This window comes from Solanum stenotomum, chromosome 7, assembly GCF_019186545.1.
Source record: "Solanum stenotomum isolate F172 chromosome 7, ASM1918654v1, whole genome shotgun sequence".
Taxonomy (NCBI): domain Eukaryota; kingdom Viridiplantae; phylum Streptophyta; class Magnoliopsida; order Solanales; family Solanaceae; genus Solanum; species Solanum stenotomum.
Window position 1 is genome coordinate 49,373,724 of NC_064288.1, and position 72,089 is coordinate 49,445,812.

A 72,089-nucleotide genomic window follows, 5' to 3' on the forward strand; every position below is an offset into this window, starting at 1 on the left:
ATTGAAGCATCTGAGGACATTGCTTCCAATCAGTTTCCAACATGGTGCTCCACTTAGCAAGAGGGTGCTGCATAGCATATTGCCAAGACTAACATCCTTAAGGGCATTATCGTTGTCAAATTATTGGACTGTGGAGTTGCTGGATGCCTTGTTTATCAAATTAAAGCTCCTCAGATTTTTGGACCTTTCTCGGACAGCGATTAAAAGGTTGCCGGATTCCATTTGTGCATTGTATAACTTGGAGACACTTCTCCTGTCACATTGTGATCATCTTGAGGAGCTACCGTTGCAGATGGAAAAGTTGATCAACTTGCATCATCTTGACATAAGCAACACTTCTTTCTTGGAGATGCCACTACATCTGAGCAAGTTGAAGAGCCTCCATGTGCTAATGGGAGCCAAGCTTCTTCTAGGTGGATCGAGCATGGAAGATTTGGGTGAACTGCATAACTTGTATGGATCTCTATCAATTCTAGAGTTGCAAAATGTGGTTGATAGAAAGGATGCCGTGAAGGCAAAGATGAGGGAGAAGAATCATGTTGAGAGGTTATCTTTGAAGTGGAGTGAAAGTAGTGCTGACAATTCACAAACTGAAAGAGACATACTTGATGAGCTACGCCCACACACAAACATAAAACAACTCCAAATCACCGGATATAGAGGGACAAAATTTCCAAATTGGCTAGCTGATCATTCGTTTCTTAAGCTAGTTAAATTGTCTCTTAGCAAATGCAGGGACTGTGATTCCTTGCCAGCACTAGGGCAACTCCCTTCTTTGAAATTCCTTTCCATTAGAGAGATGCATCAAATAACAAAGGTCACGGAAGAATTCTATGGCAGTTCATCCTCCAAAAAGCCTTTTTACTCTCTTGAGAAGCTTGAATTTGCAAATATGTCAGAGTGGAAGCAATGGCATGTACTAGGAAATGGAGAGTTCCCTACACTTTCTCACCTTTCAATTATAAATTGCCCTGAACTCAGTCTGGAGACACCCATCCAACTTTCAAGGTTTCAAGTTATTGGTTCTCCTAAGGTTGGAGTTCTTGAGGGAATGAAGCAAATTGTTGAATTATCTATTATTGGTTGCAATTCTCTTACCTCCTTACCTTTTAGCATACTGCCCAGTACCTTGAAGAGAATACAGATATCTCGTTGCTAGAAATTGAAATTGGAGGTGCCAGTTGGTTATTATAACATGTTTGTTGAGGATTTGAGCCTTGAAGAATGTGATTGTATAGATGATATATCACCTGAGTTGCTCCCAAGAACACGCAAGTTGAATGTATCTGATTGCCACAATCTTACTAGGTTTTTGATTCCTACTTCCACTGAAAGTTTCTATATTGGTAATTGTAAGAATCTTGAAAAACTTTCGGTGGCACTTCCATCTGCGATGACATCATTGAGTATAGGCTACTGTGAGAAGCTGAAGTGGCTTCCAGATCATATGCAGGAACTCCTTCCATCTCTTAAGGGACTGCATCTTTCTAGTTGTCCAGAGATAGAGTCCTTTCCTCAAGGAGGATTGCCCTTCAATTTACAACAACTTGAGATCATTAATTGCAAGAAACTGGTGAATGGCCGAAAGGAGTGGTGTTTACAGAGACTCCCTCGTCTCAGAGAGTTAGAATTAGTGATCTATCATGACGGCAGTGACGAAGAGATGGAACATTGGGAGTTACCTTGCTCTATTCGAAGACAATCTGAAAACATTAAGCAGCCAAGATCTCAAAAGCCTCACCTCTCTTGAATTTCTATATATTGCTTATTTACCTCATATCCAGTCACTTCTCGAAGAATGGCGGCTTCCCTCCTCTCTTTCTGAGCTATATTTATATGGCCATCATGAGCTCAATTCACTAGGCCTTTGTTACCTCACTTCGCTTCTACGTCTACGCATCGGCAATTGCTGTAATCTCCAGTCACTTTCCGAATCAGCACTGCCCTCCTCCCTCTCTCATTTGACCATCAAGTATTGCCATAATCTCCGATCACTTTCCAAATCAGCACTGCCCTCCGCCCTCTCTGAGCTGACCATTAAGTGTTGCCGTAATCTCCAATCACTTTCTGAATCAGCACTGCCCTTCTCCCTCTCTAAGCTGACCATCAAGGATTGCCCTAAGCTCCAATCACTTTCTGAATCAGCACTGCCCTCCTCCCTCTCTGAGCTGACCATCAGAAATTGCCCTAATCTCCAATCCCTTCCAGTAAAAGGGGTGCCCTCTTCCCTCTCTAAACTATGGATTTTCCGCTGCCCACTGCTCAGCCCACTACTAGAATTTCAGAAGGGGGAATATTGGCCAAATATTGCTCAAATTCCCTTCATATTTGTCGATGGGAAACACCTGTAATGTTTAAAACAAATGGTGCTCTGACAAATGTAAGTTATTCTTTTCCCTCGGAAGCTTTTTACTTTTGCTTACTTCACTTTGCTTTTGCTTACTTCACTTTGCTTTTCTGTTAATTCCTTTCCTTTTTAAAATCTTGTTGAGCAGTGTGGAGTGTCTATTGCTCAAACCACGGCTAGTGACCAAAAATTGCTCATATTTCCACCATATATGGGAGAACCTGAAATAATTAAAATGAGTGGTGCTCCTACAGATATATAAGTTATACTATTTCCTTAGAATCTTTTGATTTTTAGTTACTTCTATTTGCTTGCCTGTTAAATCTTTTGGACCAGTGTTGTAGCATCTATTACCTCTGTGAAGTCGAGGAAATATCTTTAGATCAGGAACAAACTCCTTATATTTGCATTGAAACATTGTAAAAGAAATCTAATATAAGTAGGAATTGAGATAATTTGCTCCAGAGTTTTCACCAGGATGTTTATCGCACAAAAGCAATTCATATATTCTTGTGACAAATCTCACTCTTCATGACCTATGTTCTCTCTCAAATCTTGCAGACTGGAAGTTTATTTGTCATCATGAAAGTTGTTCCACATTTTTCGTCTCTTCTACAGAGATAAAGGGTCCAAGAAATCCAACCTCATTTGTCATCTCTTCTACATAGATGGCCCAAGAAATGCAACCTCACTTTCTCAATTAGGTAGCCAAGACCTTCACAAGAGTTACATCAAGCTTGGAATTTAAAGAAATTTAAAACGACTTTGAATGCCTACTTTCATTATTTACTCCATGTTGTACCATATTGATATCAAATTTGATGCTACTGCATTTTACATCAGTTTTTTTGGTATTCCAAATCCAGAATATTACATCCATTTTTTGTTTTGATATTCAGAGAACTTTGGAGATTATGAAGTTTCTTTCAAGTTATGTCCATTACTCAACCTCGAGTGACACCTCACAGCTAGCAGAAAGTCAAGGAAGTATATCCTAGTCGGGATGACTTCAAGGTTAGATAACAAAATAATGATTTACTCGTGTTTTAGTTACCAAGATGTGTATTTTTAAGTAATAGTTTGCTCTCTCATAAATCAGCGAAATAGATTTCCTTCATTGGCACTCTCATCAGTCATCAGCCAGCGAAACAAAGAAACCGTCGGTTTCAAAATTCCAATGACACCCAAGTTTAAAAAACAGACATCAACAGAGGAGAAGAATTCAACCCCACACCCATTTCAACCCAAGTTTTCTGCTTTACCTGATGCGAAGAAGTTTATGGGAGAGAAAGGTCCAAAGGTATATATATTTTTTCTTCTCTCTTTCTCACTGCAGCACTTATATTGGTTTTTCCCTGCTTTACATCACAATGCTGTTGGAGTATATCAGTTTTCTACTGTTATTCAGGTACTTAAAGTGGGAAATTGCTTCTGATTTGAGCTTTAAAATTTATCTTTATTGTAATTATTTTGATTTTTTTCCTTCAAAACCTAAACGTGAATTTTTTACAACAATACACCCAATCTATGCCTGAATTATTTCTGTTCCAATTGTTTTGCTACTACAGTATTTGTGTCCAGCCTAATTGGTATTGTTCATTTTGTGAAACATCCTATAATTATTTGGAGAGATAATATCTTAGTTGATCTTTCTCAAAAATAATATCTTAGTTGATCACTCAACTATAAATTTTTTTCTCAGAAAATCACTCTAACTTTGATTTTGAATACATGAGTCACTCAACTACGATTTTTTCTCTCAGGAAGTGACCCAACTTTGATTTTTAACCAAAATATCACTCAACTATGGAAGTTTTACTTACAAAGTCAATCAATCTATTTAATTAATTTTTTCATTATAATTTGCTAATATGAAATTTTTATTTAAAATCAAAATTTAAAAATTTTAAGAAATAAAAAGACATCTATTCAATCCATTTTAATGATCCGACTAAAAATATTTAAAAAGTAATTACTATGTTAGTTTTAGTTTTTTTAATGTATTTATGATGTAAAGCTCTATTTCATTTGTTGAAAGCTGCAGTAGAAAATGTTTTGATGTGAAGTGCAAACACTTGGAGTTTTCATTTGCCAAATGAGACTCGTTTAATATAAGTTTTCTTAATTAAGTATTCATATTTATGTATTTTTTAAATATGCAGTAAAATCAAGGTGTTCTTTTAGTTCTCACTTTAGATTGAGGTTGAAAATAATGAATTTGATTGAAAATAATGAATTAGATTATTCATTTGCAATAAAAGAAAAGATACTTGAAGGTTTCTTTTTGTTTAGATTGTTTCGTGGAATTTGCTTATGTTGGTTTTTTGGAGTTATTTTTTTTGCTCTACTGTAAATACCATTAACAAACAAAGGGCCGATACACCTATAGAGCACCTAAAATTCATAGCCACCTTCTAGGAAAGGTTCTATGCCTTTTAGGCCTCCAACTTGACAAGAGAACTAGTTACGTGGAAATATGTTGAATCAGCCTATAACTTCTATGAGCTTTCTTGGATCCTCTAAACAATGCTATTCTCTCTGTAAATTCTGTTTTTATCTGTGCAGTTACTATCTCACTATTGACAGTTGTGTTTCTATACAACTTCTAGTTCCTTGCCATCCAAGTGCAGTAAACTATGGCACTCCAAATTGCTGCAAATACTTCTTTATAGAGTTGCCTCTAATGCTTCCGCTTGATCCTTTCTAGGACTTGTCTCACCTCACCTCACCTGGGTAAACTTGCATACCACCCCATGATAAAATTTCAGCTTTAACTTGTCCCAATCAAGTGCAATGGGCGAAGAGATTGATCAAATACAAAAAATAAAAATATTATGTAAAAAATTACCAAAATTATACTTCCCAGACGAAAACAAAAAATTCATATACATAGTAGAATCAGATGCTAGTGAAATAAGTTACGGAGGAGTATTAAAATATAAATATGAAAAAGAAAAAATAGAACATCGTTGTAGATACTACTCAGGAACATTTACAAATCCCGAAATGAAATGGGAAATAAATAGAAAAGAGTTATATGCACTATATAAATGTTTATTAGCTTTTGAACCATATATAGTATATAATAAGTTCATTGTAAGAACAGATAATACGCAGGTGAAATGGTGGATTACAAGGAAGATACAAGATTCAGTAACAACAAAAGAAATACGAAGACTAGTATTAAATATACAGAATTTTACATTTACAATAGAAGTAATAAGTACTAACAAAAATGTCATTGCAGACTACATATCAAGACAAAGCTACACAGACGGACCTAGACAAAGATGAAAAAATATTCAATGCTATAGCAATGCTTTGTACAAAGATAGATAATATGGACAAAGAGATACAAAAAATGAAAGGTCAGCAGCATGACGGTAAATATGCAGAGCTAAGTCGATCGGAAGACTTAAAAATTTCAGAGCTAGAAGGTGACGCTGGGAAACACCGAAAAACCCAAGCTAACAATTTATTACATGCAGCTACAGGTAGCACATCATCTACAAAAGAGGAGAAAAGATATGTCAATACAAATATGAACAAGATATTCGAAAAACCATTTATACCCAAAAAACAAAACTCCATATTTGTACCACCTCAAATAAATACCTATAAGGAAAGTCTAAACCAGGACAAAAAGACCTATAACCATATAACCAGAGCATATATAGAAAATATCCACAAAATACAAACCTTTTTAAATAAAACCACAGATCAAAAACTACCCAAAATCCACATGAAGATTATATTACTCAAGCTTTGCAAGGATATAATAAACTAATCGCTTTACCTAAGACAAATGCAAACCTAATAGCAACTTGCTATAACTATGGATTATTGAACACAGTATATACCCAAACTGGAGATGAAATAGCTACGATACCAGAATTACATAAAGCATTCATGAACTACAAGAGAATAACTAAAGGAACTTTATTTTATATAAAGTTTTATTCAGCACCAGCAGAAATACTTTACGACGAAATAAAACCGATTATACATGTTATAAAAATTGGACTAACTAGAGAAATGATTATACCGGAAAAAATAGAGGAGCAAGAGGAGATACAAAAAGTAGAGATACCAGCATTCTATGCAGGAAAAAGAATTATTGGAATAGCTACTATACTGAATGAGTTAATATCTAATTATTTGAACAACAATTCAATATGGAGTTATTATTCACGGGAACAAACAATGATATATTCGAATTGTCGAGAATTTAGAGCAGCAGATATGAAAGAACTCAGGCAATGGGCACTAAGTCTACTAAAACCTGAGCAACAAGAGCTATAAGGAAGGATTTTATCTCTTCAGAAATAATGACCAGATACTGCAAAACTATTGGTCATAAATACCCAGATCATCAATGTTCCAAATGTCAAGGCGAAGATAACGTGATCCCAGACGTGCAGCTAGAATAAAAACAAGAAGTGACAAGACCGACAAGATAAAAAGGAAAAGCTATGCTAAGTGGAGCTACTTTATGAAAAGAAAAGCTAGTAGTAACGTGTTAAGTTAGGAATATTATGTACAAAAATGTAAAGTAAAGTTGTTTGTCCTTTTGTTGACTTTGTAAAGATAGGAATCTTATTAGTAGTGCAGATGTAAAGAAGCACTAACGTATTAATCTAGGAATATGTACAAAAGTAGGAATAGTAATAAAGGTGTAAAGTAACTATAGTTAGGTGTAAAGTAACCATAGTAAGGTTACTTATATGTGTATAAATAGGTAGCCATTATGGCAGATAGAGGTAAGACTTTCTACACGGAAAGCAAGCCTCTCTTGTAAACAAAAATATTCTCAATAAAAATCTAAAGTTTCAGTTAAGCTATGGATCCAAATATTAAAGATACTACACAGATATATACATTTATGATTATGCATAACTAAATTTATTAATTTCTGAATATCATAGTAATGATAGAATAGATTTATATTAGTTATTATATACTAGAATTATTTTTGATGTTTTCTAGTTTGTTAACATGAGGAAAGAAAGGAAAACTTCCAGACTATGTCATCCTAAAGTTGAAACCATAGGCATGAGAAGCCGTGAGGGGAGTAAACACAGTTGAGGCGCTGTTAGGAAGAAAATACTTTCGAAAGTACGATGTTAACAGTGACAGGAAAACATGTTGAAAATAATCTAATTTATAGTAATCTAATATGAATAATATTCGTCAAGACTATGGTATAGGTAATTATGTTTGAAATTATTATGTCTAATTTGCATGACGAAATGATATTAGCATATAAAACATTGATCCTGTATATACTCAAAAATATAAAAGTAATTCGAATTCATACCATACTTGGTTCATTAATTCTTCTTCTTCTTCTTCAAATATTTTATTCCATATTATCTTTCTTAGATCAATGACTTTTATATTTTTGAGTATATACAGGATCAATGTTTTATATGCTAATATCATTTCGTCATGCAAATTAGACATAATAATTTCAAAACATAATTCCCTTATACCATAGTCTTGACGAATATTATTCATATTAGATTACTATAAACTAGATTATTTTCAACATGTTTTCCTGTCACTGTTAACATCGTACTTTCGAAAGTATTTTCTTCCTAACAGCGCCTCAACTGTGTTTACTCCCCTCACGGCTTCTCATGCCTATGGTTTCAACTTTAGGATGACATAGTCTGGAAGTTTTCCTTTCTTTCCTCATGTTAACAAACTAGAAAACATCAAAAATAATTCTAGTATATAATAACTAATATAAATCTATTCTATCATTACTATGATATTCAGAAATTAATAAATTTAGTTATGCATAATCATAAATGTATATATCTGTGTAGTATCTTTAATATTTGGATCCATAGCTTAACTGAAACTTTAGATTTTTATTGAGAATATTTTTGTTTACAAGAGAGGCTTGCTTTCCGTGTAGAAAGTCTTACCTCTATCTGCCATAATGGCTACCTATTTATACACATATAAGTAACCTTACTATGGTTACTTTACACCTAACTATAGTTACTTTACACCTTTATTACTATTCCTACTTTTGTACATATTCCTAGATTAATACGTTAGTGCTTCTTTACATCTGCACTACTAATAAGATTCCTATCTTTACAAAGTCAACAAAAGGACAAACAACTTTACTTTACATTTTTGTACATAATATTCCTAACTTAACACGTTACTACTAGCTTTTCTTTTCATAAAGTAGCTCCACTTAGCATAGCTTTTCCTTTTTATCTTGTCGGTCTTGTCACTTCTTGTTTTTATTCTAGCTGCACGTCTGGGATCACGTTATCTTCGCCTTGACATTTGGAACATTGATGATCTGGGTATTTATGACCAATAGTTTTGCAGTATCTGGTCATTATTTCTGAAGAGATAAAATCCTTCCTTATAGCTCTTGTTGCTCAGGTTTTAGTAGACTTAGTGCCCATTGCCTGAGTTCTTTCATATCTGCTGCTCTAAATTCTCGACAATTCGAATATATCATTGTTTGTTCCCGTGAATAATAACTCCATATTGAATTGTTGTTCAAATAATTAGATGTTAACTCATTCAGTATAGTAGCTATTCCAATAATTCTTTTTCCTGCATAGAATGCTGGTATCTCTACTTTTTGTATCTCCTCTTGCTCCTCTATTTTTTCCGGTATAATCATTTCTCTAGTTAGTCCAATTTTTATAACTTGTATAATCGGTTTTATTTCGTCGTAAAGTATTTCTACTGGTGCTGAATAAAACTTTATATAAAATAAAGTTCCTTTAGTTATTCTCTTGTAGTTCATGAATGCTTTATGTAATTCTGGTATCGTAGCTATTTCATCTCCAGTTTGGGTATATACTGTGTTCAATAATCCATAGTTATAGCAAGTTGCTATTAGGTTTGCATTTGTCTTAGGTAAAGCGATTAGTTTATTATATCCTTGCAAAGCTTGAGTAATATAATCTTCATGTGGATTTTGGGTAGTTTTTGATCTGTGGTTTTATTTAAAAAGGTTTGTATTTTGTGGATATTTTCTATATATGCTCTGGTTATATGGTTATAGGTCTTTTTGTCCTGGTTTAGACTTTCCTTATAGGTATTTATTTGAGGTGGTACAAATATGGAGTTTTGTTTTTTGGGTATAAATGGTTTTTCGAATATCTTGTTCATATTTGTATTGACATATCTTTTCTCCTCTTTTGTAGATGATGTGCTACCTGTAGCTGCATGTAATAAATTGTTAGCTTGGGTTTTTCGGTGTTTCCCAGCGTCACCTTCTAGCTCTGAAATTTTTAAGTCTTCCGATCGACTTAGCTCTGCATATTTACCGTCATGCTGCTGACCTTTCATTTTTTGTATCTCTTTGTCCATATTATCTATCTTTGTACAAAGCATTGCTATAACATTGAATATTTTTTCATCTTTGTCTAGGTCCGTCTGTGTAGCTTTGTCTTGATATGTAGTCTGCAATGACATTTTTGTTAGTACTTATTACTTCTATTGTAAATGTAAAATTCTGTATATTTAATACTAGTCTTCGTATTTCTTTTGTTGTTACTGAATCTTGTATCTTCCTTGTAATCCACCATTTCACCTGCGTATTATCTGTTCTTACAATGAACTTATTATATACTATATATGGTTCAAAAGCTAATAAACATTTATATAGTGCATATAACTCTCTTCTATTTATTTCCCATTTCATTTCAGAATTTGTAAATGTTCCTGAGTAGTATTTACAATGATGTTCTATTTTTTTTTTTTCATATTTATATTTTAATACTCCTCCGTAACTTATTTCACTAGCATCTGATTCTACTATGTATATGAATTTTTTGTTTTCGTCTGGGAAGTATAATTTTGGTAATTTTTTACATAATATTTTTATTTTTTTGTATTTGATCTTGATCTTTTTTATCAAAATAATATTCTACATCCTTCTTTAATTTTTTATGTAAAGGTTTAAGATTTTCTGCTAGGTTAGGTATATATTCCCTTACTTGGTTTACTAATCCTAATAATGATTGTAATTTCTTTTTTGTATCTAATTGTTCTTCTGAATTTATTATTTTCTGTACTATATGGTTTTGCATTTTTATGCCATTCTTATCTATTTGTATTACTAAAAATTCTATTTGATTTTTCATTATCTCTGTCTTTTTCTTACTTAAACTTATTCCTGAATATGTTATGATATGTATAAATTTTTCTAATAATCTTATATGGTCTTCTTCTGTTCGCGAATATAACAATATATCATCGATGTCTACTATACAATTTTCTAGTTGATTAAAATAATTATCCATAAAATGTTGGTATCTTCCTGGTGCATTTTTATATACAAAAGGTAGTACGTTCCATTCATAGAATCCTTGTGGTACTGTAAAAGCTGTTAATTTTTTAGATTCTTCTTCTAATTTTAGATGATAAAATCCTGATTTACAATCAAATTTACTAAAATAGTTATATCCTTGTATTTGTCTTACTTTTAATACTTTATTAGGTATAGGATAATTATATGTTTTTGTTTTTGCATTTAGGTTTCTGTAGTCAATAACCATACGACTTTTTCCTCTTTTTTGTTCACTATGTTTATTTACTATGAATGCTGGACTCGTATGCTTACTATTACTTTCTTGAATATATTTGTTATCTAATAATTCTTTTATATGCATTTTGAATTCTTTTAAATCTTCAAAATTATATTTTAATGGTTTCTGGGTAATTATGCTATTTTCATCAATCAGTTCAATTTTTATTTTTGTTTTGTGTTTTTCCCATCCTTTTAAAGGATCTTCGCTATATAATGTCTCTAATTTTTCTTGAATCATTTTTATTTTATCTATTGAAAATATAATTAATTCTATATTATGTGTACTTTCTTTAATGTTTTCTAGTTTTTGAGTGATTTTTTCACTTCCTTTTATCCATGGTGTAGGTTTTCTGTTTTTATTACTTACTCTTTTTGCTCCTATCTTTTGCTTACATGGTGTAGTAAACCACCAGTGTGTTTTTGTTATTACATGGGGATATAGTTTTTCTAGAAAGGGCATTCCTAAAAGCATATCTTTATTTATAAATTCATAACTATATATGTCTTCTATAGTTAATATTTTATCCCATATTTGCAACTTTATATTTTTTGCTTTATATGTTATCATACTTCCTTCATTATTAAATCCTGTTACTACTATAAGTGTTTTTAGTTTCTCCCATTTTTCATCTGGTAGACAATTATGTTTACACATGTTTGCTTCTGCTCCTGTATCTAACATTGGAGTATAATATCTGTTATAATAATTTTCTACTATTATTTTTACAAGTATATAAATTTTCATATTACTCTTTTTATTGTGACTTTCTTATTTTTATATGTTATAATTAACTATGTATTTTCTAAGTTGTATGGTTTCATTTCTTCTAACCATTTTATTCCTAACGTTATATTGTCTTCTTGGTATATTTTAAATTTTATTGATACAATTATTCCTCCTATTATAACTTCTTTTTGAGCTGTTTCTTCTACATGTAGTAGTTCTTTTGGTAATTCCGGGCATGTTTGTTCTTTTATAGTTATCTCTTCTTCTGATACTAGTTCTCTTGGCATATAATTTTCTTCTTGTCTAGTATTTATTATGATAATATGTTTTCTTTGTTCTATTATTCCAGTTATATAGTAATGATATGGTTCGATTTCCTTTATCACTTTATATTCTACTGATTTTCTTGAGGGTTGAGATGTGGCAATATCTTTATCTTCTATATTTTTTATTCTTTTTGATGTACTTATTCTATCACTTACTATTTCTAAATCTTCTTCTATATCTATTTCTTTGTAACTGTAATCATTATTATCTATAACTGTAACAATTTTTTCAAAAGGATTTTCTATTTTTATTTTATTAATTTTATTTTTTGCTGTTATTTTATGTTTTGTGGTTAATACGTATAGATTTTTACAACGAGCTGTAAATATTTTACTTCATGGAGCTAATTCTATTCCTGACATTTTCCAATATAATACTAACGATTTATCTATATTTCTGTCTTCTATTGCTACTGAATAATTAACACTTATTATAAATTTAAATTTTTGGTATATTAAATTTCCTTTTACCGCACTTATTATGCTTTTTTCTATTGGTTCTATTATTCTATCATCTGCCAAATATATTTCTATTGGTGTATCTATTCCTTCTCTGAAACAGGCTTTTATTAATATCTCTGTTCCTCCTAAGTGTACGTATTTTATGGGGTCTTTAGCTTTAATTGCTTGTATTTCTTTATTTATTATACGTTTGTTTATTATAGGTATCCGTGCTTTTCCTTTGGTATATTTACAATCTATTATGTGTTCTTTTTGACTTACCACATAATACTCTTCTTTTTGTTTTTTAAATATATTTCTTATTACTGGTATTTTAAATATTTATGTATTATAAAAATAAAAAAAAATATAATAAAAAATATAGATCAAAATATAAATATAAAAAACCAAGAAGAAGGTACTATGTAAAAAACTACAAAACCAAAAGACCATATAGACCAAAAAGAAAACTAACGGAATGTACTTGTTATAATTGTGGAAAATTAGGACACATAGCTAGAGATTGTAAATTACCTAAAAATTTAAAGAAAAAACAAATATCAGAAATAATAATAGACGATGAAAAATATACGCAAATAGAATACATAGATTATGAATTAAAAAGTGAAGACAATATATATGAATTATCGGAAAATGAAATGGAAAATAATTCAGTAATAGAATCAGATAATGAATACGATATCAATGACTGAAAAATATATACAAATAATAACTAAAGAAACATATCAAGATGAAGAATCGGCAGAACAAAAAATAATATTTGATAATAATATATTTGAACAAATAAAAGGAAAAGAATTAGACCTAAGCATAGCAAAAATATTCGAAATACCAACAATAAGAAACTGGTTTAAACGACAAAAAGAAGAATATTATGTAGTAAGTCAAAGAGAACATATCATAGATTGCAAATAAACTAAAGGAAAGGCCAAAATACCAATAATAAATAAACGAATAATAAATAAAGAAATACAAGATATTAAGGCTAAAAATCCAATTAAATATGTACATTTAGTAGGAACAGAAATACTAATAAAAACATGTTTTAGAGAAGAAATAGATACACCCTTAGAAATATACTTAGCAGATGATGGGGTTATACAACCCATAGAAAAAAGTATAATAAGTGCGGTAAAAGGTAACCTCATATACCAAAAATTTAAATTTATAATAAGTGTCAATTACTCAGTAGCAATAAATGACAAAAATATAGATAAATCGTTAGTATTATATTGGAAAATGTCAGGAATAGAACTAGCCCCGGGAAGTAAAATATTTACAGCTAGATGTAAAAACTTGTATGTTTTAACGACAAAACATAAAATAACAACAAAAAATAAAATAAATAAAATAAAAATAGAAGATCCTTTTGAAAGAATAGTCACAATCATAGACAAGAATGACTATAGTTATAATGAAATTGATATAGAAGAAGCTTTAGAAATAGTAAAAGAAAGACTAAGTACATCAAAAAGAATAGACAATGAAATACCCCAACTTTCATAAAAAATGAGTACCTCAAGAAGAATAGAGAAAACCCCACAAAAATCAATGGAAGAAGAAATAAAACCACATTATTACTACATAACGGGAATAATGGAACAACGAAAATATTTAATATTAATAGATACAGGACGAGAAGAAAACTATATTACAAGAGAATTAGTGACGGAAGATGAAATAATAACTATTGAGCAATCATGCCCCGAACTACCAAAAAGATTAATGTATACCGAAGAAACTACAGAAAAGGAAATAATCATTGGAGGAGTACCAATAGTGATAAAATTTAAAATATATCAAGGAAATGAAAATATCATTTTAGGAATAAAATGGTTAGAACAAGTAAAACCATATAATCTAGAAGACAAACAGTTAACAATAAATTATGAAAATAAAAGAGTAACAATAAAAAGAACCTTAGTATGAAAATATACATACTTGCAAAGATAATAATATAGGGATATTACAACAGATATTATACACCAATGATAGATACGGGAGCAAAAACTAATATATGTAAATACAATTGTTTACTAGAAGATAGATGGGAAAAATTAAAAACACCGATAGTAGTAACGAGATTTAATAATGAAGGAAACATGATCACATATAAGGCAAAAAATATAAAAGTACAAATATGGGATAAGATACTGACTATAGAGGAAATATATAACTTTGAATTAACTACAAAAGATATGTTATTAGGAATGTCATTTTTAGAAAAATTATACCCACATATAATAACAAAAACACACTGGTTATTCACAACACCATGTAAACAAAAAATAGGAGCAAAAAGAGTAAATAACAAAAAATGAAAGACAACAGAGTAGATAAAAGGAAGTGAAAAAATTACACAAAAATTAGAAAATATAAAAGAAGAAGACCCTAAAATAGAATTAATTATATTCTCTATAGATAAAGTAAAAATAATCCAAGATAAATTAGAATTATTATATAGTGAGGATCCTTTACAAGGATGGGATAAACATAAAACAAAAGTAAAAATTGAGTTAATTGATAATAATAGTATAATAACCCAAAAACCATTAAAGTATAATTTTAATGATTTAACCGAATTTAAGATACATATAAATGAATTACTAGATAAAGGATATATACAAGAAAGCAATAGTAAGCACACAAGCCCGACATTTATCGTAAATAAACATAGTGAACAAAAAAGAGGAAAAAACAGAATGGTTATTGATTATAGAAATTTAAATGCAAAAACTAAAACATATAATTATCCGATACCAAATAAAATATTAAAGATAAGACAAATACAAGAATATAATTATTTTAGCAAATTTGATTGTAAATCAGGATTTTATCACTTAAAACTAGAAGAAGAATCTAAAAAACTAACAGCATTCACTGTACCATAAGGATTTTATGAATGAAATGTATTACCATTTGGACATAAAAACGCATCAGGTAGATATCAACACTTTATGGACAATTACTTTAAACAAATAGAAAACTGTGTAGTGTACATTGATGATATATTATTATATTCCAAAACACAAGATGAACATATAAGATTGTTAGAAAAATTTATACACATCATAGAATATTCAGGTATAAGTCTAAGTAAAAAGAAAGCAAATAGAATGAAAAATCAAATAGAATTCTTAGGAATACAAATTGATAAAAATGGAATAAAAATGCAAACACATATAGTACAAAAAATAATTAACTCAAATGAACAACTAGACACAAAAAAGAAATTACAATCATTCTTAGGACTAGTAAATCAAGTAAGAGAATACATACCAAAATTAGCAGAGAATTTAAAACCATTACAATAAAAATTAAAGAAAGATATAGAATATCAGTTTGATAAAAAAGATCAAATACAAATACAAAAGGTAAAATTATTATGTAAGAACCTACCTAAACTATATTTTCCGGATGAAAATAAAAAATTTACTTATATAGTAGAATCAGACGCCAGTGAAAAAAGTATGGAGGAGTATTAAAATATAGGTATAGAGAAGGAAAAATAGAACATCATTGTAGATATTATTCAGGAACATTTACTAATACAGAAATAAGATGGGAAATATATAGGAAAGAATTATATTCGGTATATAAATGTTTATTATCATTTGAACCATATATTGTATATAACGAATTTATTATAAGAATAGATAATACACAAGTAAAATGGTGGCTAACAAGAAAAATACAAGATTCGGTAACAACAAAAGAAATAAGGAGATTGGTATTAAATATATTAAATTTTACATTTACAATTGAAGTAATAAAAACTGATAAGAATGTTATTGCAGATTACCTATCACAACAAAGCTACTCAGACTGAGACTGAGGAAGAAGATACAATCGAAAAGATACTCAAAGCTATTACTACACTTTGTACAAAAGTGGATAGTATGGACAACGAGATACAAAAGCTAAAGACTAATGAAGATAATCTGAAGTCTAAAGCTAGTCAGCAGCATGACTATAAAAATGCGGAGCTACGTCGATCGGAAGACGGAAAAAACACAGAGCTAAAAGGAGACGATGGGAAACTCCTTAAAACCCATAATGTTTGTTTAAATACAGCTGCAGGTACAAGCAAACAAGTTAGCGATAAACAACATAAAAATGCGAACTTAAACCAGCTATTCGCAAAACCATTTACCCAAAGGACACCTAGACATATGTCCATAGAACCACAAACATCTACATACGCAGATAGTTTGCAAAACCAAAATGAGAAAAAGACATATAACTACATCACACGAACCTATATCGAAAATATACACAAAATCCAAACTTATTTAAACCTTAACCCCAGATCAACTACAAAAGAACCAAACCAGGATTATTTGACACAAAAGCTACAAGGATATAACAAGTTAATTGCACAGCCAAAAACTAACGCTAATTTAGTAAGAACATGTTACAACTACGGACTGTTAAATACCGTATATACATACGACGGAGAAGAAGTTAGTGGAATACCAGAACTACACAAGACATTCGTCATATACAAAAGAATTACAAAAGAAAATTTATTTTATATAAAATTCTATACAACACCAGCAGAGATATTATACGAGGAAATAAAACCTTAAATACAGGTTATCAAGATAGGACTAACTAAAGATATGATTATACCCGAGGACATCAGACAACAAGAAGAGATATGCAAAATAGAGATACCAAGTTTTTATGTCAACAAAAGAATAATTGGTATATAACTATCATACAGGAGCTAGCAAATAATTATTTAAACGGAAACGCTATATGGAGCTACTATGCAAGAGATCAGCTAATGATTTATTCCAATTCAAGGGAGCTAAGGAAAGCAGATATGGATGAAGTCCAGAGATGGATTTTGTCATTACCTAAGCCAGAAGAACGACCTACGACGAGAGCACTAAAGGCAGGATTTATTTCGACAGAGTTAGTAACCAGATATTGCAAATTAATTGGACATAAATATCCTGATCACATATGTTCGAAATGTAACGGTGAAGATAACATAATTTCAGATGTCGATTTAGAGTAGAAGGAGAAGATAAAAAGATAAGAACGGAAAAAGTTATGTAAGTAAAATAATGTAAAATAGTTGCAAAGTTGTAAAGTAGTCAAATAAGTACGTAGATAAGATGTAAAAAGTCATAAAAAGAATAGTGTATAGTTTGGTGTGTGTGTCATAAAGTAGGTATGCGTCTTAAAAATAGTGTGCAAATAATGACAAGTGTATATGTACATTATTAATATGTCGTAAATAGAATAGTGGTAGATAAATAAGAACTATTCATGAATAGTAGTAAATAGTAGTCATGAATAGTAGTAATAGTAGTGGACAGATGTAAAAAACGTATTAGAGTGTGTATGTCTATATATAGACACTCAGTTGTAAACATTGGAAGACAGGCAATGCCTGATATATAAAAGACTCTTTCCAAAAACCTCTCTAAAAAATTAAGTATTTAGATAAATGGAGCAACAATCTGAAATCCAATCAGATATTTCAGATAGCATGAATAAGCAAGAAGCAAATGTATATTGTTAAAAAAATATGCAGGACTAATTTCATATATTCCTGTATATAAGTTTTCATATATTCCGGTTTCAACATTAGGATGACATAGTATAGAAGTTTTCTCCCTGTTTCCAGTGTGCTAATAAACTAGAAATCATGATTCAAATAATTCTAATACATAATAACTAACATAAATTTATTCAATCATATATATGATATTCAGGAATATATGAAATTAGTTCCGCATATTTTTTTAACAATATACATTTGTTTCTTGCTTATTCATGTTATCTGAAATATTTGATTGGATTTCAGATTGTTGCTCCATTTATCTAAATACTTAATTTTTTAGAGAGGTTTTTGGAAAGAGTCTTTTATATATCAGGCATTGCTTGTCTTCCAATGTTTACAACTGAGTGTCTATATATAGACATACACACTCTAATACGCTTTTTACATCTGTCCACTACTATTACTACTATTCATGACTACTATTTACTACTATTCATGAATAGTTCTTATTTGTCTACCACTATTCTATTTACGACATATTAATAATGTACATATACACTTGTCATTATTTGCACACTATTTTTAAGACGCATACCTACTTTATGACACACACACCAAACTATACACTATTCTTTTTATGACTTTTTACATCTTATCTACGTACTTATTTGACTACTTTACAACTTTGCAACTATTTTACATTATTTTACTTACATAACTTTTTCCGTTCTTATCTTTTTATCTTCTCCTTCTACTCTAAATCGACATCTGAAATTATGTTATCTTCACCGTTACATTTCGAACATATGTGATCAGGATATTTATGTCCAATTAATTTGCAATATCTGGTTACTAACTCTGTCGAAATAAATCCTGCCTTTAGTGCTCTCGTCGTAGGTCGTTCTTCTGGCTTAGGTAATGACAAAATCCATCTCTAGACTTCATCCATATCTGCTTTCCTTAGCTCCCTTGAATTGGAATAAATCATTAGCTGATCTCTTGCATATTAGCTCCATATAGCGTTTCCGTTTAAATAATTATTTGCTAGCTCCTGTATGATAGTTATATACCAATTATTCTTTTGTTGACATAAAAACTTGGTATCTCTATTTTGCATATCTCTTCTTGTTGTCTGATGTCCTCGGGTATAATCATATCTTTAGTTAGTCCTATCTTGATAACCTGTATTTAAGGTTTTATTTCCTCGTATAATATCTCTGCTGGTGTTGTATAGAATTTTATATAAAATAAATTTTCTTTTGTAATTCTTTTGTATATGACGAATGTCTTGTGTAGTTCTGGTATTCCACTAACTTCTTCTCCGTCGTATGTATATACGGTATTTAACAGTCCGTAGTTGTAACATGTTCTTACTAAATTAGCGTTAGTTTTTGGCTGTGCAATTAACTTGTTATATCCTTGTAGCTTTTGTGTCAAATAATCTTGGTTTGGTTCTTTTGTAGTTGATCTGGGGTTAAGGTTTAAATAAGTTTGGATTTTGTGTATATTTTCGATATAGGTTCGTGTGATGTAGTTATATGTCTTTTTCTCATTTTGGTTTTGCAAACTATCTGCGTATGTAGATGTTTGTGGTTCTATGGACATATGTCTAGGTGTCCTTTGGGTAAATGGTTTTGCGAATAGCTGGTTTAAGTTCGCATTTTTATGGTGTTTATCGCTAACTTGTTTGCTTGGACCTGCAGCTGTATTTAAACAAACATTATGGGTTTTTTCCGTCTTCCGATCGACGTAGCTCCGCATTTTTATAGTCATGTTGCTGACTAGCTTTAGACTTCAGATTATCTTCATTAATCTTTAGCTTTTGTATCTCGTTGTCCATACTATCTACTTTTGTACAAAGTGTAGTAATAGCTTTGGGTATCTTTTCGATTGTATCTTCTTCCTCAGTCTCAGTCTGAGTAGCTTTGTCGTGATAGGTAATCTGCAATAACATTCTTATCAGTTTTTATTACTTCAATTGTAAATGTAAAATTTAATATATTTAATACCAATCTCCTTGTTTCTTTTGTTGTTACCGAATCTTGTATTTAATATATTCCACTATAAGACAGTGTCCATTCTTCAAAAAATTTCCATAGGCTCGCATCCTTTGACTGCACTTCTTCCCTAGTAACTCTACGTAATAGTCTACAAACAGCATGACTATTACTTCTAGATCAGTCTTCCAATTCCCAGAGTCATCCTTAAGTTGAGTTGTTGCTTGTTGTAGGCTTCGATATTTTATGACAGAGAAGAAATATTTGGTGTTATCGTCTCCAAGTTTTATTCTTGTAGCTTTGCTCCTCTGTTGAAGATAAATTTATACCTTGTAGGAGGTCTGTCTGAATTTTTGGTATTTTTCCTTCTCATCTTCCTGATAATCAACATTCATAGGATCCTGCTGTAATAGTTGTTGAGCCTTCAACATAGCTTCCCTATCCTCTTGACATTCAGAAACAATATTCCTGAAGTCCCGATTATTAAGCTCCTTTAATCCATATTTCATGATCTTTAGCTTTCTAACTACTTTTAGCATCTTACAACCTTCTACCTAAGTGTCCCATGCTTCTCTCACTTTCCCCTTAAATCTGGGCTGAGTCACTCATACACTACAAAATTGAAATGACTTCCTGTTCTATGAGTCTGCATTAGTTAGTGTCACTTTAATTGGGCAATGATCATTTATTCTTTAAGGAAGGTACTTTACTACACTGGAACGCAGTGTGCTTAGCCATACACTGTTAATAAAGACCCTATCAATTTTTTTAAAAAATCCTCTGATTATCACTTTTATCATTCCAAGTTTATCTTTGACCCTGGTAAGACATTTCTATGAAACCACATGTTGCAATACAATTCTGAAAAATCTTCTATTTCTGACCACACCACAGGGTAGCCCCCAATCCTGTCTTCAGTTGTTAGTACTGAGTTGAAATCGCCTAGGATGATCCAAGGTAATTGACAAACCACATTGTAAGCCATAAGAGATTCCCATAACTCTTTTCTGCCTTCCTTTGTATTATAGGCATAAGCCATTGTCATGATAAATGAATGTTGCAGAGGAACACTTCTCTCTTCACAAGTAATCAACTGAGATGTTGACTCTTTTGGTGTAACTGTATAATAATCCGGCCTCCAAGTTATCCAAATCCTACCATTGTAATGAGAAGCAAGATTGGTAATGAATGGTCAGCCACCAAACATCTTCTAAGCTATCAAATCGATCTTCGCTACTTTTATTTTTGTTTCCAGTAACCCTACTAGCCCAATTTTTTCATTATTACAAAATAGTTTCACCTCCTTTTGCTTATTAGGTCCATTGAGCCCTCTCACATTCTGACAAAGACAACTATACATTCCCAATATTGGGATTAGGATGGCCTCCCACTGTTTCTTCACTGTTACTGGTAGCCTTCTTATTCTTACCCTCTTTGTTCAGTACCTGAAAAGTGTCTTTACTCTCTACATGTAGTTGTTGCTTAGCTTGAGACTTCAGTGTTTTTGGAGGTGTGACCCAGACAGTGGTTGCACCCTGCTTCTAAGACTTGTCTGATCTGCCCGACTTGTGAGGATCCAACACAATTGTTGGAGGTGAGTTAGTTTGGAGTTGTTGAGCAAAAAACCATTAGAATGGTGGAGAGCTATTCAGATATAATTGTTTTGAGACACTTTCAAAGTGGTATTCTAACAAAGAAGCAATCATACTAGTGACATGTTCAACTTCAACCCACATGATTAAAGCAGTTTTTCCACTAATAAGGACATGTGAAATCGATTAGTAAGTTTAGATATTGTTGAAAATATCATTTTCATTGTTCGAAAGTTGTTTAACATACGGTTGGCTTTTGTTGATCTAAATTTTTATTTTTCTGCTTATCCTCTTCTATATGTTGTTTTACACATCTTCTGATTGAGTTAATAATACATGCTTTGCTTCCATAGAAGATGAGAAATTGCAAAATTCCTTTATGAAATGTTTGCTAAGTTTCTGTCACCTAATTCAGATTCCACTGGATTAATTTTTGACCCAAGATTATGCATATGTTTGGTCTACCGTTGAAAAGGAAAAACCTCGAATGATACCGGTATTTTTTTAAGAATACAAAGTTGCGATAAAGACTGAAATTTTGATGGCATTAATTTCGATATGGATCACCGTTGAGAACTTTTTCTGAGGTATTATGTCCCATTTTCCCTGTTTAGAATTGTTTTCTGTAACTGGCCTTCTTTGACACAGTGGCTGACTGGTTGAGGAGTTTCTCCTGACCACTGGGTCACGGGTTCGAGGCTGGTAACCTCGAGAAAAAATGGTTAAATAGGTATTCTAAAATACCTTTTAAAAAAATTTTATCAAAAAAAAAATGTTTTCTGGAGCTCCTAATTGTGATGCTTCAATTACACATTTTAAAATTTTTATCTCATAACAGGGAGAAATTCTATCTGAGTCAATTACAGACTAGCAACTAATTGTTGTGCATTATATAATTGCATATTTCTTGGATGGCAGGTAATGGATTGGTTTCTCATATTGCTTATTGATTATGATCTTATCACGTTTTAATTTCACATCTCAATTGCGAAAACATCATGTGTAGCTTGTGCAACCATGCTTAATTGAAACTTTTTAGTTCTTGTAAGCGTCAAAGATCCCATGTCTAGAATGAAACTTTTCTTAACAGTAGAAGTAGAATGAAGATCTGATGTCACTATAGAAAATATTTTTAAATGAATCTATGAAGGATACATATTTAATTGTGCCACAACAAGATGATGATAACTAAGGTTTACCAATTGGTTGTTAAATTGAATATAAGGTGAGTTTTCTATTGAAACATATAGATTTCCTTACAAATATTTATGTAGGCTGGGGATATTCTTGAAAGCATGAGAAGAAAGAATATGCATCAATCATCCATGGGAATGTATACTTACGAGGAGACAATGGTCATCACCACATCTATTTGTTAGGACATAAAAAGAACATGTCTAAGGTATGGAAAGTCTTGCAAGATTCTGTTACATCAATATGAACAGAACTTTTCTTTCAGAACTTCTCCTCCTTACTTTCCTAACTGGCCGGTGATATAACTATTGCAATTTAACAGTCCGTTAAATCGGAAAAGATTTTACTGTTAGTACTTTTCTTTCTTCATTATTTTTTACTCTTGCTCTTCTTTCAAACATGTTCTAAGGTCGAGGGTCTATCAAAAACAACCTATTTGCCCCTTCAAGGGTAGTGGTAAAGTCTGCATACACTTACCCTCCTCATACCCCACCTATGGTACTATACTGGATATGTTGTAGTTGTTAGTACTAGCTAGTATGTTGTATTTTACTTCTTAGAATTGACAGCATAACAAAGAAAGAGTTATCTCTTATTAATTCTAGTTTTAGCTGATGGATAAAGCTGTTCAAATATGATGTTGTCTTACTACGCTTAGTTGCATTTAATGTCCAGATAACTTGACAGTTAATTTTGTGGAGTTCTTCTTTGCTTGTGTATTAGGTTGATTTGGTCGTTGATCGATTGTTATTTTAGGAGTTTTTCGATCTTTTCTATGTTCTTAAACTTCAGTCAACTAAATTCATGAATTGTCAGCTATATATATAGATGTGTGTGGTCTGTAATTGTAATATGGGATTGGCTAAGAGTTCTAAAATTTCTTTTTGATTACTTTCAGTAAGAAGGCTGTGATTTCCAACTCGTATAGCCGTCTACTAGTTCCTTGAGATGAAGCATGACTTGTTGTAACACACAGGTACATGAGCTAAAAGTTGTTTAATGTAACACACAAGAGACATATCAGGATTTCTGGAGCAATATGTTAGCCTCACGAACCTACAACTTATGGATTTTGATAAATAACAATTAACCAAATATTATGTCTACAGAATCAATGAGAACAGATCACAAATAAGGAAGGAAGCACAAGAGATTGAATTCATCCAAAGGAGAAATTCAAGGACAATTGATTTACTCTCCTGTAATCAAGCGACGTAATCAAATCAACAAAACCAACATCAATGGAAGACAACTCAGAGAATCTTCAAGACCAAGATTGATAGGCAAAATCAAATCAGAGAATCTTCAAAACCAAGCTACTGGACAAAGTTTCACAAATCAAGGAATCTGGAAAGGAAGGCAAATCTTGTCAAGAAGAAAGAAGATCGTGAACATATATGATATGGACTTGATCACAATCTACCCTAAATCAGACTCAATCAAGGAATTCACTACAAATCCTTGATTGAATGAAATACCCATGGGTTTTCCTTAAAAGAGCAAAGAGCTAGATTATACAAACCAGCCTTAGGATTAGAGGAAGTCCACGCACTTCACTTAAACTATTGTACTATCTTTCTTTCATCTTTCATAAAACATTTGTACTCTGTGTATGAAACTATGATTTTGGATTTGCTGGATGACTTGTTTATCAAATTGGACAGATAAAAAGGTTGCCAGATTCTATTTGTTCATTGTATAACTTGGAGACACTCCTCTTGTCATATTGTTATTGTCTTGAGGAGCTACCGCTGCAGAAGGAGAAGTTGAGTAACTTGTATCATCTTGTTATAACCTACACTTCTCGCTTGAAGATGTCACTACATCTGAGCAAGTTGAAAAGCCTCCAAGTGCTAGTGGGAGCCAAGTTTCTTTTAGGAGGTCGTGGTGGTTTGGATGATTTGGGGGAAGTACAGAACTTGTATGGATCTGTGTCAGTTTTAGAGTTGCAAAATGTGGTAGATAAAAGGGAAGATCTGAAGGAAAAGATGAGAGAGAAGAACGATGTTGAGAAGTTATCTTTGGTGTGGAGTGAAAGTAGTACTGTCGACAATTCACAAACTGAAAGAGACACAAAAGAACTACCAGTCACCGGATATAGAGGGACAAAATTTTCAAATTGGCTAGCTGATCCTTTGCTTCTTAAGCTGGTGAAATTTGTCTATTAACAACTGCAAGAACTGTGATTCCTTGCCATCACTAGGACAACTCCCTTCTTTGAAATTCCTTTCCATTAGTGAGATGCATTGAATAACAGAGGTCACGGATGAATTCTATGGCAGTTCATCCTCCAAAAAGCATTTTAACTCTCTTGAGAAACTTGAATTTGCAAAGATGCCAGAGTGGAAGCAATGGCACGTACTAGGAAGTGGTGAGTTCCCTATACTTGAATACCTTTCAATTAAAAATTGTCGGAAGTTGATGGGTAAGTTGCTTGAAAATCTTTGTTCTCTGACAGAATTGAGTATTTCAAAATGTCCTGAACACAATTTTGAGACTGAACTGTTTACATTCCAACTTTAGGGTATGAAGTAGATTGTTGAATTATCTATTGCTCATTGTAACTCTCTTACCTCCTTACCTTTTAGCATACTGTTGAGTACCTTGAAAAGAATAAGCATAGATCATTGCCAGAAATTGAAATTGGATCTGCCAGTTGGTGAGATGAGTTATTGTAACATGTTTCTCGAGGAATTGAGACTGGAAGAACGTGATATATCACCTGAGTTGCTCCCAAGAGCATGCGAATTGACAGTTGGCGGTTGCCCCAACCTTACTAGGTCTATGATTCCTACTGCCCCTGAAAGGATCTCTATTTAGAGTTGTGAGAATCTTGAAAAAAAATTCGGTGGCATGTGGGGGACCTAGATGACGTATTTGCAAATATAGGACTGTTCGAAGCCGAAGTAGCTGCCAGAATGTATGCAGGAACTCCTTCCATCTCTTAAGAAATTGGAACTGTGGTATCCAGAAATAGAGTCAAGTCCTTTCCTGAAGGAGGATTGCCCTGCAATTTACAAGTCCTTACTATGGTCGATTGCAAGAAACTGGTGAATGGACGAGAGGAGTGGCTTTTAGCGAGACTCAGAGAGTGAGTGATCCAACATGATGGCAGTGACGGAGAGATGGAACATGATGGCAGTGACGAAGAAATCAAACATGATGGCAGTGACGAAGAGATAGAACATGATGGTAGTGAGAATTTATCTGTCAAATCGTCACTCAAATCAAATTAGGAGGGGGTGGGGGTTGTACATCTAAAATCTGGTTATTTCAGGACGAGTTTTAATACCATATGCTCTTATATGAAATGCCGCATAAGCTTTGGTACACCACTATTCTCTGTTCAATGTGAACTTGCAACATTCTTGTTGGGCTATTGCCTTGCTGGGAATTTAAATTACTACTCTTTGCAGATTGAGCTTGACTCACAGACATTAGCTAATCTCACACACACAGAGACCTGTCTCCACTCACCTCTTTGGTTGCATGTTATTGATGAAGAGCTTTACACAACTCAGAAATTAAGCATGTTTATCCGAAGGCGAAACATGTAGCTGTGCTTGCAAAATGTGGCACAACTTCAACAGAATGAATGCCACACTTGGTTCCCTCTACAATACATTATTCCCCGCCTTATGTCTTTACTGCTTTTAATAACAACTATTCCAAGCCACCTTTGACACGAACAGTCCCTTCATGTAAACTATCCATTCAAGTTTATGCGAATAAATATAGCATCGGCTCAAGGAAAAAAAAGATAAGAAGAGAGATTACATAGTATAACCACACATAGTAAGACAGCAAAGCTAATATGACACAAACAAGGGCGACCTTAGTAGATAAGTATGGTGCACCTGAACTGGTGGTCTTTTTGTAAAACTACGTATTTTATGAATATATTTTCTATAATTGATTTAATATTACTTGTTGATTGTGGAGATTTCAAGAAATAATATTTGTTGGGTGTTTGGTGAAAAAAGTAGATCATTTGTTGTTGCATTGTCTATTATATATTGAAAAGGAGACGAAGGAGACTCTGAGCTCTACAAATTTTATTTGTCAAACATATATAGGCAATTGTAACACAATTTGTGTTAGTTGACACAATTCATAGGCTGTTAGGATATTGACAGATTCCAATAAGTAACGTGTGGTAAATCTAGTACCATACTTTTTAATTAGGAATATTAATCTACCCAATCTTCAATTACTAACAAATTGAAGTAAACATGATTTTTAACAAGAATCTCTTTTACTGAAAATTGATTTCCTTGTTAACAAAATGTGAAGAAGGTAAATTCAACTCGAAGGTCATTCAAAATTGCTAATCCGAATTTAAGTTAAAAGATAATATTGTTATTTTTTGTTATAGACATGTTGGCAAAATCACATCATAGGTGGTAAACTATTGAAACCTTTTCTAATTTTAAGTTATACTATAGTTTTATGTTGAACTTTTAAAAAGTTAATCCAAACACCCTCTTAAACTTTTAAAGTAATTCTAATTAATAAGATACTAGTTATTCATTTGTAATACATTATCTTGATGTGATTATAAAAACTTTATTTATAAATATGAATATTTGAATTGTTTATTTCAAAATTCCAAAATATTTTTGATAAGAAGTAAATAGGTTTTCTTTCTTTATTTTTAAAATTTAAATTTTGAGTTTCTTTTCTTACAAAAAACGTACAAAATTTATATAAAATAATAAAAAAGACAACTTTAAATTATTATTATTATGTCTATGTACATATGCATATATTTAATGTCTCTTATTAAAATTTATCTTTAGGTCACTAATTATATCATTGTAGTCTTTGAGTCATAGATAAGTTGTTCTTAGTACCTTTTATGTTACATGGTATTAGACTTAGGTTCATCCTTATGGCCTGAGTGTGAAAGGGGAGGGGGGTATTAGAGTGTATTAGGGTCTCACATTGATGATTGGTGGTTTATTTATATGGACTTGGGCAATCCTCCCCTTATAAGCTAGCTTGGGGTTGAGTTAGGCCAAATGACGTAAATTTCCGTAAGTAATGTTGATAAATAGATGATGTACCACGGATTTACGGTACTTGTAATACATTAAACTTGAAGTTTTGCATGTTTGCAAATACTTGTTAGTAGATTTGATGGTATTTTATTCTATGTTTTGTAAGAAAATAGGTTTTGGCTGTTCAGGTTGAAGATTGCAGTGAAGCAACAGGTTTTTGGAGTCCTACGAGTTGACCTACAAGTCGTAGACTTTTCTACAATCCGTAGCAGTGATTTGTAGAAAAGAACTACATATTTTTAAGCTAAGCATGGAATCACGAGAGAGGACTACGAGTCCTAGCAAATTTTGCGAGCTTTAGGTCCAAGTCATAGAAAAGATTACAGATTTTGGGTTCCAGTAGTAGGACTACAATCAACCAAGACAGATCATGCAAAGTTCTATGAGCCGTAAAATGTGTCCATAGAAAGAGTCTAGAGATATATTGAGAATGTTATTTTTCACGAGATGTATCTATGATCCGTAGAAACACCTACGAGCCGTGGAAAGTGATTCGTAGAAAGGAATGTCGAATTTTACTTTTTCTATGTTTATTTTATTTAGGATTAGGTTTCTATAAATAGTCGTGTTTTATTTATTTTATTAAGTTCGTACAGTTTGGAGTTTTTGTTCTAAATATTAATTTGTGAAACACTTTTTTCATTTTGATTCTTGAATCGTTAGTTTATATTACATCGTTTGTTCATCAATTCAAGATTCTGGAACTGAATTACTCTAATTGTAAGTGTAATGACCCGGGAGGTCATTTTTGGAAACTTTGAACTATTGATTTAACTAAGGTTAATTAATTAGCGGGAAATTTTTAAATAATTAATTAGTTGGTGGTTAATCGACTGAATCCATAATTTATTTAATACTCTTTACCACTTCTCCCATATAATTAAATTAAGTTAGCGGGATTTATCACTTTTAATACTTAATTACTATTAGAAAAAAAGGGAGAAAAGGTCTAGCGAAAACTTACCTGCCCGTCGCACAAGTGCCGCCATTCAGGTAACCATTCCAATGTTATGTTGTTGCAATTGTGATTTCTTTTCTATTTAATGACGAGGCTTCCCGTGAATCTATCAATAATAAAAAGAAATTACTGGTCATTAGTTAGTAATCATTGGCAAAGCAAAGATACTGCATAATTGGATGTTTTGTATTCCGTTTTGTTAAGGTTACAGGTGGTGAAATTATTGGTTTTAATTTTAAAATTTTCAAGTGGTTATTACCTTATAAATTGAAGTTTGAATATATGGATATATGTTATTAAATATTAAGTGCATTTTATTATATGAACACCATTAATTGGTAAATTTAGGCTTAATCCTAGGCTTAAAATATAGGGATATGAGATTTGACATATTAATTGGCATCAAGATTAATACTTTATTATGGATTTGTGTGAGCTTTTGGGTCTAGGCTAGACATATGTAATATGAGTGTTGTTAGTTTGAAATCTTATTGTGATTATTTATTTGAATAGATCGCATGGATTTAGAATCCCAACGAAAAGGGAAGGCTCAAGTCCCGGAGTGATTGTTCGATTATTTCAGGCAAGTGAATTTCTTAACCCTTGTTAAATGTATAGAATTGTGTATTTCCTTGTGGTATGTATTGGGGAGTAATGGAAGTTGGTGATCGGTTGACTTGTTCATATTGAATAATACTAGTGATGAAAAAAGGGTAACAAAGTCAACATAATTAATTATTGGTGTGTGATGCGTTGAGAATGATTTGAAAGGTTTATTGGTTCATTGTTGATGTTGTATCACGATTATATTGATGTGAATTATGCATTGATATGTAAATGATCATATTCTCATTAATTGTGTGAACATGCCATCTCCATTGGTTCCGAGACATGATTGGGAGAAGTATTATGTGAATTGAGGAAGAATAAGAAATTAAAGATGATGTATCATTTCGAGGGACGTGTCGCGCGCTGTGACAAAATTATGATTTGAGAGACGTGTCGTACTCTGTGACGAATTCTATTATCGAGGGTCATGTCACACACCATGATAGATGCATGGACATATATATCCCGCATGGGTCCCAAAATGCATCACATACTTGTCATTGCATATCTTATCATTGTGAACTTGTGAGTTCTTTTCTATGGAACTTGTGATTAATAAACTTTATCATGTGTTTTATTGATATGAGATTTTCAGAGTGTTGTCATTGAGCTATGAGCTATGTAAATTATGAATTGTTAGGTTGCACTGATTTTATACATATTGTAGTTGTGGAGGTTTGGTTGGAGTGTAAGGAGTACCTGTATTCTATATTCTTAGCTTTGTGTTTAAGAGTTTTCTTGTTGAGTACCGTGTGGTTTGGTACTTACCCCTTACTTCTACAGTTGTGTAGGTTACGAGCTCAGATCTTCGTGATACCCTCTTTTCCCTTCTTGTCTGAGGCTTTTTGTGGAGATTTGTAAGGTAGTTGTTTGTCATCTCAGAGGACCCTCTTACTCCTGTTTATGATTTTTTCTACTTTAGAGATAAAATTATTTGAGACTTACATTTTTTCATTCAAATCTATTGTAATACATTAGAGGCTTGTGCACGTGACAACCAAGTTTTGTGGATTTAGTAAAGTTGACGTGTTATCCGCATTGTGTAATTGTTATTAAACTTTAATTTTCATTTTTATTTCCACACTTTATCATAATGGTTGGGTTTTAGGTTGACTTATCTTGGTAGGATAAGATGAGTGCCATCATATCCATTTTTGGGTCGTGACAAATGGTATCAGAGCCCCATGTTAATAGGTCTCACGTGTAAACAAACCATGTCTAAGTAAAGTCTCAAGGATCAGTACGGAGACGTCTGTACTTACCTTTGAGGGGTTATGAAGACTGTTAGAAAAAAATCTTTTTGTTCATTCTTTCTCATCGTGCATGGTAACCTTCTTTAGTAATGAGTTTTTGCGTGTTCTTTTGACAGATAACGAGGACTAGAGTTGTTGTTGCTGGTGGTACAGGGGAGGCAATTCCAGAGACAGTTGTTGAGGCCCCATTTCGGTATAGGGATAGAGCTCGATCTTGAGTTCGTGCCCATGGAGCGGCACTAGCCAGAGGTCGTGCCTGTGGAGCAGCACCAGTGAGAGGTCATGCTAGAGAAGCCTCTCTAGAGCCTCAAATTATTGTTTGAGAGAGTCAGGTTCCTCCAGAGCACGCAACCACACCTTTGCTTCAGAATACCTTATTGAAGGTGTTTAGTATGCTCAAGAGTTTTACAGAGGGTAATTGTGCGATCGGCACACCACAAGACTGTCATAGTAGAGTGAGGGCTCAAACTCTAAAGCAACATGAGACTCCAGTTATTCAGGATCCGGTGGGGCAGCCACCAGTGGGTCTTGTGGTTGGAAATGATCTCGCAGCGGCATTTAGAGGTCAAGCTGCACCTTTGGTTGTTCTGACAGAGGATAAGCAACACATGTATGAGAAATTCTAAAAGATGGACCCACCCTATTTTTAGGGTGGGAAGAGAGAAGTCAGTCATGAGTTTCTGACCACATGCCGAGATTTACTATAGGTGGTTAGGTTAGTTGAGTTCGATATGCTACAATCCACCTTCGTGGGCTAGTGAGAGAGAGGTGGGAGAGTTTATTCGGGGTCTTTGCTAGTTGGATCTCCTCCAGTGCCATGTGAGATATTTTCAAGTGTCTTTTATGAACGCTTCATCCCTTGGAGCGTGAAAGATGAGAGTCGTTTAAGATTCGAGAATCTAAAACAAGATAGCTTATTTGTTGTAGAGTACGAGGCTAGTTTTTGCCAGTTGTCTAGGCATGCTTTGACCATTATTTCGGATGAGACAGAGAGAATTTGTAGATTCTTGAGGGGCATGAATTTCTCTATCAGATCGGCGGTGCTCAGGGCATCTTGAGAGGGGGCTTCCTTCTGANACGCTTCATCCCTTGGAGCGTGAGAGATGAGTATCGTTTAAGGTTCGAGAATCCAAAACAAGATAGCTTATTTGTTGTAGAGTATGAGGCTTGTTTTTGCCAGTTGTCTAGGCATGCTTTGACCATTATTTCGGATGAGACAGAGAGGATTTGTAGATTCTTGAGGGGCATGAATTTCTCTATCAGATAGGCGGTGCTCAGGGCATCTTGAGAGGGGGCTTCCTTTTGATCCATTGTGAGTGCCGCCAAGGAGAAGGAATTGATGGAGAGAGAGGAGTTTAGGGACTCTAAGAGGGCAAGTACATTCTGGTGCCTCATAAGGAGGCAAGGGATTTCATAGGGGGAGTGGTTCCTTCCAGCATCGGGGACCCATCATGAATGTATGATGACATCCGAGGGTGGTCAAACACCTTATGGATCTTATAATACGGGTCAAGGCTCATACGATTCATAACAGCAACCTACGGAGCGAGGCAGTTATGGTGGTTCTTCTGGATCAGCACAACAATTTTAGAGTCAGGGATTTTTCTTTAGTTGTGGAGATCCTGATCACATGATGCGACACTGCCCTTGGCAGAGGGGTCAGGGAGAACCCAAACCTAGCTCTTTAGTTCAGACTAGACCCCCGGCATAATCGGTCAGAGGCTGAGGTAGATTTTAGTCAGGTAGAGGTATTAGAGTTTCTGGTAGTGGTACTGTAACTCACTAGAGTGGGGGTAGAGGTGTCACCCAAGCTAGAGGTGGCAGAGGGGGCCAGTTTTATGCTATCTCGGGGAGACCCAAGATAGAGGTTTCTAATGTTATAATTACAGGTATCGTCCCAATATATCATCGATCTGCGTCTATATTATTTTATCCTACACTCTCTTATGTGTCTACCTACTTTTCTATTGGAATTGATATGATGTGTGATAGCATGCATGTACCTATTTGTGTTTCTACACCCGTGGGTGAGCCTTTAGTAGTGGATAGAGTGTATCGATCATGTCTTGTTTCTCTGGTGGAGTATGACACTTGGGTAGACTTGATTATTATGGGATGGTATATTTTGATAGTATCTTTGTTATGGATTGACTTTTTTCTTATAATGTTATTCTTGATTGTAATGTTAAAACCGTGACCTTAGTGATGCCTAGTGTTCCAAGGGTTGAGTGGAGGGGTGCTAGTGGTTCTTACCCTAGAAAGGTTATCTCCTTCATCCACACTCAAAGATATGTAGAGAGAGGGTATTTGTTTGACTTAGCCTTTATTTGGGACACTATTGTCGAGCCATCTCCCATGGATTCTATTCCCATAGTTTAGGAGTTTCCAGATGTGTTTCGTGCTGATCTTCCAAGTGTTCCTCCCGATAGAGATATTGATTTCTCTATGTACTTAGAGTCGATCACTAAGCCCATATCTATTCCACCCTACCGTATGGATCCAATAGAGTTGAAGAATCAATTACATGATTGGTTGAGTAAGGGGCCCATTCACCCTATTGTGTCACCTTAGGGTGCCCTAGTGTTATTTGTGAATAAAAAGGATGGGACTATGAGGATGTGTATTGATTATAGACAGTTGAACAAGGTAACGATGAAGAACAAGTATCCTCTTCCACGTATTGATGACTTATTTGATCAGTTTCAAGAAGCATCATTTTTCTTTATGATTGATTTGAGGTCCGGGTATCATCAAATGAAGATTAGGGCATCAGATATCCCTAAGGCAACTTTTCGAACTCTATATTGGTATTATGAGTTCCTAGTGATGTCCTTTTGATTGACTAACGCCCCTACAACATTCATGGAGTGTATGAATGGGGTGTTTCAACCATACCTTGATTCTTTTGTGATTGTCTTTATTGATGATATTTTGGTTTACTCCAGAAATGAGGAGGACTACGTTCGACATTTGAGGATTGTACTTCAGCGGTTGAGGTAGCAGAAGTTGTATGCCAAGTTCTCAAAGTGCGAAATCTGGCTTAATTATGTGGCATTCTTGGGACATGTGGTGACAAAAGAGGGTATTTGTGTGGATCTAGCCAAGATTAAGGTAGTTAGAGGTTGGTCACGACCTTCTTCTCGTATCAAGATTTAGAGTTTTATGGATTTGTAGTCTATTACTNTGGCTTAATTATGTGGCATTCTTGGGACATGTGGTGACAAAAAAGGGTATTTGTGTGGATCTAGCCAAGATTAAGGTAGTTAGAGGTTGGTCACGTATCAAGATTTAGAGTTTTATGGGATTTGTAGTCTATTACTGATGGTTTGTTCAGGGTTTCTCTACTATTGTAGCTCTATTGACCAAATTGACTCAACAGAGTCTGGGTATTCAATGGTCTGATGAGTATGAGGAGTGCTTTGAAAAGCTCAAGAATTTATTGGCTTCAACTCCTATGTTGATTGTACTCGAGGATGGCGTGGATTTTGTTGTTTATTGTTGTAACATCCCGCCTTAGAAAGAGCTAAAATTAGAAAGAATTAATTTGGAAAGAGAAAAATCTGAAATTTTACAAGTTATGCTTAAGTTATGAGTTCTAGATCAACTTCAAACGACCATAGCTTTCAGTATAGAATGAGTTAGGTGGCCCATAAGATATAAAATGAAAGGTCTTGGAATCCTCTTTCCAATTCCACCAAGTTTGCTAATTTTCGAGCTTGTATAAGGGAGATATGGCTGTTTAAAGTTAGGTTGTTTAATTAAGGAAGTTACCCAAAAATATAAGGGGTATTTTGGTCTTTTCCTTACCCCATCAACTTAAAACTAATTATGGTAATATGCAAGGGTCTAAACTGAATTGATTCAGTTTTCACAATTCTAATTTATGCCAAGGTTTTAGAAAAAGAGTTCAAGAAAAGAAAGGAGAAGAAAAGAAGAGAAGATCCAAGGCGTTTGTCAAGTTCTTGAAGTTTAGTTGCGGATTTTTGCCAAGGGTTTGATCCCTATGAGGTATGTGAGTTCTCATAGTGTTGGGTTCGTTAATCCACACACCAATCATGTTATTTTCAGTGATATTTCATTCTTGAAGTTGAAGGATTTTAGTTTTTGAAGTGTTTTCTTGAAATTCCATTTGCAATCTTGATTGTTGGGGTTTTGATGGGTTCTTGAGATAATCGTATGGAGTTTAAGAGCTATTTTTGAGTATATTATTGTGTACTTTTGTTGGGTATTTGAATCTAAGTGATTGGGGAAGAAACCATTCGATTCTAGGTGAATTAGGGTAAAAAAATGAGTAAGAAATTCGTTGGGGTTTTCTGGGCAAGGGCTGGCGCACCACCCCACCAACGCTCCAGCAGAGAGGCTTTGTAGTTTCGAGATAGGCGCCCTACACTAGCCAGTGCGGCCCAACTACTGTTCTGTAGTTCAAGGGCTGGCGCCTTGCGCCACTCAGTGCACCAAGGTCAGCTACCCTCACCAGTTCTCTGTCGTTTAGCCCGTCTGAGTTCTTTCAAAGGGTACCTTTACTCCCCTTTGATTCTAACTACTCTAAACTAATTCTAAAAATCTAGAAATCATTCCTTACATGAAATCATAACCTTGAATTCACAATTCAAATTCAAGGTCGAGCTAAGATTCAAGTCTTGAGAGTTCTTTCGAGTCTTTTGAGAAGTCTTTTGCAAACCATTTTAGTCTTGTTTTAAGACCTGGGAATTTTAGTTTGAGGAAGAGTAGAGTTGAGTTCATTTTCTTTAAAATGATATATGGAAACTAAGTATTCTCAAGAGAAATGTTTTTACATTTAAAAAAAGAGGAAACACGGATTTCCAAAAGAGTTCATGAGCAGTTTTAAGTACTATCACTTTTTAGAGAAAACCTTTTGAGTAATAATCTCAAAGTTGAGGAAGAGTAAATGTTTTCTTAAAAACATATGAACTAAGTATAGTTTGGGAGTAGTATTGAGCACTGATATGAGGGAGAGTTCTAACAACTAACAACCCCCAAAAACTATGTAGCCAACGTGGGTTAAAAGAATCATACTTTTTAGATGATTCCTTATATCTTTTTAGCATAGACTAGTGGATACACTTAGTATGTCCCATACCTCGACAAAGTATAGGACAGTTCTGGCAGCGTGGGCTAGACGTTATATCATCACATACCTTATAGTGATGATTGTCGGTTAGAGAATCTCCCACATAGTTATTTGTACGTTTGCATACAAACTGAGTTATATTTTATTTTCTAATACATTAAGTTATTGTCTATTGTTTTAAAAGCTTTTCTTTATAATGCATCTTTACTACAGCTTTATATTGAAATGAGTTGAGCTGAGATGAGGTAAGTTGTTTCTTTATTTCCAGTTCAAGCTTATGTCTTGTTCATGTTTCCCCTCGCATGCTCGTACATTCAATGTACTGACATCATTTGGATGGCATCTTTTATGATACAGATACAGGTAACCTGGATCATCAACCAATGCTTAGTTGATCCAATTGAGTTCCAGAGTTATTTGGTGAGCCTCCTTGCTTTCGGAGGATCCCTTTATTATGTTTTATCATTCCAATTTTGTTAGGATGATCGGGGATCTTCTACTGACATCCCTCATAGTATTAGAGGCTTCATAGATAGATAGACATAGTTCATGAGTCTTGTTCATTTCGGTTGTTATGTTCTAGACTTGAGTTGCCTCTTTGGCTAGTGAATGTTTATTTCTAAACTATTCTAAGTTGTCTAATTTGAGACATTTTGAGTTAAAGCTTTCATTTGAATTAATTCTATGTTGAGTAAGTCTTCTGCTAAGAGTTAAGCCAGGCCAAGGGTTCCTTTGGGGCCAAAAATGGTTCTCGAGTGTGTAGGCTCGGGGCATGACAATTGTGATGCATTAAGAGTTGGTTTGGGTGGTGTATTGATGCAGAAAGGGAAGGTGATTGCTTATGCTTCTAGGCTGTTAAAGACTCATAAGAAGAACTACCTTACTCATAATTTTGATTTGGCGGCCGTAGTCTTTGTGCTTAAGTTATGGCTTCACTATTTGTATGGGGCTGCATAATGAGATCTTCACTGATCATCAGATTGCTCAGTACATCTTAAATTAGAATGATGTGAACTTGAGGCATTATAGATGGCTTGAGTTGCTAAGGACTATGATGTGGCCACTCTATATCATTCGGGGATGGCCAATGTGGTGGCTGATACTTTGAGTAGGAAGACTCCTAACATAGGGAGTATTGTCATGTTCAGTATTGAGGAGAGACCATTAGCTAAAAATGTTCAGAGATTATCTAACATTCTTGTCAGGTTGAATATTTTAGAGGAGACTGATGGTTTCATTACTTTTATTGAGGCTTAGTCTTCTTGAGTTGAGCAGATCCATGAGCACCAATTTAATGATGAGAAGTTCAGTCTTATTCGAGACAAAGTATTAAGAGGGGAAGCCAATGAGACCGTCTTTGATTATGATGGTGTCTTGAGGATCGGAAACATGATTTGTGTGCCTAAGATAGACAAGTTTATTAGATTCATACTTGAGGAGGCCCATTGTTCTCAATATTCCATCCATCCGGGAGCGACAAAGATGTATCATGAGTCAACATTACTGGTGGTGTGGCATGAAGAAGGATATTGAAGACTTTGTTTCTAGCTGTTTGACTTGCCAACAGGTCAAGTGTGATCACCAATGGCTTGGGGTATATCTTAGAGGATGTCTATTCCTACTTGGAAGTGAGAGCGGATCACTATGGACTTTGTTATGGGTTCGCCTACCACAGTGGGTGGTTATGACTCTATTTGGGTTGTTGTTGATAGGCTAACCAAGTTTTCCCACTTCATTCTGGTTCGAGTGAAGTATAGGCAGAGAAGTTAGTCGAGCTTTATATTAGTCAGATTGAGGGAGTCTCGATTTCTATTATCTTTGATCGAAGTTCATTGTACACTTCCTATTTTTGGAAGGCATTACAACATGGTTTGGTTACCCGGTTAGATATGAGTACAACTTTTTAGCCTTAGATATATAGCCTGTCAAAACCCGAGAGCACCCCCTAGTCGTAACATGGCGTAGTCGACCCTAAAGGGGTCTCATACAAGACCTAGCATCATCATAACATAAGAAAGTAGAAATAATGTGGAAAAATTAAAACATTTATAATCGAAGTTCAAACTTCTTCTTCATAGAAGGAAAATACTAGGAATCTAGATTCTTTGTCTCACATACACCATCTAAACATAGGAATACAATACAGAATCTCAAATAGGGTCAATAGCCCTTAGACATAATAGTCTCATACAAAGAGGTACATCGAAAGTTTACAAAGTCTATTACAATAAGAAATAACATAACGTGGCATCAAATGCTTGTCCTCAGATCTTGAGGACCTACCACAAATCTTAGAGAAGTCTATTCCAAGTCTTCTTCAAAGTAGGGAGTAGAAGTCGCCTAGCCGGAACCTACACTCAGAAGATGTAGAAGGGAAAAAAGGGGTTAGTACATAATGTGTACTAAGTATGGAAATATGTATAAAAACCTTAAATCACGCAAAAGGGCATTTTTATGAAAGATATGCATTTATGAGGTTTTGAAAACGAATTTGCATCATCAACATAAGATTCAAGCCAATATCACAATTATATTTACAATATAGTAAAGGCATCACCTTAGCAACCCCTAAGGTTCACTTATGCAATGTATGGTTGGCATCCCATAATACCAACCTCACTAAGCATCCCTTAGGAACTACCTTGGTCACACATATTACCTTTTGACCTCTTCACATTCAATCATCATAACTAGAGAATTAGTCATGTATACCATTTGAACATAAGGAAAAGTCAATCATAGCAACTATCCATTCAATATACATGCATGCATTCATGTCTCAACATAGTAATGAGAACCATCTATATCATCCTACCGACTTTACTAGTGCATGTAAAAGTGAAGTCTCATACCCCCACTCCTACTTAGCAACCTTACTAAGAAGTTATAGAGTAGTTCATGCTTAATCCATTATCTCATTATCTAGGGAAAAACAACCATTCATCCATTATCTCATTATCTAGGAAAAAACACCATATCATTTTAAGCGAGGGTTAATGTTATTAACACTCTTGGGTCGAGAGAATATGAGTGATAATTATCTGATTTGGCTGAGAAGTGTCAGATAAATTTAACTCAAAATGATTTTATAAACATTGATTTGCGTGATGCTCAATTATGAAAGACCACTTGAACTAATGTTATGGTGAACACAATCCTGGTTTCTCTTAATTAAATGAATCAACCTTACAATGAAATAGTTTGTTAGTCGTTAATCTGGATTTTGACTGCAAGTTTGGTAATTATAACATTTCAACCAAACCCAATTTACTTTCTGTTGTTATTTGTTTAGGAGATAATAACAACATTCGACTAAACGCGACAGTGAAACCTTATCTCTAAAGAAATTCTCTATGGGATTGACCTCAACTCTAGTTGAGTTCTATAAATTGACATCGACTATTTGCAATAGAACACTGGCCAAGTGTAAGACCACGATAGGTCTTACGGACCGTGGAAGCCACCACAGGCTGTAAAACCGATCCTGGAGCACACTTGGAGTCAACTCATCCCTCAGAATCAGTTCATGGACAGTATCACAGACCGTGTTGAACTCTACGATCCGTGAACAACACTTGGTAAAAAGTTATGTGGTTCCCTTTTGCACACTCTCTGTCTCAACTCCACAAGGGATTTCATGGTCCGTGGTACATACCACGGCCCGTACAAGCTCTCATAGAGAATACTTAGTGTAACATCTTTAAATTTTTCTATCTTTTAGTTTTTGTTAGTTTGTTGATTCTGTGGCCCTTCCCAATGATAGATTAGGTGACGACATTCTTAAGGCAAGGCATCACGATGCTATTACACAGGGAAGTCTGAGTACCCGATAGTGCATCATTTGACTGTGTTGAATACTAATAAGTTTTGTATTTCTTAGGTACAATGGGTCCCAAAAGAAAGAACGCAACAAAACTTGCCCCTCCACTGCTTCTTAATCAGAGGGCCATGACGAATCCCAAGCTAGTGGTTCTGAGGTGCAAATAAATTTTACACCTGAAGATCACTCGCCTCGGGCTACTAGATCACTGACCAAAAGAGCTATCCTCTAGGACACTCATCCTCAATCTGAAGAGGGAGGTGGTAGTTATGATAACGGGGAGGACTCAAAAAGTCAATTTGATGCTGCTGCTGGTAGAAAATCTACTGATAACTCGGGGGGCATTGTAGAGTCTGACAACGGTTCTCCAGAAGATACAAACATCTCTCCATCTGTGGTGAATACAAAAGCTAAAACTAGAGTACGAGAGGAAGAGGCTCCTATAGAGAAAGATGAAAAGATCACCGATGATGATACCATAGTGATGTATGTGACTGCCCATGAGCCTAATCCTACAATAAGACCACAGCTGATTGCCTGTTATCGTTCCATGTGGACTGTGAACTGGTCCTAAGAATTTTTCAACAATGGGATTGTAAATAAGACTGGCAGCTTCAAAAAGCGGGCAATCATGCCTGAGACTACGGTGGTGGTAGCCGACATTAAAGCATTCTCGGACATTTATCACACGTTTCAATTTCATTAGTTCGATATGATGGACAATGCACCTGGGGAATACTCTTACCACTTGACTAGAAAGTTTTACTCATCTTATACAGCTACACTAATAAACTTTGATGTAGAGACAGAAACTACTAAACGTGGACAGAGAGACATGGACTCAATTCTATTAAAGTTTGGGACAAATCAGTAGATATCTCGGAGGCCACTATTAACAGGACGTTGCATGGACCCGAATACTCTGCACCGACTTCAGTTGGCCTTTTTGAGGGCAAGCATCATGAAGTCACTAGTAACACTACTATGGAGATTTAGAGTTCTCGCGAGAAGGTGTTGTGTTAGATTGCAAAGTAAATTGACATAGATGGAGAGAATGCAGTTTGGGTCACCATAATGCCAACACTGATTACAAAAGCTTCGCTATCATTTTCAGCCAAGGTGTGGTGGGCTGTTGTGCATGCCCAATTCAAACCTACAGGAAACGACAACACCTTGTCTCCTTCTCTAGCATCTTTGGTAGCCTACCTCATGGTTGGTTACCTGGTCAATGTGGGGAGGATCATAGCTACTAAGATGAAAGACAGAGCATTGAATGAGAGAGCCGGGTTTCCATTTCCCTGCCTGATAGGGAAATTGTGTAGACAAGTGGATACTTCCCCAAACAAGCTGATTGACAGATGGCGTAACACATTTAGACTAATCCAGGTTTCTAAAATCAAGGATGTCGCAAATCATCTCTTTGGCGTGAAGTCTGCCGCTTTGGGTACTTTAGTTTTTGTTCCTCATGTCCCACTTGAGATCCCACAGGCAGACAAAGGCACCGAGCAAGAGGAGTCATCACAACCATCCACAGATGCACCACCACCTCCAGCTTTAGCCCCAAGGCTCCAAGTACTTTTGTTACTATTCCTATGCTTTTTCTTGAGAAAGTGGTTACAGATCAGCGCCAAACCAGGACATTGGTAGATCAGATTGTAATATGGTTGCCCTAGGTAATAGAGACGAAGGTGTTAGCTGCGAAAATAGAGATCCAGGATGAGATGCAGAAGGAGTTGGCTATCTTAAAAGACATAATGGATGGGTTGGAGAACCTTGTCCAAGATCGATGCCAAGCCTCAGGTTCAGTAGAGACTGAAGAATTCAAATCATAGTTGGCCGAGATGAGAACTCAGATTGCTAAACTGGCTAAAAAGCCAGTACATGTACCCACTCCGATAATACCGGAATCTTTAATGCAAATGCTAACTCAGGCACCCTCTACTTAATCATTTGATAATCTTTGGGGAGAAATCCCCACGAGTAAGTCTGGTAAAAGAAAACACAAAGCTAGAGAACTTGATTAGGAGACCCCTATTGACCCAATCAAAAAGGAAAAAAGGAAAGAAAAGAGAGCTCGTAGAACATCAAAGAGGGAAGCTCGAGAAAAGGAAGCCCTTGAACAACAATAACAAGATGCAACATTAGTTAGAGCTTCTGGTAATGGAGCACCTGCCCCGACAAGTGAGTTCCAACCTGATCAGGTATCGAGTTCTGAGAGTGCACCCATTGATAAGGGTGCTAATGTTGATCCGAATATCGGCGCCTAAAGCGTCGTAGGTATGAACCCTCCTTATAGCCCTGTGTGTTTTATTGTTTTGTATCGACTTTGAGGGCAAAGCCCTTTTTATTTTAGGGAGGGGGTGGTGAGAAACCTGCCACAGCTGTTAGAAAATATGGAGGTTGTCCTGTGTATTACTGTTTTAGGTGTTTTGTGTGTTAAGCTGTGCAACAGCTAGTCTGTGAAAGATGAGGACCTGAATCTGAGTTTGATTGTTAGGATCTTTAGATGACATCTTAGATACTGATATGTTGAACATGGCTAATCTGCCCAATTAATTGGTGAACCAAGATACTGATAAGTGCATATCAAAGTTGCATATAAAAAAAAGGGGAAAAGAACAGAAAAAGTAGAAAAGAAAAAGAAAAAGAAAATAATAGCTACTAGGTCGGGAGAAAATAAAGAAAAAGAGGGAATCACTCAGAAAAGAGTATATGAAAATGAAACTTTGGAAAACCAAGGGAATAGTTACTCACGAAACCAAATATTCATTCCCTAGCCCTGAGCCTATGTTACAAGCCAATAAAGTCCTACAGTGATCCTATTTCGGGTGTTTAAAAGATAAAGCGTATAAAGCAAAGGAAAGCCTATGGTAGTTTGTTGTTAGTGTTAGAAGTTCATTGAGAGCGTGAGCGTAGTACTCAGTCCCAACTATTATGAGAGAAGGACTTCTTTGGTGTGAAGACACAATGGTTGCATTTGAAAGTAGATTGTGTGAACTGATAATTCGCAGGCATAAGAATGATTGATTGTGAGTAATAAGATGTCATATATTGATCCTTACATGTTAGATTCAGAGGTTTGGGATACAAATTGTGCTTGAAATAGTTGTTGCGTAGTGTCATGAGTCTGGAAATGAATTGAGGGCTGATTGTATTTGTTTTTCTAATCATTTGAGGACAAGTAATGGTTCTAAGTTGAGGGTGTTGATGCACTGCGAAATCGTGGCACATTTGATGCTTAATAACTATGAACTAATACTAGAATTAAGTGAAATTTTGGATTATTTGATGGGTTTGTTAAATATGTAGGCAGAATCTGGGTTGTATAGAAAAGTGGAATAAGAAGCAGAACTCATGTTGACCAAGCGAAGTTCACGACCAATTTCATGGACCGTGAACTTCATTACGGTCTGTGGTTGAGCTCGTGAAAGTGAGGCAGTGCTGGGCCTTGAGAAGATGAAGAGCAGGAATAATCAACTGAAGACCACGGAGGGTTCTACAAACCGTAGTCCTTATCACGAACCATGGTACCTACCATGAAATTGAACCAGTGTGAAAACAAGGAAGAGTTGAAAGAAGGTTGAAACCCAAGTGAAGACCACAAGCGACTTCACGGGCCGTGGTCCTCACTATGACCGTGGTAGCTCTCATGGTACATTTTTTAGTGACCAAGTTTCAAGACCCACTTTCGGGAAACTCCAAGGCAAGACCACGGAGGGCTTCACGGACCGTTAAGACCTTGACGGGTCGTGGTAGTGGCCATGAAAAGGCCCAACAACTTAGTCCTAATTCGATTAGGACACATTTTAAACATTTTATTTTGAATTACTTTAGGTCATTTTTGAACATTTTATTCATTATCTTACGTTTGACGACTAAGAAATACGATATTATTCTTAGCTTTTGATTTTGGGATTTCGATTATTGTTATCAATTGGAAGTTCAGATACAGATTATCAGATTATCGAAGTGAATGTTGATTTGCTAATTATTTTTGTAAGTCTTTCCTAACATGTTTTCATTCTTCATTACTGATTGTTTACGTGAAACCATGAGTGGCTAAATACCACGACTGGGGTTGTGGGATCCATGACGAAATTCTAGTTACGATTCCGTAAAACGAGTAAAGGGCGGTCTATTTTTATAGTATGTAGTTTTTAGCTTTCGATATCATTGTAATCTATTGAGTGCACACATTAGATGAGCCTGTACCTGGTATTTGTCCTAGAGAAAAATACCAGTTAGGAAAAAGCTTAACTAAATTATCAACGTGGAGTTAAAGCTTGAGTTCGAGAGAAAAGATCTTTAACACCATATCATTTTAAGCGAGGGTCAATATTTGTAACACTCTAGGTTCGAGAGAATATGAGTGATAATTATGTGATTTGGCTGAGAAGTGTCAGATAAATTTAACTCGAAATAATTCTGTAAACATTGATCTGCCTGATGCTCAATTACGGAAGAACACTTGAACTAATGTTATGGTGAACACAATCCTAGTTTCTCTTAATTAACTGAATCAACCTTACAACGAAATGGTCTGTTAGTCGTCAATCTGGATTTTGACTGCAAGTTTGGTAATTATAACATTTCAACAAAATCCAATTTACTTTCCGTTGTTAATTTTTAGGAGATAATAACAACATTCGACTAAACATGATAGTGAAATCTTATCTGTAAAGAAATAAATTATCTGTGGGATCAACCTCAACTCTAGTTGAGTTCTGTAAATTGACATCGATCGTTTACACTGAGGAGCTTTGCATTTTGACTGGAAGTATCTATTCGGTGCTTGAGATTGAGGCCCTATTCCATCCGCATATATGTGAGTGGATAGCATCCTCTCTAGGCAAGTACAGTCTATTAATGGTGAGGATTTCTATGCATCATACGCAATAAAGGTTATGAATAGCTTGCCATAAAAAACAAAGACGATTGATCAGCCACCATTATTCAATACCACAGTTCGTGAGATGCACATTGATATTCTAAGCACACTATCCCCCATTTTCTTCATGGGCCAGACAATGAGCAAATATCCTCCACTATCCAGTTCAACTACCGGATGCAGACAGTCCAAAATAAGACTGTGATGAAAGATGCAGACAAAAAGAAAAGTTGATGAGATGGGTTTTCGGTTACATAGCAGAGTAGGTTGTTAACGCTGCATAGATTTTTGAAGCATCCCCAATTCAGAAGGCTAAATTGACCTTCAAAGTAAAGTTTTGGTGGGCTATCGTGCGGTCTCACTTATACAACACCATGGAGGATAACCATCTCACACTGTATCATGTAATTATGGTAGCCTATATGATGGCTAGCTATGAAATAGACTTCACAGGTTTGATCGTTGAGATATACGAGAGGGCTTTTCGGGGTACCACTACTATCCTTATTTTCTTGATATTTAGCTTGTGTAGGGACTCCGTGATACCAATGATAAGGGGGTTGATGATTTATTAGAGGTGAAAACGACCCAAGATGTCATGCTTATTAAAGATACCACTAACCTGACAATATCGTAAAGAGGACCACATATCGTACTACCTGAGAAAGGAAAGGTAACTGCCCAAGAGTAGACTAGAGAGGAAGACATTTAAGAGCGGGATCCCGCTAATACTGAGCCAAAAAACCTACTCCTACCTCTACATCGACTTATTATACTAGCACACCTCGTGATACTACGGTTTCATGGGTCTCTTCACAGTGTCCGCTAACAGATTTCATAGGTTGGAGTAGAGACAGACTCGCACTGAGGCCCGTAAGACTCAGTTACTTCAACATCTTCGACCTTGGGTTCGAATAGTGGTTAAGGAGTCTGAAATGAGGATGCAGACTACGATTGTGGAGTAAGACTTGGCTACACAACAGAGGATTTATGCATTAAAGATAAGGATGCTAGTCTTACCTAAGCATACTATGAATTTAGATTTACAGATTTTCCAAATGGTGTCAAATAAGTTCCGGACAGAGGTGACCACACTAGTTTTTGCCCCACCACCTAGTCCCTCACTCTCGAATCCCACATATGAGGTTTTAATGGCTCTTCTTGGGGTAGATAAGCCTTCACGTGTGGATGGAAAGCACACACAATCTAAAACTTGTCACGCCCCGAAGCTACCCCACAGGGCGTAAACACGGGACATAGGATCATGAGTTGCCCAAGCTAACCCTGAGCTGGCATATCATAAACACAGTAAAGAGAAATATTGAGCAGAAGCATAAGACATGAGATAAACTAAATGATGGGGGAATACCCAATACTAGTTTGAATGATAAAAGACTATGAGTTTAATAACAACTGGAAGATCAAACTCAAAGCTAAAGCTGAATCTAGTACTATGTCTAAAATAAGGCTCTAACTGACTAAAGATGTTGGGACATGCCCCCAGCTAACTCTAGCAACTGAAAACTGAAATAAAAAGGCTAAATATAGGAGCATGTCTATTGTCCTCGAAATATGAGGACTCACCAATGAATCTGCTGAAATGAAGACCGGGAGCCAATCTATGCGTGATCTGGATGCTGCGGACCTGAACCTACATCACAAGAAGATGTAGCACAAAGTATGTGTCAGTACTTCAAAGGTACTGAGCATGCATGATAAGATAAAACTGAACAACATAGACATAACTGAAATAAAGCATACTGAGCAATGATATAATCTGAACATAATGGAAATGCTGAAATATACTGAAAATGACTAAACCGAATGCAATGACAAAGTACATAACTGAATAATAAAATACAACTGGTAACCTGGTCAATGCAACTGAATCTAACTGTGGGAGCTACTATTAACCTGTCACGACCTGAGTCTAGACCTCGGATGCGACACAACGTACTCGACCCCAAAGGGTCTTATGCAAGCCTCATAGCTCATTCATTGCATAGGTAATAGAAATAGTACAGAATTTAAAACTTTTTATTTAAAAACATACAATCTAACATTCAAAACCATTTAAACGCAAGCGAAAGTCTATATCTCACATTGCCATCTAAGATACAATCTTTAACAAAATTGAGTCACGGTCCTTTACAATCGAAGTCTTAACAATAGTCTTAAAATATGAAAGAACTAGAAACATTAAAAGTCCTTGTCCTCGATCTATGAGAACATACCCAAAATGTCTCGGAGAACTCTATTCCAAGCTTGACTAGGAAGAAGCAAATTGAGAGTCACTCCCTACACTTCATAAAGGTAAAGAAAATATGGGTTAGAACATAAAGTACGAAGTACGATAGCCATGCAAAAACATGCTTAAAACAGACATCTTTGTTTTGAAAGTCATGATATATGCCATTTTAGTAAAAGTTTATGAACATTGATAAAAGAGGCATAATATAAGTCACAACCAACATGCAAGTCATATTTTCACATTAGAACATAATCCACATATGAACCTTTACCTTCACTTTAAGCCTTCACCTCAAGTAACCCTCAAGATATACTTTGTGCAATGTATGGATAGCGTCCCATACCACCATTCACACCAAAGTACCACCTTAAGGTCACCAAAAGTGAACTTACCATTCAGCCTTTCCATCTTCACACAATAAAGCATATAAGAGACATAAACATTACATAAGTTACATCATCACATTAAGACCAACATCTAAGACAACTATAAGTCATACTTGTGCAATATGCAAGTAGCATCCCATACTACTTCTCACACTAAGTACTCCTTTGAAGTCACCATAGACAAGGCACATCCATATACAATAAACCATGACAAGGAAGTAACTCATAATACAATCCAAGTATAGCATGCATCTTTAAATTTAAGCATATTAGCATATAAGTTAACCTTCTTCATTAACCTCATTTAGAACACATTCATTTATTAGTCATTAAGACTTAGAGAACTCATTATGACCCTCTCAAAGCCTACTTGTGCAATGCATGGATGGCATCCCATACTACTACACACACTTCATAGAACTCCTAAAGAAACCATAATGCACATCTCACATGATGGGAATAAGTGTTTAACCGACATAGACCATGAGAGCTAAATCATGGAATCCGTTGTCATGAAACCCCACACCGTAAAGAGGTGGTCTTCTTTCCTAAGGAAAACGAATATCCTAGCTTACGTGGATCCACTAGCTAGACCTATGTGGGCACATATTTTATGGGATAGAAAGATGTTCATTGGAACTCTAGCCTAATATTAGGAGAGTTTCTATCTTACTATATCCACTCGATGCTTAGCCTACATTACCATAGATCATTTTATTCACATTAGATTAGTGTACCAGAGAGGAATGACATTGGCCTATCAAACTAAGATACATCATTACATAAGAAAGGAATGCTATAAGCCTATCGATCCATGGTACATTCAAAAATAGCTCTAGAGTCCTCATGAAAGGAATGCCATAAGCCTATCGATTCATGGTTCCTCATTACATTCTTATACTCATGAAAGGAATGTCATAAGTCTATCGATTCATGGTACATTGACTCATTAAGAAAGGAATACCATTAGCCTATCGATTCTAGAGTCTTCATCACGTTAGATCATTTATGAAAGGAATGCCTTAATCCTATCGAGTCATATCCATTAAGTCAAGACACGTTCATTATAAAATAAAAGGGTGCATAAGCCTACTAATTCTAGATTCAATTGTCACATTACTTTCATTATCATTCATGAGCGTCAATTGAGAATATACTATCAACAACAACACACTTACATTCGATTCATGATCATCATTCTATCATTGAAATCACATGCATATCCTTCATATCATAATCATACATAGTAATTAAACACCTCCTCCTTTCAAGTGGATCAACATCTCTAGGACAATTCTACTTGAACAAGTAATTAGGTCATAACTTGCCTTTTCAAGGCCATGAACCAACATCAACCCATAAATCCAAACTACTACAATATAATAGGATATTGACATGATTCAATCACTTAATTCAACATTAACATCAATGTTTCAATAATCTAAATCAATCTAGGCATAATCCATCAACATTCATTCATGATCAACAAACCCATTTCATAAGACACAATTTAGGAATTGAGAGAAATTATGGGTTCATAGAGTATTTTCATCATAAATCATCAATTAAATAGCAATACAATCATAATTTGTCATTATAAACCATTATAAAACGTTTGATGAAAGAACCCATGAGATTGAGTAAAATCCTAGATTTTTCATGCTTTAAAATCACCTTAGAATTGGCTCCTTGAATGAAAAGTTAGACAAGGATCAAGACTACCATACCTTGCTATTGATTCCCCACGAAAATTGAAGAAGAAACACCTTGGAATCCCCAACCCTAGATTGAACTTGACCTTGATCTCCAATGGAGTTTCTAAAGAGAACTTTTTGGGATGGAAGGGTTTTAATTTTGGGGTTTTGAAATAATGAGGTCTAATTATCTTTTAATACTCTTAAAATATCCTAATTTACTTAAAATAACCATCCATAAACTTATTAGGACTTGGGGTGAATTTACCAATTCACCCCCACAATGACCGAACTAGTTGACAGCAAACATGTGTGACTCACGGACCGTAAGTCTATTGACGGACCATACTACTGGTCTGTGGTTTGGTTTGTGGGGCCTTGACCTACGGAGGCCATCCACGGGGCATGGACCCCTTCCGTAGGTCACCCTCAAAGTGGCAACTTTTTGTTTTGGGGCAACCTTAAGGGTTAGACTTAGGGTCTTCCTCAAGGACCCCTAGCGTGGTCCTTGGGGAGTCGTACCATGACGTTTAACCCCTAAACCCCTCAACTAATGCTCGGGACAACACTTAAGAACTCATAACCCAAAACTAACTCAAATTGACACTCGTCAAGCTCTTGTTCAACCTACTAGATTTTAGGGTTGTTACATTATCTCCCAACTTAGGAACATTCATCCTCGAATGACACTTTAAACACATTAAGGAGTTAACAACTCAAGACTAGCAGCCCATCAAGCAAGCAACATTATAACAATACACAAACTAGGAGAGAACATCAACTCCACATCAAAAAGCTCAATGCAACACAAGAAAGTAGGAACTACATCTATGAGTTTAGTATACATCAAAACTTCACATTTCTCATTACATTGGAGGCCTTACCTTCTCCAACTCACATCATGCTCATCACAACATCATTAAACACATTATGCAATTAATCTCAAAAGCACATTTAGGCAAGTTCAACAATTCAACTTATGAAGCACATATACAACTCATACTAAATGTAAATCAACACAAGGAACATAAATCATGAAAACTCATTTTCTCATATAAACAAGAATTCAAATAGAACATAAATATCATAAGGAGGCCATGGAAACTCAAAGTCACACATGGCTCCAAAACATGAAATAAGCTACAAGGAACTCTTGGTCTCAAGCTTGAATAGGAATAAAAGGAAAGAGATAAGGATATTAATACTCTCAACAACCTTACTATTCAACATACTATCCCCCACTTAGGAGAAAACCTAACTAAGGCTAATATGAAAAACAACATAGGAACCTCATCATAACATAAAGGAACTATAACTTACCGGTACCTTCATCCAGATTAGCTCATTTGCCCTCTTTGGCTTGAAGTGCATAGACACGGTTCTTCTTTGGAGCATTAGGATCCGCGCCAACATAAGAATCTTCCTCTAGCCGTAAAGTAGGACAATTTCTCACTTGGTGATCATGCTTTCCATAACCATAGCACCCACTAGTATCGGCAAGGCACTTCCCATGATGTCTCTTCCCAGAAGTGGTACAAAGAGGTTTAGAAAATGGAGGTCCACCACCTTTTTCCTCATTAACCTTAGGAGCACTAGAAGAATCTTGGTTTGGAGCTTTCTTCTTGAACCTAGGTTGTCCTTGCTCATCGGATCTACCCCCTTTTCAACTCCCTATTCTCCCTCTTAAGCTTGGACTCCTCAATAGATTATGCATACACCATAATCCTAGAAATATTCATATCATTATGGAGCATCTCCGTACGACACTCTTCCTCAACTAGGTTGGATATACCCGTCACATACCTACTTATCTCATTCCTAAGGTTAGATACCAATGATGGAGCATACTTAGACAAGAGAGTAAATTTCAAGAAGTACTCTTCCACAATCATGCTACCTTGCTTAATATTGATAAACTCCTCAACCTTACACTCCCTCTTCTCACGGGGAAATTACCTACCAAGGAATGCTCCCTTAAACTCCTCATATTCTATAGGACCCGCTTCTAAAGGCCTATTTCTCTTTCATTGAGTGAACCACACTTGGGCCACATCTTTCAATTGATAGGAAGCCAACTCCGTTTTCTCCCTAGAAGATACCCCCATAGCATTGACTATCTTATACACCTCATCCAAAAAATCTTGCGGATCCACTCCCACCTTAGAACCTAGGAAAATTGGAGGATTCATCCTCACAAAGTCTCTCAACCTAGAAGCCATAGTACTCTCAATAGCATTCACTCTAGGCCCCACATCTCTATTCACTTGAGCCATCATGGCTTGGGCTAAGGTTAGAAAAGCCGACCTAATCTCCTCTTTAGTCATGGCCGGGGATCCACCGGAACTTGGTTGTCTTGAGGAACTTGGCCACCATAAAGACCTTGAGGATCTTGGGGAGGAACTCCCTCATTCACATTCTCCTCTTCCACTCTCCTAGCGGGCATCCTTCTTGTATTCATATCCTATAAACACAAGAGAAGGATTAGGAAAAAGGACACTTATAGAGCTAGACTCTAAGGCATGACTTCAAGAATATCAAAGAAGTGTAACTTTCTAACGTCCTATAGCCTCTCGCTCATCGATGTGTCGCGACTCACACCGATGAACAATACTCTACTAGACATGGCTTGTGAGACATCAACCTAAAAACCATTCCCAAAACCTTGTGCTCTGATACCATGTTTGTCACGACTAGAGTCTAAACCCCAGATGCGACACCGCGTACTCGACCTCGAAGGGGTCTTATATAAACCCCATAGCTCATTCATTGTATAGGTAATAGAAATAGTACGAAATTTAATACTTTTTATTTAAAACCGTACAATCTAATATTCAAAAACATTTAAACGCAAGCGAAACTCTATATCTCACATGGCCATCTTAGACACAATCTTTAACAAAATAGAGTCACGGCCCTTTACAATCGAAGTCTTAACAATAGTCTTAAAACATGAAAGAACTAGAAACACTTAAAGTCCTTGTCCTCGATCTTTGAGGACATACCCAAAATGTCTTGGAGAACTCTATTCCAAGCTTCATTAGGAAGAATCAAATTGAGTGCCAATCCCTACACTTCATAAAGGTAAAGAAAATATGGGTTAGCACATAAAGTACTAAGTATGATAGCCATGCAAAAACATGCTTAAAATGGACATCTTTGTTTGAAAGTCATGATATATGTCATTTTAGTAAAGTTCATGAACATTGATAAAAGAGGCATAATATAAGTCACAGCCAACATGCAAGTCATATTTTCACATTAGAACATAATCTACATATGAACCTTTACCTTCACTTTAAGCTTTCACCTCAAGTAACCCTCAAACTATACTTTGTGCAATGTATGGAAAGCATTTTATACCACCATCCACACCAAAGTACCACCTTAAGGTCACCAAAAGTGAACTTACCATTCAACCTTTCCATCTTCACACAATAAACCATATAAGAGACATAAACATTACATAAGTTACATCATCACATTAAGACCAACATCTAAGACAACTCTAAGTCATACTTGTGCAATGTGCAAGTAGCATCCCATACTACTACCCACACTAAGTACTCCTTTGAAGTCACCATAGACAAGGCACATCCATAAACAATAAGCCATGACAAGAAAGTAACTCATAATACAATCCAAGTATAGCATGCATCTTTAAATTTAATCATATTAGCATATAAGTCAACCTNATAATATAAGTCACAACCAACATGCAAGTCATATTTTCACATTAGAACATAATCTACATATGAATCTTTACCTTCACTTTAAGCCTTCACCTCAAGTAACCCTCAAGATATACTTTGTGCAATGTATGGAAAGCATCTTATACCACCATCCACACCAAAGTACCACTTTAAGGTCACCAAAAGTGAACTTACCATTCAACCTTTCCATCTTCACACAATAAAGCATATAAGAGACATAAACATTACATAAGTTGCATCATCACATTAAGACCAACATCTAAGACAACTATAAGTCATACTTGTGCAATGTGCAAGTAGCATCCCATACTACTACCCACACTAAGTACTCCTTTGAAGTCACCATAGACAAGGCACATCCATAAACAATAAGCCATGACAAGAAAGTAACTCATAATACAATCCAAGTATAGCATGCATCTTTAAATTTAATCATATTAGCATATAAGTCAACCTTCTTCATTAACCTCATTTAGAACACATTCATTCATTAGTCATTAAGACTTAAAGAACTCAATATGACCCTCTGAAATCCAACTCGTGCAATGCATGGATGACATCCCATACTACCACCCACACTTCATAGAAATTCTCAAGAAACCATAAAGTATATCTCATATGATAGGAATAAGTTTTTAATCGACATAGACCATGAGAGCTAAATCATGGAATCCCGTGTCATGAAACCCTACACCGTAAAGAGGTGGTCTTCTTGCCTAAGGAAAACTAATAACCTAGCTTACGTGGATCCACTAGCTAGACCTATGTGGGCACATATTTTATGGGATATGAAGATGCTCATTGGAACCCTAGCCTAACATTGGGAGAGTTTCCATCTTACCATTTCCACTCGGTGCTTTGCCTACATTCCCATAGATATTCACATTACATTAGTGTACTAGGGAGGAATTCCATTGGTCTATCGACCCAAGATATATCATTACACAAGGAAGGAATGCTAGAAGATTATCGATTCATGGTACATACAAGGATAGCTCTGGAGTCCTCATAAAAGGAATGCCATAAGCCTATCAATTCATGGTTCCTCATTACATTCCTATACTAATGAAAGGAATGCCATAAGCCTATCGATCCATGGTACACTAACTCATTAAGAAAGGAATGTCATTAACCTATCGATTCTAGAGTCTTCATCAGGTTAGATCTTTTATGAAATGAATGCCTTAAGCCTATCGAGTCATATCCATTAAGTCAAGACACGCTCATTATAAAAGAAAAAGGTGCATAAGCCTACCAATTCTAGAATCAACATTCACATTACTTTCATTATCATTCATGAGTGTCAAATTGACAATTTACTATCAACAACAACACACTTACATTCTATACATGATCATCATTCTATCATTGAAATCACATGTATATTCTTCACATCATAATCATACATAGTAATTAAACACCTCCAACTTTCAAGTGGATCAACATCCCTAGCACAATTCTACTTGAACAAGTAATTAGGTCATAACTTGCCCTTTCAAGGCCATGAACCAACATCAACCCATTAATCCAAACTACTACAATATAGTAGGAAATTGACATGATTCAATCACTTCAATTAACATAAACATCAATATTTCAACAATCTAAATCAGTCTAGGCATAATCCATCAACATTTATTCTTGATTAACAAACCCACTTCATAAGGCACAATTTAAGAATTGAGAGAAATCATGGGTTCATAGAGTACTTTCATCATAAATCATTAATTAAACACCAATACAATCATAATTTGTCATTAGAAACCATTTGAAAATGTTTGATGAAAGAACCCATTAGATTGAGTAAAACCCTAGATTTTTCATGCTTTGAAATCACCTTAGAATTGGCTCCTTGAATGAAAAGTTTGACAAGTATCAAGACTATCATACCTTGCTATAGATTCCCCACTAAAATTGAAGAAGAAACACCTTGGAGTCCCCAACCCTAGCTTGAACTTGACCTTGATCTCCAATGGAGTTTCTAGAGAGAAGACTTTTTGGGAGGGAAGGGTTTTGATTTTGGGGTTTTGAAATAATGAGGTCTAATTTTATTTTAATACTCTTAAAATATCCTAATATACTTAAAATGACCATCTATACACTTATTAGGACTTGGGGGTGAATTTACCAATTCACCCCCACATTGGCCGAACCATTTGACAGCAAACAAGTATGACTCACAGACCGTGAGTCCATTGACGGACCATACTGCTAGTCCGTGGTCTAGGGCTGTGGCTTGGTTTGCGGGCCCTTGATCTACGGAGGCCATCCATGGGGCGTGGAGAGACCTACGGGGCGTGGACCCCTTCCGTAGGTCACCCTCAAATTGGCAACTTTCTATTTTGGGGCAACCTTGGGGGTTAGACTTAGGGTCCTCTTCAAGGACCCCTAAGGTGGTCCTTGGGGAGTCGTATCTTGACGTTTAACCCCTAAACCCCTCAACCATGACTTGGGACAACATTTAACAACTCATAACCCAAAACTAACTCAAAATGACACTCGTCAAGCTCTAGTTCAACGTACTAGATTTTAGGGTCGTTACAAAATCTGATTTGGTAAGGAAAAGACCAAAATACCCTTCAATATTTCCGGCTAACCTTCCTTAACTGGACAGTCCTAACTTCAAAAGGCCATATCTCATCAATCTGAACTCGAAACTTAGCAAACTCAGTGGCGTTGGAAAGATAATTCAAAGGTATTTCCTACGGTATCTGGTAGCACACCTAAATTATCCTGAGTTAGGAGTTATGGTCGTTTGAAGTTGACCCAAAGCTCATACTTAACTTGCAAAATTTCAGATTTTGCTATTTCCAATTTAATTCTTTTTCGAACTCAAGGTGCTACATCTAGTGAACTTAACACTTAAGAAATTTTAAATTCCTCAGTAAAATCCTACTCAAAACGAAGGATGGTTCAAGTCTTAGCTCAATGATTTTCTGGGGTGTTACAGTTGATTGCTACAGACAGGATCCATTCAATCAGGTTTCAGCATCCCCAACTTTAGTTTGATTATCTCGGCTAGGTCTTCTAAAAGCTTCAAGTTGTTGTTTGATCCATAAGAGTTGAGCACAACAAAATGCACCTGCTACATACTCTTCCTCAGTTGTTGAAACAGAAACCGAATCATGCCTTTTAGTTCCCCATGAGTGAGAGATCAGCCTAAAGCATAAGCCAAAAAACTTTGCAATAATTTGGGATGAGAGAGGATACATTGCTATTAGATACTACAAGCTTATAACGATTCACATGCATGTGTTTTCCTATAATTATGTAGTTACAAACAGTATTCATATAGAAAGCACACAACTCTGGAAATAAGATAATAAATTTGACTGTTATATATCACATACTAAATGAAGCAACTTAAAATTTTACATTTATGTGTGTATGTTTTATGTTGTCAATACATATGCAATCACGAGGCAAACAATCCAGTGCACATAGCCTAGAAAATTGGACAAATATAGATCAATAATTATATCAAGAACTAAATAAGGCAGCGACAATAAAGAAGGAATTCAAAATATATCTTAAATATCAATAAAAATCACATATATCATATATCATCCATTCAAAACATGCAACATGAGTACTAAGTTTTGGTTAGCTTCGAAAAAAAGCAAGAAAAATGCATCAAACTTACTAACCAGAAAAACCATTGCCCCTAATGGGATCATTATCATAATGTACATCATCTCTCCTGAACTTTTTAGCCGTAGAACCATCCAAATCTTTCTTGCTTATGTTCCTCATCTTTGAATTTTTTATATCTGCAAAACATGTCACATAGAGTATTGTCATGACCAAATATCTCATATCATGATGACACCTACTACGTCCCACCACTAGGTAAGCCAAACCCATAGCCCGAAATAATAAGCAACATGCTATGACACGAAAGAGAAGAATGCGAAAGATAAAAAGACAATTATCAAAATAAAAGAAAGACAAAAATCAAATATAAATAATATATCCCCAAAACCTGGTACCAGTCGATATTCAAGCTACTAATCAAAATAGGAGACAATAAAAGTAATACAAATATATAGAACCATCTCTGAATTTAAATAAAAATTAGTCCAGGCTGTCCAGCCAAAAACATAAGGAGAAAGACAACTCCAAATGTCAGGAGCTCACGCAGTCTCTGAATCGAAGAGCTACTTCACGCGAGGCACACTTCAACGACAAGAAATTGTACTAGGATATGCAAGGTGCAGAAATGTATAGTATGAGTATCAACAAGTGGTACTCAGTAGGCATATGTCGACTGAGCTCCAAAGATAAATCAAGCATAAATAACAAGTAAATAAGGAGCATATATTACAAGTAGCTAGAAAACGAGAACGCACAGTAAAAGTAAGCAAGGTCAAGGAAAAGTGATAAAAAAAAAAAGGCAGGTAACTAAGACAAATGAATGTACCTGGAGGCTCTAGCCCAACAACCTAATCGGAACAAGATTCTACTCCGGAAGTCAACTCACCTAAGATATACTAACTGCGACCACCACAACTCATCATATAAGCCAATTGGCCACTCCGGTCCAACTCAGTTTAAAAGTATCAAATAGAGGGAAAACAAGGACGAATCTAACCCTATCATATAAACTATCCTCCATACTGTCACAAGAAAGATAATCATAATCAAATGATAAGCTCGTCGAGCCCTCATCAAGGGTGCGTTCCCAAAATACCAAAGCAACCCCCAATCCACGCACTAGCAAAGGGTGCCAATCCATAACAATTTCTACAAGGAGCAAACATACTAACTAAAGGAATCATTAAAAACTCATTCTAAGGCACTTAGATCACCAACTATTCTAAAGCTTCAAATATCAACTCTAACGAGGATAACAACACTAAACTAAACCATAAGCAAGGAATTACCAACCTAAGCTAAAGATTTCACAATGCAATACTAACCCACACACAATCTGAGGCTACTACAGGAATCAAGAAAATAAGAATAAGGAAGCAATTATAAACCTGTTACATACAGCCCTAACCCCACACACAATCTATACTAAGCTACCCCCAAAATTCGACATTTCAAACTCAACAGAACCGATGATACTTCATTAGAGGTTGTCTCGGCAGGAAGTGGCCCTAGACCACATGGCTCAATTTTAGACATAAGGTTGCTCAAAATGAGTTCGGAAGCCTCTGGACCCAAGCCAAAGGTCCTTTTAGAACAAACTCGACGTTTCAGAGCTAATGGAACCATCAAAATCATATTCAAGGTCGCTTACCTGATGGTTTTGACAAGAGTCAGCCATTCAAACTTTAGATGCTCTAAGACACATGAAAATACTCCTCCTAAGACACACATGATCGACAAAAGAAAAAAGGTAGATCAATCAAACTTTGGGGGGGGGGGGGGGGGGGNTACTAAAAAAAATTAAATTAGCTATGAAATTCATCGATAAATATTGCTAAATTGTTCATATAACTTTTCTATATGTTGAATAAGACTTTCCATCAAATTACGACACAAATATGTGAAATTGATGTTATGAGCATCGATTGCTGCATGCTCATCACATTCTAATATATGTCATGTAGTTGCTCTAAATTAACATTTTTCACTATAATCGATTGCTACATGCTCATTACATTCTTATATATCTTTGGTCTAGCTTGGGATGCTTTTGGTTTGCTATCTAATTAGTTTATTTCTTCTTCTTTCTGTTATATTTATTTTACTATAATTGTGATATTTATGAAAAAAGAGTACTAATATCGAATTTTCGTTGGATATTTAGTAAATTATAAATGCATACTTGCACTGTGATTAATTCATTGTATAGTATAATTTTCTTTTTACAAAATTATGTGACAATGAATTTGGAATACACGTGCAAAGGCCAGAGACTAGTATAGTATACATGGCCTACAATCGATTCTTGCAATTTCTTTCCTATCAAAATACTCCTCCAAAGACACACATGACAAGAAAAGGAAAATATATTTGCTCAAGTATTGCAAATATTTTTCAAAAAAATAGACACGGTATAAAAAATCTTCAATCGTCTACAAAATCAAAAACTTATAATTCAGCTAAATAGTAAACAATATAGAAAATTATGATGTATTAATACACGATTACATAAATACATCTTAAAGGGAGCACAAAATGGGGACATAAATGAATCTTACAAGGAGCAAGGAGGGGGAGCAGAAATAATCAAGTATGGGACTTCACATCCTCACGTACATAAAGTTCAAAGATGCTAAATCAAAAAAAATATTAATACAACAAAAAAGTATGTGTAAAAATAATTGAATTCAATAAAGACGAAAACTTTTAAGGTATAGATTATAACAATTACAATTTAAAATACTTAAAACACAACAAGGAAAAATCTCTTGATCAATAGATCTAAAGCAATTTTGTTCATGAATAAAAATAAAAAGTAATGGCTGAAATTTTTAGACCTCTTTAGAACAAGTAATCCTAGTTCTATCATCTTCACACCAATCCCTTCCTTTCCATATTTGTACAATTAAATCTAGAGATCTAACTATATAGAAATTTAAAGACATAATCTATGACAGGTTCTGGTCAGGTTTCAACAAAATCAAAATTTAAAGCAAAAAAATATAACATAGAAAAAAATTAATGCAGGAAGATTTATATCAAGAAAGATTTTTTTTCACAAAAACTCCTAAAAGAAAAGATTAACACCAACCACGGTGTGAATCAAGTGTTGAAATGTTTTGGCGACAATGAAAGTAAATGGAAGAGAAAAAATGAGTAGGTATGAGCTATTTAATAGAAGATTGAGATTACAGTAATCAAGATTCGTGAATTGAGAATAAGAACAACCTTAAAATAAGATACTATAGCAATCAAAAGTCAATAATTGAAAATAGTAACAAATTTAAAATAAGAAATTATAACAATCCAATATTCAAGAATTGACGATTGGAAATATATTAACTAACAACAATTATATAAACACAACGAAAAGCATGGACATGAGGAAGTGGAGCTTCTTGGCATTTAAATTCAAATTTAGTCCATAATAGACAAAGGAAAAAAACATATTTCTTGTTCGAATTAAAATAAAATTGTGCGGATCTAAGCAAACCNAAATCTACATTACTTAGTCATTTTTAATTTTAATTTTAAAAAACAATATATATTTTAAACGAATTATTTTTATAATTAAGAAGTTACCACGTTTAAGAGCCTTTAATTTTTTTAAAAAAACTGTCAAAAATTTTAAAAAACAAAATTGTCAACTGCTACATAGTTATATCTATATAATGTCTTTTAATCTTTTTTCTCAATCTCTTAATAATTGATTTTACACTCTTTGCTTCTCCATTTCTCTATCATTTTACATTTATTGATTCTCTAGAAAACATTATAAGTCATCAATTAACACAAAAAAAAAGTGAAGTGAAAAAGAAAGAAGATCTTTTACCCAAAAAAAAAATAGAATAATGATTATGTTTTAACAAAAAAGAAAGAAGATTGAAGATCATATATTTGTTCTCTGTTTTATGTTTATGTTATTTCAAAATGAATTTAAAATGCATTTTCAATTGATGGTATTTTTTTTTTATGTATTATTTGTATCCACATAATAAAATTATAATTTTGATATTTTAAGGGGCGAAATATTTCTAGGACATTCTCCTCCATATTGGTAAAATTCAAAAGTTTGGAGTCTTTATTTTCTTTTTTGTTATATCTTTTAACTGATAAATAAAATAAAATCTAAATTGCGAGGATTGCTATTTGAATTCTTATGAAAAATATATTCTCATTTAAAATCAACTCATGTCGTTAGTAATTTAAGTGCATTGACAAGCTATGAAATTCTATTAACCTTAAAAGTTTTTAATCATCTAAAGAAGAAATAGTTATATTTGATCATTCTTGCTTATAATTATGTTGGAGTCACAAATATTTAATGATTGATTTTATTTTTTTCACAAAAGAAAGAAGAACACATGTAAATGTGTTTTAAATTTGAATTTTAAATTTTCCTATTTTTTAATACAATTTAGAAATAAAAGGCAAGGTATTATTTGGATAACAATGAATTTGAATCGCATATTAGTTACCACGAAAATTGTTTTTAATTCGAATTTTAAAATTCAATATTTTGATATAGAATTTAAAAATAAAAGTGCAGTTTTTTAAATAATAATAATAATAATAATATCTTTCCACAACCTACTTATTTATAGCAAAACAAATGTATAATAATAATAATAATAAATCTCCTATTTTGATATACAATTTTAAAATAAAAGTGCAAATTTTTAAATAATAATAATAATAATATCTTTCCACAACCTACTTATTTATAGCAAAACAAATGTATTATTATAATAATAATAATAATAATANTGTAAAAATATTTGATCTATTTGATATTTTCTGAAATTAATCAAAAATTAATATTTCGCGCAACGCGCGGGTACGTATACTAGTATTAACTAACAACAATTATATAAACACAACGAAAAGCATGGACACGAGGAAGTGGAGCTTCTTGGCATTTCAATTCAAATTTAGTCCATAATAGACAAAGGAAAAAAACATATTTCTTGTTCGAATTAAAATAAAATTGTGCGGATCTAAGCAAACCAACCCAATTACAAAAAGAATGTCAGACTATAAAAAGGTAACGAGTTAATAATTTTAACTCCACAAGGAATTAATTTGAAAATGTGAAAAGGATCTTATATCAAGAAATTCTGATAGTACAATTTCAACCTAGCATATTTGGGAATAAATAGACAATTACAACAATGAATTTAAAATTTAATCATAGTTAATATCTAATATAATAAAGAGATGACTAATCACCCCAAAGATTCTAGTGGTATATCTACTTAAAGTTTGGAGGTCTAAATTGATTCTTGAATTTGAGTATCTAAGAAAGTGGATTATATTATGGTTTTTACTCTATCATTGCACCATTGTTTTTCAAAATACTTTTTGAAAAAAAAAAAGGGTTAATGCATAACTATTGGAAGGAGTGTATAATAAAATAGTTTCAAAGTTACAATTTCATTGAGTAAAAGTTGTTTACTTTCACTATAGAATAGTCATATTTCACTAGAATTCTAAATGCATCTCTAGACTCTAGAGTTACTTGTATAGGTAGTGGTAAAATTATAGTAGTTCATGAAAATATTCCTTACTATATATCATATGGAAAAAATTATCATATTTAATAATGATGTGAAATATTTTTAAAGTTACTTGTACCGATATTAAATTATAATTATTTAATTAACAAAAGGCAAAATAATATTTGCCTCAAGTATGACAAATATTTTTTTAAATAGACACAATATAAAAAATCTTCAATCGTCTATAAAATCAAAAACTTATAATTCAGCTACATAGTAAATAATATAGAAAATTATGATATACTAATATACAATTACATAAATAAATCTTAAAAGGAGCACAAAATGGGGGAGGACATAAATGAAACTTACAAGGAGCAAGGAGAAGGAGCAGAAATAATTAAGTATCGGACTCCACATCCTCTCGTACATTAAGTTCAAAGATGCAAAATTAGAAAAATATTAATACAACAGAAAAGTATGTGCAAAAATTGTTGAATTCAATAAAGACGAAAATTTCTAAGGTATAGATTATAATAGTTACAATCTAAAATACTTAAAACGGAATAAGAAAAATCTCTTGGATAGTATTCTAAAGCAATTTTGTTCATGAATAAAAATAAAAGGCAATGGATGAAGCTTTAGACCTCTTTAGAATAAGTAATCCTAGTTCATATCCGATCCTCTTCACATTCACCCCTTCCTTTCCATATTTGTACAGTTAAATCTAGAGATCTGTTTATATAGAAATTAAAGACATAATCTATGACATATTATGGTCAGATTTCAACAAAATTAAAATTCAAAGTAAAAAAATAACATAGAAAAAAAATTAATGCTAGAAGATTTATATCAAAGGAAGATTTTTTCACAAAAATTCTAAAAGAAAAGATTAACACCAACCTCGGTGTGAATCAAGTGCTGAAATGTTTTGGCGAAAATGAAAGTAAATGGAAGAGAAAATATGGGTGGGTATAGGCTATGGGCTATATAATATAAGATTGAGATTACAGTAATCAAGATTCATGAATTGAGGATATGAAGAACCTTAAAACAAGATACTATAGCAATCAAAAGTCAATAATTGAGGATAGTAACAAATTGAAAGTAAGAGATTCTAACAACATTCAAGAATTGACGATTGAAAATATATTAACTAACAATTCGACTATGATCATAACAACCTCAACTATTTTTTTTTATGTTAGTGGAGATATTAGAACTCAATATTCACAACTCTCAAAACTTTAATCAATACCAGTACAATAATAATAATAAAAAAACTTGTTTACTTGCATCAACGATAAAAAAAAAGCAAATTTTGTAAACTTGGTGGGGGAGTTGAATGCTATTTTGGAGTTAAAATATAGTACTTCTAATAGACATTCATGCGTATTCATTCAAAGCATACAAGGCACTAGGCATAATACATAAATATGTTCTTTAACTTGGACTCAACTCATATTTATGCTCTTCAACTTTGGTGTGCACAAGTAGACACTTAAGCTTGTATAAAGTTGAACAAATAGACACACGCGTCTTACGTGACATTCTACATGTCAATTTGCATCCTACGTGTATTATGCCACGTGGGACGCATGTGTCTACTTGATCAACTTTNNAATTAATTTGTGTTCTTCTGTTCTTCACTGGTTTATTAAACTTAGGTAACTTCGTATTTCTGCAAAGTTTGTTAGAATCAGTAAGATTCTTTAAACACAGATTGACAACAATTCTTCTTTAAGGAAAAAATATTTCGTATATTTTATCTAATTTGTTTCTGATTCTAGTTTCTCTACTAGTTTTAATTTTCTAGTTGTGAAAATGTTCTTAAACTTAATTGTGTCTTACCAAGTTCTTCAAAGTTTTGTTCTAAGTATCTTAGGAATACAAGATGAACAACAATAATAATAAAAAAAAAAACTTGTTTACTTGCATCAACGATAAAAAAAAAAGCAAATTTTGTAAACTTGGTGGGGGAGTTGAATGCTATTTTGGAGTTAAAATATAGTACTTCTAATAGACATCATGCGTATTCATTCAAAGCATACAAGGCACTAGGCATACATAATACATAAATATGTTTTTTAACTTGGACTCAACTCGTATTTATGCTCTTCAACTTTGGGTGTGCACAAGTAGACACTTAAGCTTGTATAAAGTTGAACAAATAGACACACGCGTCTTACGTGACATTCTACATGTCAATTTGCATCCTACGTGTATTATGCCACGTGGGACGCATGTGTCTTCTTGATCAACTTTATACAAGTTTAAGTGTCTACTTGCGCACAACCAAAGTTGGAGGGCATATATGTGAAATGAGGTCAAGTTAAAGGGCACAAGTAGACACTTAAACTTGTATAAAGTTGAACAAATAGACACACGCATATCATATCAAGCTTTTAAGAAGAAAAGAATTCATACACTTGTATCCCTAGTCAGATAGTCGGGACTCATGAGGAACACGCAAAGTCCATTTACCGGACAATAACACTAAAATGAAATGCTCTAGATGCAACATCTTGTACTGGATAGTCCCTTATGGAGAAAACCCTAGATTAATGTGCATGAATGTCTATGTCGATGTAATATATATTTCAGCACAAGATTCAATTTCCAAAACAAACATCCATAAATCTCATTTCACAAAATTTGGTATAATTTTGAATTCGAAACAAATTTGTGATGGTTTCAAAATATATCTTAATTTTAAATAATTCTTTCTTGTCCTAGTTCTTATATTCATTTGAACTTGAAAACTTTTAGTTGAACCTATAATTTTAGAAAAAAGATTCTAAAATTGGCATTAAAATAAACTATTAAACCCACCAAAAAAACCAACAAAAGAAAATGGTTCCAATTAAATGCACCAAAAAACTACAAGACGAGTATTTTTTACACCAAAAGCAAATAAAGGGTAAAACTGAGTTATTTCTGATAGTTCCAGGGCAATTTTGCCCCCTTTTTGTCATGCTTGACTGTCATAATGGTTTATGCGCTAACATCATAAGGGTAGACGGAAAGGATATTTTTGATACCAATGAGATATTTCGAATAGTTCGAGGGTATTTTTAGCCCTTTTCCATAAAAATAAACTTGCACAAATATATTGATACAAGTAACAAGGGCGACAACTTCCTTCTAAATTTCACATAAGTCAACCAATATTTACTAGCACAAAAAGAAAGACATAAAATGGTATTCCTGAAGATGTACAAATTATCTCATTTGCCAGTAGCATTTTCCACGAACTGCAGAAAAATTTACCAAGAATATTTTTTACTATAACAATAAAATTGACTTCGATTGTGCATCGATCCCTTCCAAGAAGACGAGGCCATCGAAAATTTGTCATCCAATAGCAAAAGTAACAGTGAATGTAAACTTGAGACGACGATCCATCAAACAGGCAAAAAAAGTTAGTGTAAGGACTTTGGAGTATGATCAACTGCAGACAGGTGTTTCCCTGGTGTTACGCTGCAGGAAGAGTTAATTTCACGTATGGTTACTTAACTTTACTCACTATAACAGTAGGTTTACTGTTGTAGTGGATAAAACTCAGTGGCCATATGTGAAATTAACTCAGCTCGTTGATCGACATTTCTTTTGGGACCTTTAAACTTAAATTATTTGTATCCCATCCAGCATCAGTTAGTTGTTGTAATAGATCAGGAAATCTATCTCTCAATTCAACCAAGCTCTGTTCAAGTCGATCAAAGATATTATCTGACCAGCCCCAGTTTTGATATAGCCAATAGGTTTGCCATACACTACGAAACACAGATAGGCTTGTGGCTCCTTCCTGCGGGGAAGTGAGAAGAAGAGACTTAAGCATTGCAAGTGAAGTGAGAGCTCTGTGTCTTAAGCAGAGTATAATTAGTGCATACCTTGAAAGATACAAAAACCTGAAAATCTGTTGGCATTTGTTGATTTACTACAAGAAAATATTTTTCCTCCTTGTACATATGAAGGAGTTGCTTGATTTGCTGCAATGAATGAATCAAACATCACCTTTCAAGAATACGGTCACAATTATGATTTCTTTAAATCGTCGTACAAATCCAAAAGTTCTCTGAATCCGTTTGCAGATTCTATGAACAGTTCACTTGACTTCATGAAACTGACATTATTCTGCTATTATCTACCCAGGATATAAGTTACTTCTTAAGCATAAACCAACTAAACTGGTCATAAAGTTATATATGGGACAAAGAAGGCAATACCATGGATCTGTATTTGCCCGCATTGATCATCTCCTCCAAAGATACCTCAAAAATAATTTGTGGCCTTAAGAATCTTTCCCACAATAAGATGCTCTCCATCCTATTGCATTCATTGATTCCTGGTCCACATGGAGTAACAGGCCTGACTTACCGCATAGAATTAAAGATTGCACAGAAAACAAGACTGAGTTTACCTGGAACTGTACAGTGTAAAACATGAGAGTTCACTAATATGCGAGCCCGTTTGAGATTTATCTGCACAAAAGCAGAGTAATCAGAAGTCAACAAGCCAAGGAAAATTCAGAAGATTGTTGCTTAATTCCAATTCCCTGCTTCATTATCATTTGTTGTACTAGCATAGTTGTGCCCTATATATGGAGAAAGAAAGCTTTTGGAAGTCGAATTGTCTAAAAAAAAATCAGAAATCTGATAGGCCAATATATCAAACATTTGGGGACTCCTCTTGTGGTCTATTAAATAGGTGAATCGCATCTTGCCATTAACTTACGCTCAGGGTCCACAAAAATAGATGAAGATGAGAAGACAAAGTGTTAAGGAAATAAAACATTATTTGATAGTAGTGTCAAATATCGAATGTTCCCTACATATTTTGTGGCAAGTCAAAATGGCTATTCAGTATACTGATAACTAAGAATAAAGTCTCACCGTGTTGAACTGCAGAACTGAAAGAGACTGATAGCGAAACCAAAGATGTAGGATCCGCACACTTAACCATGTTAGTGCCAATGTAGGATAAGACTTTGAGATATTAGGAGTATCCTGCATTACATTTTCAGAAGAAAAAGTAAGATCTAAATCTGCAATTATGGAAAAGATGACTATTATATTGGCTGAGGAAAGTTATCATATGATGGGACGGACCTAGCTTCAAACCATATAAAACAAACAAATGTCATACCAAAGCTAGTATGCCAAGAGAAAGACCTAGCAGCTCAGCTGCTACTTCCCAGACTTCCTCCTGTCATCAATATTAGGTTATTCAGAAATGTTACAAGGAGAAATCCATAAATTATCAAACAAAAGCATTACGAGAGTGAAGGGCCAAAAACACACCTAAACAATCCCAGTTTTTTGAGTTTCCTGCCGAACTATTAGGTGTTTACTTTTCCTACCTAAACTATTACCAACTATTTATCAAAAACACAGTTTCCTTTTCCTACCTGAAATATCACCATCGTTCAGGTAGGAAAAGTAAACAACTAATAGTTGAGGTATGTTTGATAAACATTTGGTGATTACTCAGGTAGGAAACTCCCACACCTGATAGTTCACGTGAAACTCAGAAAACCAGGATACTTTAGGTGTGTTTTTGACCTTTCACTCAAACAATTATATTAATATCAATAATTAGGGCTATTTCATCCCAATACTAGAAAATTTATCAAGAACGGCTTCTCTGAAGTTCATATTTAAACATTTTGGGACATACATCTCTAACCGGAACTCAATAGTTAGATTATTTTTACGCTGGTCAACAAACTACCATGACCCTCCTTAATCCAAGCTTGAACCATTAATAATCTTATGAAATACTAAAATACATACACAAACTTGTGAATTGGAGAATTCAAAGAAACTACACATTGGCCGTCCTGCGGAAGAAAGCACCGAGGCATAAAATATATCGAACTTACAAATTTAACACATTTATGGAGCTGAAATCTACCGTTACTATAACTATATTTATTGATAAAATTTCTTGATTCACCACAAAAGCTCAGCCACTATGGATAAAGAAAGGAAAGGCATACCAGCATACAAACAACTATGCTATCAAACTCAAACATCATATGAAGATTAAATTCAGTAAATCCAGTTCACTAGATCTGATCTATGGCAGAAATATTCAAGTAATACCTTTGCTGCTACGTCTCCCAAATTTCCAGCGATAGCAAAGTGGTTTTGTATAACCCGGAATGAAGGGTCCTTTAGCCCCCTTGCTACAGCCTACTTAAAAAATACCAACACTTGAGAAACATCAAAACACAACTCGAGAAAAGAAAGATATATATCAGATTCATAAAGAACTTCTGCACAAAGTGTACTGCTCATCGTATCATTTCCTAGGGATGCATGAAGACTAACTATAGTTTTTGTTGGCTAAATACCTTGGCAAGATTTCCAAGAGATGCTAAGGGTAGGAAATAAGATGGATAGAGAGGGGTACAGAGATCAAATATACTGCAAAAAGAAATCAACGTCATCAGTTCACTAGAACCAATAAACTTTTATGTATCCAAGAAAGATGAATGTTTGTGATACCTTCCTGCACTGCCAATGAAATCTGCATACATGCGCCATTGTTTAGGATCATCATCAAAAAGATTGCCAAACCGCCCACCTGGAAGACATCAGCCTTTACTAACAATTTTAATCAGATAGGTCCTTAACTCTTTTCTTATACTTATTTTAAACTACCAGACCAATGAAAAAGCGTCCAAGGGCACCAATTCCATCCTTTGAAACCCATCTGCAAAAACAATAGGATAACCACTAAACTATAGTGCATGCTATGAACTTAAAAGCACAATGCTATCCAAGTTTTCTAGTAGCAATCAGCATGAATTATAATAGCATATGAGACAAATATTGAATTCCTTAAAGTCAAGGCCACATTGCGTGAGATAAAAAGCTGATGAAAATGAACAGTACCTGATGGCAGCAGCAGAAGCAGCAGCTGAAGCAGCTGCGGAAGTTCCGGAAAAAGAGCCCACTCCAACTGCCTGGATGTTAGATATTAATCAGTACAGGATGAGTCGAAATCAAACTGAAAGCACATGGGCATGGATCCAACTATCATAAATATGTTAGCAATTCCTAAGCCCAATATAACTTGGACAAAGTGTAATAACATGATTCACAAATATACATGGGACCGAATAACTAAAAAAGAAATTGACAGTTTAACATTGAACCTTCTGGGGGAGAAGAGAACTCAAAGATAAGTGTCAAAAGGCAAAAAAAGTGAGAGAGAGACCAGGGGCAGATAAAAATGAGAGGCACTGAGCAGAGAACAATTTGTAAGCTAATTAAGTAAAACTATATTAGACTCTGTTTCATTAGTTTGTCAATGATTTTCATTTAGAAGGTCACAATCCTGGCAAGCAGTTGCAGGTTTTACAAGAACTTTAACATACCCAAGTGGAACTAATGGCCTGAATAAGATTGACATGCCTTTAAGAGACTTGAAGTCACCAGCGTGTGACAGATCCATCCAGTTACATTGGTTGGGAACTGAAGCAACATGTAGTCCAAGTAATCATCTGAAACTGTATCTGCAACGCAAGTTCATATAAGACATCTAAAGAACACCTATGTCCCCTTAATAACAAAAAATATAAATGGTCAAACGGGCGCTCAGCATGTAGGAAAACAAAAAACTAGAAATATGGTGAAAAGGGAAATAACAAAGAGAAGAAGAAAATCGAAACAAACAAAATGATGTTTGTTACCTGGGAAACCTGATGGTAACACAAAATCCTTGATAACCTTAGGGAGCCAAGATAACTCCATGCCAGAGATATCAAGATCTTGGGATCTACTAGTTGTGGGTACATGCTCCTCAAGAAACATTTTCATTTCAGAGTCATTATCTATAACATACCTATCCATAAAAATCAATACTAACATGTTCAAACAGTCAAGAGACCAATAACTATTCAGGACACTTTGCAAAGGTACAGTGCTATTCACATAGTGTTCCAACTACCAGTTCAACTGAATTTTTTAATTTTTGACACATAGTGTAGGCATATATGTGAAACTACTAAAGTTTTAATAAATAATAGTTTTCGAAACAATAATCCTAATTTCTAATGGTGCAGTGAGTTCAGTGCTAAAAACCTTAAGGTCGAACTCATCATGTTTACATCCTGGATCCACCTCTGACTATTCATTCTTGATCACATACTCAAACAACAAACGTAGCAAGGAATTATTTAAGCACCCACAACTACACCCATTATCGGTAAAATCAAGACTAGTAAAACATCAGGAAATAATCTCGAGAAAATAGTCAAATGTCCCCCATATCCTATCAACCAATTCCCAACTACACACCAATGGATCCTATTTCACTTTAAAATAGTCCCAAGTAATCTCCACATTCGACCATCATTCAATCAGCACATTTTTTTTTATAGGTAGCATTCAATCAGTAATCTTAACTAATGAAGCAAAATGTCGAAAAGGAGTTAAAAGATATACCTTTTCAAAGTTCCATTCCTGTACTTCTCCACCAGAATCACATACCCTTTATCATTTTCCCTTTAATTAAGAAGATGTAGATGATTAGGCTACAAATATGCACCATTATCAACAAACCCCCAAACCCATTCGAGCTTGGAGCTTCATTACCAATTTTAGTTTGAAAGAAAATCAAAAGAATAGAATTTCCATATACCCAGATGAGTCTTGAATAGCTTCTTCTTTGCTATTGGAAGAATCAGATTGTGGAGAAGAAGTACACAAGAATTTAAAGGGTTGAGTTCTAGTCCCATTATAAAGGTTAGAACATGAAAAAGTTGAGATGGGGTTGTTGAATTGCAGAGAAAACGCCATTGCCATTCTTTGAGTTTTTTAGGGAAAATGGCAAAAGAATGTTTTTTTCTCTATCTAATCTAAGTTGGACATCTTTTCTCCATTGAACCCTCAGAGTAAGTATCAAAGATTTCGTTGTCACTGAAATTCAGCTAAGGCGTGCAAAAGTCAAATCCATCAATAAATAAAATCGAAAAAAATGCTAAAAAGTTTTGGATTATCGGTTTAATTTGATTTTTTATTCCCTAACCCATTAAAACTAAAGTAATTACTACTATTTTATCTGTATATAAATACATAAATTCTGCGAGGTACTTTAATTGTTTAGTTGTTGATTAAAGAAGTGTTGGGATATGAAGTAATAGAGTGATAAAAGTTTATTTATTTCTAGGCTTAAGTCATATCTAGCCCCTTAAAGTTGTTTGCATATTTCATTTGAATACCTTAATCTATTTTTTGGCCTATTGAACACTTTATTTGTTCAAAAGTCATTTCTATTAAACACAAAATACTGACATGTCAAAAAATGTGTGCTACACTCTCTTTAGGCGCGTAAAACTATTGAAATTGATATTTTTTTTCGTAACTTATATACCAAAATTAACGGAAAGGAAAAAAATATTTTTTTAAAAAAGTAGTCTTCTTCCCCAGCCCAATTCCCTGTGCCATTCTCATTCATAATTTTTTTTACACAGCACACACCACCCCTCCACCTCTCTCTTTCTCTCATCCTCTCCAATTCTTCTTCTTCTTCTTTTTTCTTTTTTTATGTAGATCTACATCTTCAATATTCCGGTGAAGCTAATATGAAATGATTTTTCGGGTAAAAGTTTATTATTATCTGTTGTAATTGTGATTAATGATTACTAATTGGAAAAAGATAAAGACAATGAATAGAAGGTTTTGATGCTATTAAAATGAAAGAGAATGAGTATTTAGCTTAGGTGGACAGTAATGGTGTACTACCGACGCTAATGAAAGGAGTAAGATTCGATGGAGGAAAGAAAGATGTGGGTTGATTCAAGNAGTCATTTCTATTAGACACTACTACTATTTTATCTGTATATAAATACATAAATTCTGCGAGGTACTTTAATTGTTTAGTTGTTGATTAAAGAAGTGTTGGGATATGAAGAAATAGAGTGATAAAAGTTTATATATATACTTCTAGGCTTAAGTCATACCTAGCCCCTTAAAGTTGATCGCATATTTCATTTGAACACCTTAACCTATTTTTTGGCCTATTGAACACTTTATTTGTTCAAAAGTCATTTCTATTAGACACTACTACTATTTTATCTGTATATAAATACATAAATTCTGCGAGGTACTTTAATTGTTTAGTTGTTGATTAAAGAAGTGTTGGGATATGAAGAAATAGAGTGATAAAAGTTTATATATATACTTCTAGGCTTAAGTCATACCTAGCCCCTTAAAGTTGATCGCATATTTCATTTGAACACCTTAATCTATTTTTTGGCCTATTGAACACTTTATTTGTTCAAAAGTCATTTCTATTAGACACAGAATACTGACATGTCAAAAAATGTGTGCTACACTCTCTTTAGGCGCGTAAAACTATTGAAATTAATATTTTTTTTCGCAACTTATATACCAAAATTAACGGAAAGGAAAAAAATATATTTTTTTTAAAGTAGTATTCTTCCCCAGCCCAATTCCCTGTGCCATTTTCATTCATAATTTTTTTTACACAGCACACACCACCCCACCCCACCCCACCCCCTCCACCTC

General features: G+C 34.3%; 2 protein-coding genes, 1 long non-coding RNA gene and 1 pseudogene across 3 annotated transcripts; 2 read left to right on the top strand and 2 right to left on the bottom strand.

Moving 5' to 3' along the window:
• Positions 1-2,889, top strand: part of LOC125871601 (putative disease resistance protein At3g14460) — a 4,605-nt pseudogene extending 1,716 nt beyond the window's left edge.
• Positions 2,890-20,061: 17,172 nt separating this feature from the next.
• Positions 20,062-24,411, top strand: LOC125871602 (uncharacterized). Its single transcript, XR_007447026.1, has 5 exons — positions 20,062-22,131; positions 22,383-22,462; positions 22,819-22,946; positions 23,637-23,714; positions 23,848-24,411. It is a non-coding gene; the product is annotated as an uncharacterized LOC125871602 (long non-coding RNA).
• A 25,680-nt stretch (positions 24,412-50,091) lies between these two features.
• On the bottom strand, positions 50,092-51,073 carry LOC125869987 (uncharacterized). Its single transcript, XM_049550363.1, has 2 exons — positions 50,787-51,073; positions 50,092-50,377 (listed from the first exon to the last, which is right to left on the bottom strand). The coding sequence occupies exons 1-2, from the start codon at positions 51,071-51,073 to the stop codon at positions 50,092-50,094; spliced, it is 573 nt and encodes a 190-aa protein (XP_049406320.1).
• A 13,629-nt stretch (positions 51,074-64,702) lies between these two features.
• On the bottom strand, positions 64,703-70,461 carry LOC125871701 (protein root UVB sensitive 5). Its single transcript, XM_049552348.1, has 15 exons — positions 70,201-70,461; positions 70,005-70,064; positions 69,251-69,402; positions 68,969-69,073; positions 68,451-68,517; positions 68,222-68,268; positions 68,061-68,139; positions 67,907-67,979; positions 67,656-67,745; positions 66,697-66,756; positions 66,444-66,557; positions 65,972-66,032; positions 65,778-65,896; positions 65,442-65,540; positions 64,703-65,356 (listed from the first exon to the last, which is right to left on the bottom strand). The coding sequence occupies exons 1-15, from the start codon at positions 70,362-70,364 to the stop codon at positions 65,132-65,134; spliced, it is 1,515 nt and encodes a 504-aa protein (XP_049408305.1). The 5' UTR covers positions 70,365-70,461; the 3' UTR covers positions 64,703-65,131.
• Positions 70,462-72,089: the final 1,628 nt, after the last annotated feature.

Excerpts from the sequence above, each read along its gene's own strand:
- LOC125869987 (XM_049550363.1), bottom strand. The coding sequence starts at position 51,073 with ATGACTAAAGAGGAGATTAGGTCGGCTTTTCTAACCTTAGCCCAAGCC. Across the intron at positions 50,378-50,786 it reads AAAGATGTGGCCCAAGTGTG|GTTCAAGAAGAAAGCTCCAA; the intron begins GTTCACTCAATG and ends AGGACAACCTAG.
- LOC125871701 (XM_049552348.1), bottom strand. The coding sequence starts at position 70,364 with ATGGCAATGGCGTTTTCTCTGCAATTCAACAACCCCATCTCAACTTTT. Across the intron at positions 67,746-67,906 it reads CTCTTGGAAATCTTGCCAAG|GCTGTAGCAAGGGGGCTAAA; the intron begins GTATTTAGCCAA and ends TTTTTTAAGTAG. Across the intron at positions 65,357-65,441 it reads AGGTTTTTGTATCTTTCAAG|GAAGGAGCCACAAGCCTATC; the intron begins GTATGCACTAAT and ends ACTTCCCCGCAG.